Source organism: Lepidochelys kempii, chromosome 26 (genome assembly GCF_965140285.1).
Source record: "Lepidochelys kempii isolate rLepKem1 chromosome 26, rLepKem1.hap1, whole genome shotgun sequence".
Classification (NCBI taxonomy): Eukaryota; Metazoa; Chordata; order Testudines; family Cheloniidae; genus Lepidochelys; species Lepidochelys kempii.
In genome coordinates this window covers 4548438-4619864 of record NC_136405.1, presented here as the reverse complement: position 1 = coordinate 4619864, position 71427 = coordinate 4548438, and the positions used below count along the sequence as shown (strand labels likewise).

The 71427-nt window shown below is 48.7% G+C and overlaps 1 protein-coding gene across 1 annotated transcript; it reads left to right on the top strand.

Moving 5' to 3' along the window:
* The first annotated feature begins 28597 nt into the window (after window positions 1–28597).
* Window positions 28598–71117, top strand: LZTS1 (leucine zipper tumor suppressor 1). The gene is made up of 4 exons (XM_073325139.2): window positions 28598–28696; window positions 58320–58810; window positions 61503–62318; window positions 64016–71117. The coding sequence occupies exons 2-4, from the start codon at window positions 58457–58459 to the stop codon at window positions 64691–64693; spliced, it is 1848 nt and encodes a 615-aa protein (XP_073181240.1). The 5' UTR covers window positions 28598–28696; window positions 58320–58456; the 3' UTR covers window positions 64694–71117.
* Window positions 71118–71427: the final 310 nt, after the last annotated feature.

Genomic DNA, 71427 nt, shown 5'->3' with positions numbered 1-71427 from the left:
GATACGCAACTTCAGCTGCGTGAATAGCGTAGCTGAAGTCGGGGTACTTAGATCTACTCACCGCGGTGTCTTTACTGCAGTAAGTCGAGAGCTGACACCCTCCCGTCGACTCCGCTTGCGCGCCTCTTTCTGGTGGTGTCGAAGGGAGAGCGCTCAGTGGTCGATTTATCGCGTCTAGTATAGACGCGATAAATCAACCCCTGCTGGACCGATCGCTGCCGGCCGATCTGGCGGCTAGTGTAGACAAGCCCTCAGTGTTACTCGGCCTTGTCCTCCTGGGGAGTAGCCCCCTGATTGCTGAATCTGGTGTAACTGTGTTCACGATGACCTTTAAGCGCAGCCGAGGGTAAACCAGATCCTGCATTTACCCCCTTTATTTTCTCAGTTAGTGCAGATCCCAATTTGCCCATGTTCATACTAAAGGGCCAGCCAGGCAGCTGCATTGAGTGCTGAATTCCTGTGTGTAGACAAGGCTTTTGCTATCAATTTTGCCCTTAAAAATGCTTCCTGGAGAACCCTCCCTTCTCTCCCCCAACCAAAGACCCACTAGTGTTCTTAGCATGAACATGTGGTTATTTCATCTCAGCATGAGCAACTGAGATGAAATAATCACATGCCCCAGACCTTCCCTGAGCCCTCAACTCAGGGGTCTCCTTCTGTTGTAAGGGGGAGAGGCCCCATGAGTGGGTTTGACAGACATACAACTGCTCAGGATTAGAAACAAAAATGGGAATTTCCAGAGGGGTGGAAAGGAGTTAGGTGCCTAACTTCCATGGAATTTTGATGACATTTGGGTGTGTAAGGCCCAGATCTGGACTTTATTCCCTTAGACTCTTGAAATCCCAGGCAGTCATTTCTTTTTAAAACTTACATACTGATTAACAAAACAAAGCACAGTAAGGCATTTTCCCCTGCCAATGGGTTGTGGAACATTTCTTTATAGAGAGAAAGATCTTCTCATTAGGGCTGGGAGCAGAGATCAAAATACTGTGATCTGAGATGATCTTGTTGGAGTCCTTGCACAGGGGCCTTGTGTTTTTAATTTGTTCTCAGTGACTAGCATGCTTTCAGTTGCTGTGTGAATAAATAAGGAGGAGAAAAGTGAGAAACGTAGGCAGGGATGGAGCTGTCCAGAATCTCATTCCTCTGCTGCATGCCCAGTTGCCAGTTTTATTTTAAGAATAGAAAATAGGCTTGAGATGGATTGAAATTTTACTGGTGTGACCTTCTGTTCTGTGTGTGTCTCCATCAAATGGCTGAGCCACAAAGGTTTCTTGAGGCAGCTGTCAGATTTTCCCAGTGCTCAGCTCCCAGAATGCGGGCCACAATTTCAAAAGTGCCGATTACTTGACATGCTGAGCCCTTTTGAAAATCTGGCCACTGATTTTGGTGCCCAGTGGACAGATTTTCACAGGAGCTCAGCCCACACATTTGGGGCCAGGTTTTCAAAACTACACAGCTCTCTTTTACCGCTGACGGGTCCCATGGTTGTCCAGAGTGGGGTCAGCTGCACTTGCTTTCACGCTGGAGATGCAGCACTATTGACATGTCACTGGCTGGCCGTTCCATTCAGCCCAAGGTGATCAGGCCTCAGCAGAATGCTCCTGCGGTGCTAATTGCGTATCAGTGAGGTGGAGCATTACTGTAATCACACACTTGGAATGCGGTAAAAGTGCATAAAGAGATGTATGCATTCAATTATGCAAAAAACTCATCCTTTATTGGCTTTGGATTCTAGTTTATAATATATTAAGCTAAACTGCACAGCACATTCGGTTTTCATGGACATCCATAAATGAGAATGGCAGCACTTGTGGGAAAGGCCTTGCAGAGCAGGCTGCCTGGTTGGAATGGATCATTTACCTCTATCACTATGCCAGCTGTACATTAGCAGCATCCCCTAGGACTAGGGGTCTGGGTAGGGTGACCAGATGTCCCTATTTTATAGGGACACTTCTGATTTCAGGGCTTTGTCTTATATAGGCTCCCCATCCCCTGTCCCTATTTTTCATACTTGATAGCTGGTCACCCTAGGTGTGGGAGAAAACCAAATCAGGTGTGTGAGCTGGGAAAAGGAATTGTGGGCTGGGAAGAAACTGATGCTGCAGAATGATGCCCAAAGTAGCGTGCTGGGGGTACAAGGATGAGCTAAGCTAAGCAAGATATTAATCCTGGAGTCTGGAGTTACAAAAGGCTCAGCTCTGTAATGGGTAAGCCAGTCTCAAACAGTCATGGAGACACTTGCCTCCCGAGCAGGAGCTCCAGTTTCAGTAAATGCATCAAACTCAGGGCTAGTTACTCTTGCTCGTGGTGAACAGTACCTTACTTTGTGAGAACCTCCATTGAAACCAGTGCGGCTACCTGTGGAACAAGGCACTGGTCAGTTTAAGGGGGGCCAAATCAGACCCCAAGCACTGACGCTAAATCTAGTATGATCATTATTCGATGCCTAATATAGACCAGCTACATATGTAATGAGGGTTAACTACTCTGCAATCGAAATACAACTAGAGGAGCCAGAGTGTATCTCTGTGGGGGAAGTAGATACCTAGATAGCGTTGCAGGTTGTCAGTCTGTGCATCTAATGCACACATTTATCATGTGCACAATAGGTGAGGGGGTTACCTAACTGTACAATGTTTAGCTAGCTCTAGGGAGCTACATCTTATTGCAATTATTTGTGTTAATTAATGGATTCATATGACTGAGAGCAGAGATATGTAAAACAATGCACACATGCAAAAATATGTTAAAAGAGTGGCAATTGTGACAGAGGTGTTGATGATGTTTGGATGCCTGTCCCTCTGTGCGCTGGACTCAGGTGGTTCTTGTCACCCCTCCTATGCTAGCACCCCTGGATGCTGATTTCCTCCCAGCCCCATGTTAATTTCTTTCAATTGGCCGTGGTATCTAAAGTCTTCCAGTCCTTCCCTGTATTTCTGGATTTGTTTTGTTCTTTTCTTTGCTTTCTAATTTTGAGAACAAAGGGGAAGAGAGGGGGAAGTGGAATTGGAGTGGCTTCTTTTAATTGGAAACACTTTCTCCCCCCCCACCCCACAGCAGCCCCCTCCCCACATTCCCAAGAGGGACACCACTAATCATTGATGTAATGCATGACTTATGAAATAAGTCGACCGTGGTGTCAGCCCAGCAGCCCCCCGCTCTCAGTTCGGGCAACGGGAGAGGCTGAAAATCTCCTCTTTTATTACAGTAATTACTGATGCCTCTATCACCATAAAAATCAAATTAGTTTGCGGCAAGATAAGGCCCCAGCCCAAGGCTGCAGTGGGAGAACAGACATGAAGGCTTGTTATCGCGGAGACGCAGCGCAGGAGGAAATGGAGAACAAAAGGAGACCAATCAGGAATTTGGCTCCTCTCTGCTGAGACAACTGCATGGGGGACTGGAGATGAGAACGAAGGGGAATGGGTAAAGGGACCTGGGGTCTTAGCATTTTCCCTGCCCTTGCCTGGTGCTGTTTTTTCGAACTGCTCTCCAGGAAGAGCCAGTCCCTTCAGCCTGCATCAGCTTGGGGCAGAGCTCCCAACTGGATATCAAGCAGTATTTCCTACCAGGGAGGTCTGGCAGACAGCTCTTGAAAGCGAAGGGTTGACTGACATGGCTTGGTTCAAGGGGAATGTGCAATCTTCCCATGAAAACAGCGCACCTCAGCCCTGACCAGACAGACAGCACTCTCTGCTCTTCTAGTCCTCAGGCCCCTTTGTTCTCACTGCTCTGCTGATGCAGCCAGGACTGCAGCCTCCTGGCTATTCCATCCTGTTCTCCACACTGTGACCTACCAACGCTCCTCAGTCCTACTCTGGAGCCCCACTGCAGTCACAGTCCCAGACTCCCGACATGCACAGCTCTACCAATGCCCTTCAGTCCCATTCTCAAGCCCACCCTGCTATTCCACTCCCTAGCCCCACACACAGCTTTTCTGGTTTTTAGTATTCTTCATCTGTCTCCCATAAAGGAGAAAGGAGATGAGGTTGCAGATCCCCCAGCAGACAAATTCCAGTAGGTGAAATTACAAGGCCATGGCTGAGATGCTATCGAGAAAAATGAGGTAAATCATTAACTGCAGCTGGGTCCCCCTGCCATCTTAATGGACTGGTGTAATGAACACATCACACAGGATTTATTAGCACTGGATCCCAGGAATTGCAGTAACATGACAAATTCACTTTGGCTGACTGACATCGACAAGATCACACTACCTGGCTCCCCTTGAAGTCACTGGTTCCCTTCAGTCTCTCGTCTTTACATTTCTCTGCAAAGTGCTACGCTGCTCTGCAGTGAACACCAATAACCATGGTGGTTCATTGCATGGCGTCGCAGTTGAGTAGATACCCTGCCAAGGCTTTGGCTGTGAGCGTCCTGGGCATGTCGAACAATGGGTATATCAACCGACCGGTTATTGCGTTACTAGTCTGAGTCGCTGTGACTGTGAGCACAGCAAGAAGAGAGGGAAAGGGGGTGGAGACTAGGGGAGGTTCTGCACACATAAGGCAAAACAAGAGGGAACTATCTACAGATGTCCTTTGTTGATGGGTATCATCCTTGTAATTATTTATATTGCAGGAGCACCTCCGTGCTCCCCATTGTGCTAGGCGCTGTACATACACATAGTAAGGGACAGTCCCTGCCCCAAAGAGCTCATTGTCTGAACAGACAAGATAACGGGTGGGAGAAAGGAAGGATTACGATTCCCATATTAACAATAGGAAACCTGAGGCCCCAGATGGTTTCAGAGAGCCGCCCAAGGTCATCTGTTCAGTAAGGAGAGATGCTCTGACAGTACTGTGCAAAGGGCCATAAGAAGCACTGGGATAGACAGTCACACAGGGAGTCTGTAGCAGAACTGGGAAATGAACGCAGTTCTCCTCACTCTTTCTCCTATCCCTTAACCACAAAACCATCCTTCCTTCCTGTTACCCAGTATTGCCTAATAATGTCACCCCAAACAGGGGGAGAGGGGTATGTGGGGGTAGAATGGTTTGATTGGGATGGCTGGTGAAACACCTTATAGGAAGTACCAGCTCCATGGTTTTTGCCGTCCTAAGCTAACAGGAAATCTGTGTCTGCCCCTCTGCTAATGCCATGTCTGCACTAGAAGCACTTTACTGGTACAGGAATACTGGTATACCACACTGGCAAAGCGCTCCTGGCATGGACACTGCTATACCATCAAAGCTGTGCTTTGTACTAGTATCATAAAACCAACCCTCAGATGGAAACTAGGTACACCAATAAAAGCAAAGCATAGCGGCATCTACCTCAGGGCCTTACACTGACAGCTCTGTTGGTCAGGGATCACACCTCTTCACACCCTGACACACCCAGATATGCTGGCAGAAGGCTGTAGTGTAGACTGGGCCAGGAAAGGACTGGGTATTCCCCTGGTTTGGGAAGCAAAAATGAGCCTGTACTATCTTTAAAGTGATGGTTTCTCTCCCCCTTTTTGTTTTTACACAGCCCTGCCAGCACTCACACATTGAGCAGTTGCTAAGCATTTTGCTGCCCTAGGAGATGTTCTGCCTGGATGGTAGAACTGTTAGACAGTCCTCGGATCACCTTTTTTAAAGGAAATATGAGATGCAGAATTAGCCTAGGCCAATTGTGGAAATTAATGAGCCCCTTGGGAACTTTTCACAAGGATGGGGGGTTAACTTATGTCCTGCCTCACTATACTTCCCCCCCACCACCTGCAGTTCTAGGTGGATTGAGGATTCGCCTTGCCTTTTGGCACAAATTTATTTTATGACTTAATTTTGCAGTTAAATACCTGCCACATTCCTCCCCAGAGCTGAATGCATTTCAGTGATGGGTGAAGGAATTCTGGTATACTTTATAAATACTTTGTGACATACGTTGGGGTCTTTCAGGATGAAAGGCACTATGTAAATGTAAGATACTCTGTTTTATTAGTTATTGAGAACTGAAATATATATATATATAGAGAGAGAGAGTCCATATATATGTCAGTCTGTCACTAGAACAAGTTAATGATCCATTATTTCACCTCTGGAAGCTCAAATCGGATTTAGCTCAGGGGGAGAAGAATCCCCCCTAATGCAAGGCCTCAACTCAGGCCTGGCTTAGCAGGGGGTGCTACAGGTCAGGGTCAGGGACTGTTTGCTGGGGGTTAGGTTGGAATTTCAGGGCAGTGCTACAGATTAGCACCGCCCCGTCCATTGACAGAGCTGGGGATAGAGTGAGCTATGGTCTGAAATCGTGAGCATGGGAGGCTGCTAGTCAGTCTTAGTGGTGCATTGGCAAAGGTGAGGGCAGGGGGTCCCAGAATGATATAACAGAGTGTGCTGCACATTAGGAATGCGGTGCACCAGTGGAGCTGCAGTGGAGTCCAGGACTGGAGTAGCTTGGGGGGGCCAGGCTGCAGGTAAGAAGTGAATTGGACTACCAGAGTGGTATGGGGGTATCAGGAGCCTAAGGCTGGAATAGCAGAGGTGGCTAATGAACAGAAATAAGGGACATCAGCAGAGTTGTCTCCAGAAACCTCCCCAACAGCCCCTATCCATAGTATCACAGCCTTTATCCAGTCCTGCCAGAACCCTGTTTTTCAGTCCAGCAACACAGTATAATTTTTTAATTAAACAGCCCCTTGGAAAGGAAGGCACATATGTCTTTTAATCTTGAAAGCAGCCGGCTGCTGGCACTAGCCCCTAAGCGATTCCCCATGGGAGAGTCATCTCCGGCAAGAGGGATTTAGAAAATAAAATGGGTTTCTCACATGCAGCAGAAGCAGGCGGCTTCCTCTGCTTCACAGCTACAATCTATCTCGCCACTGCTGCGTTCTGTTTTCCACTTGGGGGAGGAAGGGGGGCAACATTTCCCTTTCTTTCCTCCCACTCCTAAACAGAATCAGAAAGGGTTTTCTCCAGCAGACCCCTGTAGGATTCTGTATTGAACAACAGCATCTAATTACGCCTTTGGTAAAGGAGCAGCCGCAGCTTGAATGAGCTGAGGAGCTCTCTGCACAGCCCACTGCTCCAATCTGACTTTACAGGCTTTCCCCATCATCCCCCTGGAGTCCTGGGCCTGCCCAGCATATGTCAGAAACACCATATGATCTATAAGGGGCTTTACATCTGGAGCTCTCTCAATGTTCTCCAAATCCAGGATTTATTAGCATCACATACATGAAGGATGTGAATAGCGAGGAGGTTTCTAACAATTCCCTCTCCTGACAGATCTCCAGCCATCTGTGTTCCCTCAGCGGATTCTTGTCTCCCCCTACCCCCACACCCTTTTAATACCCTGTGTTGTGTGCGTTGATTTTAACACTTGAGCCAAGTAGAAATAATAACCCTGTTGGTTATAGTGGGGAGTGATTGTTCTCAGCTCAAGATGCTGCTAACAGCTGCTTTTACAGGAGCGGATAGTGCAGGCTTTGTTTAGAATAAAATGGGCACAAAGAGCAAGGCAGCAGCTCTGCAGCTGTTAACAGCTGGAAAGGGACCCAGGGCTATTTGGGACTGGGGCTCGCTGATGATTCCATTGATAAATGATTTCTTCTTCTTTTGCTCTTGAAAGGAAAATGCCGGGAGCTGTGGTATTTGTTCGTCACCTTGTTACCTACCCCACTGGGTAATAAAAAGCACTTATGGTCTGATTGGTGAAGAATCCTGTAGTGCTTTTTCTTTAGCCATTGCTGAAATGCAGCCACCTCTGGGGTGGAATGTGACAGCCTTTATCAGGCTGTGTGCTGTAACTTTAAGACAGTAAGTGAAGAAAAATACTGGAAGAGATTCTATACAGCCCCTCATGTAAGGAGTAACCCAGAAAGTGCAGCCCAAGCAGAGGGGGAAATTTGGCCTTAAGCCCAAATTCTAGGTCAGGTGCTGGTGATGTCAATGCAGATCCTAGATAAATGAGAGCAGTCTCAGGATTTTTTGCAGCCTTACTTGGGGTGCCCATGGGCTGCTCCACAGCCCAGAATCCCTGTAGCCTCATGTGCCATAGGGTCACCCTGTCCCTCCTCTGATCCATCCCCTCCCAGTAGACGATTGGTCCTATGATGTTGCTTTGCATTTCTACAGCACCAACCATAATGAGGTCTTGGTCCTTGATGCTATCACATTACAAATAATAATAGCCAGAGGAAACTACAGGATGGTTCTGCTCATGAGCAGCCCGTCAAAAGGGAAGTCCCAGTTGTGGGGTTGTAGTCAAAGGCCATCCTCTAGTCCCCCTCACTACACCACCCGTCAGTGCTAACGGCACCCATGCTGAAGAGAATTTGGAGAAACGGAACTTGCACTTTGCCCTCCCTGCCCAGCTACTTCAGGAGGGAGGGTCTCCATTGTGTAGCCTCTTCTCCCTCTGGCTTCAGCCAGTGTTACATGCACATCACCATGGAAGGGTTGCATTTGGCACAGTCTGGTGTTGAGACAAATGCTTGGTGGCTGCTGAAAAGCCGCTTCTCCTCATTGCTCCCTTCCGTACGGAGGAACGGCCTTCTCTGGGTGCATCAGCCGTGCCTTTTCCATTCCTCCTAAGTTACCTATCCTGTTGAGTGACGCTGCACTTCCCAGCTGCCGTGCAATGTCAACTGCAATCACAGGCTCTCAGAATCAAACGTCAAACTCATTTAAGCCTCTGAGGTTTCATTTCTGAGGGCTCTGAGCTTCTGCTAGGAGGTTCAACTTATCCTCAGGGGGCAGGGACACCAGCTGGCAATTTCAGGAGGGCTGCAAAAGTTGCCCTGACTATTTGGCAGGGTAGAGAGCATGCACTCCTCTGACTGCTCAGTTTGAGGACAGGGAAGCCCAGTGGAGTCTGGGAGCTTTGCATTTCCTCCACCTATTAAGGGCAGAAGTTCCACCCAAGAGCTCATCTGGCACAAGTGGATGCAGTACATACTGGGCGAATTCTCTCCTGGTGTCAATTAGCACAGCTCCGTTGGCCCCAAAGGTGCCGGTCTGTCAGTTTATACGAGTGGAGAATAGGCCCTCTGTCAATATTTTATCAGATTTTCCTCTTTTCTTCACTCTGTTTCCTACTCAGTCCCTGCTCTCTGCTCCATGTCTCACCTTTTGTTTTCATTGGATTTGTATTCCTTGCTCCTCACTTTCACTCTGGTAAACAGAACATCATGTCAGCAATACTGGCCTCCATCCAGGTGGAACTTCTGAACCTGCAGCATTTGAGTGGACTTGAAATTAGGCCAAAGAAGTGAACCCATTCCTAGTTCAAAGTTGTTCTGGGTGTGGAGGTGAAGATGGGCCATATTTTTTTCCCCTCTTTAACAGATCTTTTTGGCAAGCAGTGTTGTGGTGCTTTAATTCACTGGCCTTTCATCTCTCTGCAGCAAAAATTTAGATCACAAGTGACTCTCAGCCAATGCCTTAGTGAAGGTGTATACCCCTGGAGAGAATGTTCTTTGTGGCCATCAGAGCGAGACCAAAAAAAAAAAAAAAACAACACATTTTCATGAAAAATTTTGAAGCTGTTTTTGTGCCCTGGGTTCCAAAAAGGAATGAGATTTAGTTTTACTCAAAATTTTTCAAATATTTGTATTAATTTTTTCCCCCTCTTTTTGCAGGGAAGTTTCCTCCCACCACTTTTTTATTAGGATTTCATTATTATTTTCCTTTTTGCCACTGGAAAGAGGCAGAGAGAGGACAAAATAAAGCCTATAAACAGAAAGAAACAATCGTCCCCCTGCAAAAATAGGGTTTGATTTTTCATATACTCGTTTCTTTAAAAAACTGGAAATTTGGGGAAGGGATGAATATTTTCATTAATACTTTAATTTTGTTTAAAGGCCTTTTATTTTTAAAAATATAAATTTTTTGTTTAAAAAAGTGTGACCCTGTGTCAGAACTTAGTTAGGGACACCGAAGGCTCAGACTTTCTAAGGGGATCTCGGGACCTGATCCAGCTCCTGATGAGCCAATGGGAAGTTTACCATTGACTTCAGTGGGCAATGGATCAGGCCCTCGCTGCACAGCTCCCATTAGTTTCAGTGGGCATTGTGAAGCAAAGTCCCCTAAGCAGCTTGGAAGAATTTCAGCCAGAGTATCTGCTCAAAAGTGATTCAGGACAAGTGTAGCAAGGTGCCCTGGAAAGTAAGGGTAGGACAGGACTGGGTTGTGCAAGCAGAACAGTGTGTGGTCTAAGGACTTAGCTAGCAGGCAGGGCTGGAGTTCATGACTGGGGTGCATTGGCAGAGTTGGTGTGGGGGGCTGATACAGCAGAGGCTGCTGCAGCTCCGGATTGAGGTACACAGGCAGACCTGGGTGAGGAGACCCAGGACTAGACTAACAGGAAGGCGAGGAGAGCTGAGTGGGGATCACAATTAAGGTGCATTAGAGAATAGTTGGGAGGGAGCTCAGGCCCGCAACAGCAGGGGTACTGGAGGTCAGGACTGAGGGGCATTGGCAGAGCTGTAGTGGGGGTCAGGTCTAGAATAGCAGTGGGAACTGCATGTCAAGACTGAGGTGTGCTTATTACAGCTGTGTGTGGGAAGCTTGCAAGTCCCCTGCTAGAACAATTCTAGGATCAAGCTGCTGCAGTGATTCACATTCAGGAACAGCAAGATCATATATTTAAAGAATGAAGGGGGGGGAAAGAGAAGCTCTTTCCTTTGCTTCCCTGTTGAGTTTTGTGCCTCTCTTTAAATTCCACCAAAATTATCATAATTCCAAAGCAGAATGGGTATTATTTAGTAATAATCTATGGCCCCAGAGATCAGCCTTTTGTGCTGATCATAGTGTTTGCAGCTGGTTGGGGCTGTATAATGCCTTTCCCCCGTGGATAAGGCACTGACATTAAGTCACTAACCAGCCCAGCGGATCCCAGTCTGTGGTTTCGCTGTTTCCGGCAGGGGTACTGCAGCTTCCTTCATGGAGGCTGATCAAAGGAAGATTCCGTGCACTGTCCATTTCAGCTGGCTATCGCTGGGGACCTATCAACAGAGGTCAAGCCTTGCTGAGTCCCTGGCCTACAAAGATCACCAACTACCTTGCTGTTTTTTCTGGCTGCCTTATTTTTTATTCATTAAAAGAATTGATTCTCTGCTACTCGTCATCCTCAGACCTCAGTTTGCCGCAATCAAGCCAGCCAGCTCTCTGCCTGATGCCCTCCCGGTATCACAGAGAGGGGGTTGGGAAGAGAGTTCTTGTTAGCACTGCATGATGGAGTGGTTCTTAACAGACTTCTCTCCAGTGACAGCCTAGGCCTACTCTGAATGGATGCCCAGTTGCAGTGTCTTGAGACTCCTGACCAGACCACCCTGTACTTCACCCACCGCCTTCCAAGAAGAGGTAAATCAGGAGGCGAGGCATTCAGATACCATGGTGAAATGGGCTGAAATGAAAACCTAGATAGATAGGAGGTTCACATCCGTGGCTGCTCCCACTCCCAGCAGGGTCATAGCAAAGGGAGAGACTGGTGGATACCTGGTGCCAAGTAATCAGCTCCGTCCATGTCATCCCTGAAAAAGGAAATGAAATGTGGCACATTTGGAGAGGGGTCCCAGGACTGTAATGGGAGGAGCGGCTCCAAGCCAGCATTAAGCTGCATTGGCAGAGCTGGGCTGGGTGCCCACGACTGGAATAGCAGGAGCAGCTGCATATTTGGGTTAGGTGTACTGGTCAAGCTTTGTGTGGGGAGCCCCGGGCGGGAGGTAGGAATAAGAAGCATCAGCAAAGCTGTGAAGCAGGGGGCGTGGACTGGAACAGCGATCAGGGGAAGTGACCTGCCCAGAATTGCAGTGCTGGGAGTACAACCCAGAAAGTCTCCTGACCTTTAGTCACCGGCACTGATCATTGCACAACCACAAGTAAAATACTGTGGGAGGGCATTTGTGGTGAGGATAAAACACTTGTTGACTCACTCCAGGTGCTAGCAACATGCCTTTCCTTCTGGCATGTTGCAATGGCATTGCTGAAGGAAGAGGATCATGGCAGACTTCACGCATGCATCATCCAAGATTGAGCAGACAGATGAGACCTGTGATTCCACTTGCCCAGTTCCCAGGATTCCTGTTGCTGAGGCTGTTCTGTGGAAGACTGTGTTCCCTTAATGTGCAGCTGGGTTTCTCCTGGCACAGGATGGATTTGAGAGCAGAGTCAGCTGTTTTTTCCAGATGGGATGGTTTCACGGTTTTAGCTGGAAGGACTTTGCCATGGCAATGAAAGGACTGGCTGGAAAAAGAAGGAGTCATGAAATCAATCTGGGGTGCTTGGAGGAGTGTTTGGTGTCTTTCAGGATCTTGTTCATAGGAGGATTTGGGGGATATTTTAGCAGAGCATTTGAGAAAGGACTGTGCCAGAGATGAGAATTTGAGAATGTCTAGCCCCAGAGTGCCCGTCATACAATTGTCTGTGGTGTTCCTGTTGGGCAAGGCTTTGCAAGTCATTTACTTATGACGTGTCTGTGTGGGGCAAAGCAGCTGAATCCCCCACCCAAACAGGTGGTGACCAGCAAAGGGCTCCATCTGAGGTCTTGTCTACACACAAATTTGCATCCGTTTATAATTAAGTGCTTTTAAACCAATTAGTTGCAAACCCCTCAGTGGACATACTTAAATTGGTTTTAAAATGGCTTATATCGATTTGGGCTAATTCAGTAAGGACTTAAGCTGAATTAACATATGCCAGGTTTAAATTGATTTAAACCTATGTAACTTTGTGTAAACAAGGATTTAATTAAACCGGTGCAAGTCTGTGTGTAGACAATGCCTGGTACCATACAACCAGCTGTGACCATAAAGCATGGCAGGTCCCATTTGGAATTATGACATGAACAGAGAGATGTTGCTGTTTGCATTGTTTCTTTCTAGCCCAGCACAGCCTCCTCTGTTCCTCAGCCGCACCTCCCTGCCCTGATCAGAAGGAAACTCCACCTTGAAGTGGAGTATAGGAGTCTGTCAACTCTGGAAAAGCCTGGCTCTGATAGGTAATGCCTCTCCCTCCACCCCTTCTCCAAAGAGCTGGGATGAATTATTTAGACAAATAGTGCAGTGCCTCTGCTGAATTATTCAGAGGGATTCAGGTTTGTTGACCAATGAAGCAGAAGGAAACAGAGCCAAGCAGTAAGTTGAATAGTCCCTGGAGAAAGCCAGGGCAATTTTTTCCCTGGTAAGTGGTGGAAAAGCAGCCTGTACAATAGTCGTCATGAGCTGTAGGATAAAGGCAGGCAGACAGAGTGAGACAAACTGCCCTCACCGCCTTCTTTAGCATCACATTTTTGCTGCCCAACTGGTTATTCACGTGTGTGTTTGTGTGAGATTCCCAGATCAGGTATTACATAACTCAGTGAATAATGCATAAGAATTGTGGGGAGAAGGGAGAAAGCTAAAGCCCTGCAAATCCACAGATATCTGTTTTATATCCGCATCCACAGATGCGGATATCCGTAGACCATTTTTGCAGATCAAATGTGGATACAAATTTTGTGTCGGCACAGGGCTCTACTGAAAGCAGAAGACCATCTGGTACCGACTACACAGAGAAACCCCACCCAAGCCCCTAGATCTGAACCAATTTGTGGGTTCAAATTGCTGGCCCCTGGGTCTATAACAAACCAGATTTTGAGTCCCGGGTCCCAGTGCCTGCCGAGAGCTTGGAGCTATTCATCCACTGTCACCAACTCCAACCATCCCAAAATCACGAGGCTGGCTTAAAAACCATGAGATTTTAGCACATAATGAGTCTGGGGGCTTTGTATTGGCCTCCTGGTTTACGAGCCTTTAGGTTTCATCTTTGCTCTGCAACCATGAGCCCTAGAAATTTCTGTTTAAAAAACAAAACAAAAAGTAAGCTGAGCTTCTCCTATAATACCATGACTCCAAGAGCTGGGCCTTTAAGAAAAGTTCCAAATATTGTGAGATTTGCAATGAAATCACATGGCTTGGCAACACTAACCCACTATGCAGTTGCCTGCTTCATTAACCACCACCCAGATTATCATCGCAGACCAGTACAGAGAACCACTAAGGAACCCACCACTGCTTAGCAACCCTGCTGGGACTACAGAAAGCCACATCATTTAGATCCAGATACAGACATTGCCCCCATTTGAGGCTGCTTGGTTCTGGGGTGTTGTTAGGGCCTTTCTGTGCTTTAACATCAGACAAAGGAGGAATATGAAGGGGTTCACCACAGTACCTCCTCATTGCCAGGCATGGCATGGGTCTCCCTGTACCATGCCCCCTCCCGACAGTCACTGCAGTGGTCTCTTCTCCTGCAGCTTGGCCTTCCAGTCAGGTCACACTTTAGTGCATCCCTTCCAGGGTAACAGAATCCAACCCAGCCGTAGCCAAATGACCTTACATCAGGTCTACCATCTTTTCTTTGAGCACCATGGTCCTTACGCCCCTTACCACAGGGGGTTTCACCCCAGCTTTCTCAGTGGCTGGTAAAGGAACCCAGGCCCTCCCTCTTCTTGCGATTCAAGCCCAGGGATACTGTAGCTAGCAGCCAAGGTCTGCTACCTTCCCAAACCACTTACTACCTCTTTTATCCCACACAGAGGGATAGAACTGCCTGGCTTTATAATCACCTCCCCGGCTGGGCTTCATCATCTGTTAAGCCTGGGTCTCCTGCTCTCTCTGGCAGGTGCTGCCAGGTATGTTAACTTGCCTTGCAGGCCCACATTAACCCCTTCAGGGCCTGTGTGGGATACACGCCCCATCACAAGGAGTTTGGAGAGCCATCAACTGACTGGCAACATGGAGAGTCATAGATGACTGAGATTTTCAAAGCTGTCTTCAGGGGGAGGATTTGGATGGGGCAGCCAAATCCCATCAGTGAGATAGAAAAATTCAGTGTGTATTCATAAACACATCTTTTTAAGATGATATATTCTGCTCCCATGACCCCAAGTCTTTTATGCTGTAAGAGAGGCCTGGACTGATATCCTGGATCCAAAATCTCTTCAGCTCTGTGGGTGTTCAGGTCTGGAGCTAAATGAATGGCTTTAACAACCACTAGAGTGAAGCAACAAACTCCTCCATCCTTGCCTGTGAGAGGCAAAGCTTAGAAGTGTCAGAAGCATTCAAAAGTCTGACTGCTTCTCCTCCTGGGTCTGCAGAACCACAGTGGAGTCTTGGGCTCTTTCTGGTCCTGTTCAGGCTGAAATTCCCACAAGAGCAGGCTTTTGTAGTGGTAGTTCCACCTCCCGTCTCAGCAGCAACCCTGAAGTGCTGAGGCTGACGTGAAAATGGGAGTGAATGAGGTAGAGGCAGCTGGGACTGGGAGAAGGTGCTTAAACTTCCTCTAATTCCAAAGTCACATGGAGCTTGGTTCAAGTATTCAGTGATGCTTTGAGCTGGTTCTGTTCGGACTGAAATGTTTTGCCCATCCATGATACTGAAACACCTGTGCTTTGGTCGATTCATCCCTGTGTCATCAGGGATGCCCCTAGGCAAAAAGAGTCCAACAGGCAGAGAAATTTCTGTACTATTCCTTCCCTTCCCAACCCCAAACTCCATTCAGATTCATCCTTCAGACCATCCTGAACCAACACCCCTGACAACTGCTGGGCTGGAATGGGCTTTTTATTCTGAAGGAAAATCTGCAATTTTGATTTTTTTCTGTTCTGAAACAGAACAAAACCAGTAACATTTGAAACCTCCCACAAAACAAAATTTAAAAAAAATTGTTTTGGGTAAAATCAAAACACTTCCTTCCGATGTACACTTTTTCAAATTTTTTTAACTTTTTCAAATTTTATATCATTTAACAGGAAACGTTAAAAAATGAACTGAAAGGTTAGTTTGAAACAGCAAATAGAAACATTTATTTTTTTATCAAGGCACTTTTTTCAGGGTTTCGTTTTGTTTTAGTTTGGGGTGTTTTATTTTTCCTAAATGAAATTTTGTCAAAACCCACATGTCTCTATGAAACGTTTCACTTGAGATGAGGCAGCCTTTTCTATCCAGTTCTACCTCTGACTGTGGGATGGGACCATCTCAGCTCTGGGCCTTGTCCAGATGTCCTCGGGCACATGGCGAGATCAATGCCTCGCGGAGGAGTCAAGCTGAGCTGGTTTACGGGCAGTAACAGCCTCACCTCCAGGTTCCTCTCTCAGAGTGGCACTCAGGCTGAAGTTCCTTTAGAAGGGGGCTAGGAGAGAGGAGGCTACTTCAGTACAAGGTTTGGGGGAGAAACTTGGCTTTGTTCAGTAGTGACTCATCTCCCCAGCTGTGACTCCAAGCGCTGCTGCCACAGCCAAACATAGGTGTTGGATTTGTAACGTTTTTGTGGGGCCCAGGCATCAGGGGTGAAGCCCCCAATGGAGAGTAAGGGGCAAAGCATACATAGGAGTCTGGAAGGGGATGTGAAGCCTTCTAGGTAGGCATGGCATGATGCTGGGGCAGCCAGGCCAAATTTGAGAGGCATTGCAATCCTGCGTGCCAGATTGCAACATTACTCAGATTTGGCCTGGCCTCCCCTCCCTCTGGGAGTTGTGACCCCAGGTCACAATGCCACTCATATTTGGGGCTAATCTGGGCTCCCTCCTTAACAAAATTCTGCTTGCACCCCTGGTTCAAACATTAGTGGGGCTTTCCAGAAGAGTGGTGGGGCTTGAGCCCCATGGACCAATACAACCCAATGCCTATGCAGCCAAACAAACCAGAGTCAGGAACATCCCAAACCCCTGTCAATTCCTTTCTTTTCCTAGGCTAGCTGCTCCTCCAGGAACCTGCCTGCAAAGACCCCATGCATGATGGCATCTCTAAGTGGGTCAGGGCCCTGAATCCAGCCAAGTCCCAGATCCTGTGTACATCCCTCATGTATCAGGGTAAGCCATGCGCGTGATTGAGGCCCTTCTGGCTGACTGCTCATTTTGGGAGTGCTGGGCCGCTGGGCCGAGGTTAACAGCTCACACTCAATTTTCCTGCAGGATCCTTGGAATTAAACCTGACAGCTTTTAACTAACACAAGTTATTTGGTTCCCTAAAGCACGGATGGGGTAACAGAGGCTGCACTGAGAAACTCTCCTCCCTTTTTCCAGTCTCCTGTTCTTTCCTTCCCACTCTCTCTCCCCCGCATCTTTTCCCATCCTCCCCTTCCTTCAGCATCCACTCTCTCCCTCTCTCTCCCCCGCCCTCTCTCTCTGTCCTCTGGGAGTAATCATCTCCTCCACCTTCTGCCATCCTTTTTACCCCTGCCCATATAAGCCTTGTGTCTCGGGGCAAAGAAAGAAGGAAATCCCTTGTGACAGAGTTCTGGGGATCAGCAACTGAACCAGCACCCTGGTCACTGTTTAACCAATTAGGCCCCCGGGAAGGTAGGGGCTGATTAAGGAGCGGAGTTCCTGATTACCAGATCAGATTGGGGCTGGGTTGCTAATGAACTAATCAGCCCATTAACAAGGAAACTGGCTAAAAGAGCACCGGAAAGAAGGGGGTGGGGTTAGCAGAAGACAGAGAAAAGCTAGCAGGGCCTGAGAAAAGGGAGACCTTTGGGAGGAGATGCCTTTTCTTTCCCCACTTGGAAAAGGGGCAGTAAAACTGAACAACATTTGTAGCTCACGAAAGCTTATGCTCAAATAAACTGGTTAGTCTCTAAGGTGCCACAAGTACTCCTTTTCTTTTTGTGAATACAGACTAACACGGCTGTTACTCTGAAATTGTAAATACTGGGACTACACTGAGCAAAACCCTTAAATAACCTGCATCTTGGTATCTACATGAAAGCAGGACTCTGGGCACTCTGGGCGAAACAAAGGGGATGGGAGCAGTGGGCAGGACCCCGTCACATCCCTCCCTGCCCCTTGGAAGGGGAAGCAGTTGAAACGGCAGCAGCGAGGTGCAACGAAGGACAATGCGTCTTGATCATCCCCATCTTTTTCATTTCATGTATCAGGTTTATCACTGTGGTGCCTCTGGGCCCACCAAGAATGGGGCCCCGTTGTGCTAGGTGCTGTACAAACATAAAATAAGGATGTGTCTACACAAAAAAAGCTACCTGATCCGGCTTGAATCCAGTTAGCAGAGGTAACAATAGCAGCGAAGATAGAGCAGCACAGGCTTCAGTGCAGGTAGTATAAGCCCAGCACTGATCTTGGGTCCAGAGTTGGCTCGCTAGCCTGCACTGTGCTGTCTTCGTTTCTACTATTACCCGCGCTAACTGGGTACAAGCTAGCTCGGGTAATCCAGCCTATGCCCAGCTTTTGCTGTGTAGACAGATGCTAAAACAGAGTCCCTGCCCCGAAGAGCTTACAGTCTAAGACAGACAAAAAGTACGGGAAAGGGGTAGAACGCACAAACCGAGTGAACGATGCGATGGGGGCAAACGTTATGCGAGTGCCACAATGTTTTCTTTTGTTTTGCTTTGTTATGTCAACCCTTCTGGCGGGGTTGGGTTAGGAGAGGGTGAGCTGGATGGATCCTCCTCTTAATCTCAAACCAAAAATAATGGAACTGGCTGACAAATACCTTGTGGGGAGCAAGGAAGATGATATCATGGCCTCTTCACTCAGGGCTTAGCTTAATAACAGAGCCACTCTCTGCCCATGCATGTGTACCCTGCACTGTTGCAGCGAGACCCTCATGATTACCAGGAACTCCCCCAGCTGAGCCAGGTCCGGGGGCGGGGGCTGCATTTAAGCTGGTCTCTGTGACTATCTTGCAGGTCATGCCGTGGCGTGCTGGTTTGCCAAGGCGGTAGCTGAGCAGGCTTTTTGACAGTAAGTGCATGGGAGTGCATGCACGTCCCAGCAGAGTCCCAGGTAACCATGCTGAGCAGGTTTCAGAGTAACAGCCCTGTTAGTCTGTATTCGCAAAAAGAAAAGGAGGACTTGTGGCACCTTAGAGACTAACCAATTTATTTGAGCATAAGCTTTCGTGAGCTACAGCTCACTTCATCGGATGCACACCGTGGAAAGTGCAGAAGACATTATATACACACAGAGACCATGAAACCTGCTGAGCAGGTTTGCCGGCTAATTGCCACGTGTCATCTACCAGTGCAACTGGAAGAATCAGATATTAGCCCATTATTTCCCCCAGTGTATTTCTCCTGCAAATCCCCAGACACCGCCTTGCACTATGCTGCCCATATAGTGAAGGGCATGTATTTATTTCAGCGTATGGCGAACTACAGTATAACCTACAGGTTTCCTAGAGATGCCAGAGCTGGATTTCCAAGGGCTCAGCATCTTCAGTCAGGAACCCGTTTCCAGTGCAGCTCAGCTCCCATTTATGCCTGGCCAGAATTAAAGCAGTGCTCAGTACCCAGCAGCCCCCACAGCAAAATTTACCCCTCAGTGAAGGGAAAGGACTTGCACTGGATGGGTGACTGGAGGGCCAGCCATTGGCACAGGGATGGCTGGGATGAACCATCTTTTGCCCCCTTAACTGCTTTGTCCGGGTGTCAGAGAAGCTACCATGCACTCTTCCATGCTCTCTAGAAGATTTAACACCCTGCCCAGTGTCACACCCACCATGAGCTGGAGGGAACGTCTACCGACTCTGCTCCTCAGTTGGCCAGGAGAGGTTGCAATGGTGACCTCTCTCCCCCACTGTCCTGGGTTTCTTTTTGCAGATGCCTCTCCCAGAGACAAGAGACTGAAAAGCAGGGCATCCACATGGGCCGGCACAGTACAGCCACTCGAATGCTGAGCCGTGGCCTTCTTTACCTGTTGCTTCTTCTTTAGCTGGAATAGAATTAACAGGCTAAGTGGCTGATGCCAGCAGAGTGTGTGCAAGCAAAGGATCCCCCGCCTGCCACAGCTGACAAACGCCCACCCACGCCATTCTCTGGGGGAACAAAGCAGTCCGTCTTTGACAGCATCCCTCCTTCTCCTGCCAGCACAGAGTGTGAGGGCCAGGGCTCCTCTGGGCCGCCTGGGCCCAGGCAGGAGCTAGAGGTCTTCATTAGAAGCGCCGAGTGCTGCAGGGGGCAATGACAGCACTCAGAATGCCAGTTCCCTATTTAGCTGCCTGTTGCGGGCAGGCAGGGATGTGTGTGGGCGGCAGTAATTAGGAGCTTTGATGAGCCCCTTTCACCAGAGAGCGTCACAAAGCAGACAAAGTAATTCCAGGGTTTGCAGGGGGGAAAATGCATTTAAATAAAATTAAGAGATGGAGTCTTTTGCCTCTAAGACACATGTTGGATTCTGGTCTGGGTCAGTTGGTACCCAAATCCATATCTATCTGATGGCTGTTGTGGTGTCGTTTGTGAAACAGGGACACAGGAACCGCCAGGCTGCATCAGAGCAGGGGTCCGTCTATCGGCCCAATTCCTGTCTCAGACAGTGGCCAGCACCAGCTGCTTCAGAGAAAAGTGCAAGAATCCCCAGTGGGCATTTATGGAATAACCTGCCCACGGTGGAACTTTCTTCCTGAGCCCATCCATTTCAGGTCAGCTTATGCCCTGAAAGCTGGGGGTTTATATCCCTTCTGCTTTTCCTGTTCAATGGAACTGTGGATATTCTCATTATTGACATACATACCTAAGGATCTGGAGCTTGAGGTGTGATTCCCAGCTTGAGGAAATGTACTCGCACTAGCGTTCGTTGAGCAAGCGGCTAGAAATAGGCTGTTGCCATGGCGTGTGACCAGTGGGAGAGGCTAGCCGCCCCAAGTACACGCCCAACAGAGACTACAGGCATGGACTCGGGGCAGCTAGCCCATCCCACAGCTCATGCTGCCACGGCTACCTTCTGTTTTTTCATGTGCTAGCTCAAGGAGAACTGACGGGGGTATGTTGCCACAATCACACCCCCAGCTCCAAGGTAGACATACCCTAAGCCAAGATTTTCACAGTGACTAGAGATTTTGGGAGCACAACTTGAGACCCATAAAAGGAGCCTGATTTCCAGAAGGTGGGAGCTCAGCACTGCCTAAAAACCTTGATGATGTCTCTGTTGGGGGCACCCAAAATCATTAGTGGCTCTTGAAAGCCTTAGTCCCAATCCATATTTGAATCTTGCTCAGCGGTGTCTGAGTTTGGTCTCACTCTGCTGCCTGCTGGAGAAGTATCAACACCACAAAAAGTGCTCCTGCCACTGGCACCATTTCTGTTCGGCCTTCTTGTCGGCCATCTCAGCAGAGAGCCCCACGAAGAATGAGCAGAGCATTGGACACAATAGAGTTTCCTGTCTGCTTTATCTTTGCTCAGTCATTAATCTAATGGCCTGCAAGTCACTCACTTATTCCTTGTCCACTACATTTCTGTACATGGCATTTGGTTTTCAGTCAAAGTGATTGAATAGACTTGTTAGCTGAATTACCAAGGGTGAAATCCTGGCTCCCTTGAAATCAATGCAAAGTTCCCTTTGACTTCAGTGAGGCCAGGATTTTACCCCAGGAATCTGAAGAGACATCTATCTATTTCTGTTTACATTCCTCAAAAGAATAAAAGGACATTTGGGCCATCCATACAAATCCATTTGCAAGATCAGCACCTTATATTTTACTCTTGGTTAATTCTGATTCCATATGAATCATGAGATAAGTTTATCAGTTTATTGTTTCTTGGTAGCTGGGTAGTGGAAGCCTTGCCATAAAATATTATTTTAGAAGCAAGTTTAAAAGGATGGGCCTGTGAACCGCCACTCAAATGATTGTTTGGGATTGATTCATGATTTTGTCACAGACACCTTCTGTAATCTTGGACAAGACACTTAGGTGCAGCTCCACAAAAATGTTTGGGCTCCTAGCTTTTCCCTGAAAGCAAGCATGCCTTTGTGATCTGCACCTTAGTCTCTGTGTCGCCGTTCCCCATCTGTAAAATGCGGACAATAACACTTAATCATCTGTCTTGTCTAGTTAGACTGTAATCTCATTGGGGTAGGTGCTATCTCTCGCTATGTGTTTGTACAGCCCCTAGCATCGTGGAGCCCTGATTTCAGTTGGGTTCTCCAGGCACTGGTGTAATACAAATAACAGGAATTTTAAAACCTCATATTTTGGAGGGAGCCCGTAACAAATTGCCCTTCCTTCCTCTCCCCTTCTCCTTTTCAGCTTTCCTGTTCTTTTTAAGTGAATTTGGCCAGCCAGAAGCTCCCCTCTACCTCTTGCATGCAGGGCCCAAGACCCCCTGCCGCCCACCCACTCAAGGCTGGCTCAGCCTGAGCTGCTCTCCTGAGCCCTCCCTCCTGCACAGGGCTGGCCTTGTTGCTCTCTGATGCTCAGTTGGCAAGAGCAAATGGGACAAATGGCCAGTTTTGCCAAAAAGGTCAGGACGGCCGGGACAGGGCTTAAAAAAGGGACTGTCTCGGCCAAAATGGGACGTATAGTCACCCTAAAGCAAGGAGCTCTGGTTCAGAGCCAGGAATTGCAGCCTTGCAGTGAAAGTCTATTTTGACATACTCTTTGGGGTGCCTGTCTCTTTTAGAGCCTGACTCCTCTGTTACCTTTGCAGAAGCCCAGGCCAAGGAGGGGACATTCCAGTGTGGGTGTGAGACACGGTAAGGAGGAGCCATGGCTGGGGAAGATCTCTGCTCTGGCTATTTCCTGCTGCCTCAGACCCCAGAGGGACTATGGCAGTGGGATGCACAAGTTAAGACAGCTCCCTGGTCTATGCCTTGGCCCCCTAGTAGCAGCAGAATAGGAGAAGCATACACAGCCTTTCCTCTGGCCCTAGCACTGGTGCAGGGAGTTACGTGTTCCTCTGATATTACAGCTAAGTGAGTTCTTTGGCTTAGGGATGGGGGTTAAATTCCTTTATTTCACCTTATAAGAAGGTGCTTTTGCTGGTGGTAATTCCACCCTCACTCAGTCCATGCAACTCCAGATTTAGTGATCTGTTTGTGCACAAATGCTCTGGGAGCAAAAGCAGATACTCGATGACGCTGCCTGACTCTGCTTGGCCAGAGGAGTCTCCTCGGGGACGTAGCCTCTGTCCTACAGGTCAATTCATTTGCCAAAATAAGGGGGATAAATGCGTGTTTACACTGAACTCTTTAAGCAAATTCCTTTGTGTGCCCCATTGCCAGAATTCTCCAAAGCTACCTTGGCCTGGGAAACCTGCCAGGTGATTTTAAGAGATGAGGTAATATGAGATCGTCAGACTGGCTTGAGGGGGCGAGGACGGCAGACAGGGCGAGCTCTGACTTGTGCGTGATATATGAATCAGTGGCTTGAAGTTTTATCTTGGAATGGGATTCATTTCAAGGAAAGGGGTGTGATAAGAGGCAGAATGAGAGGCAGCAATGGAAGTGTTCAGGTCATATAACAATACAAACCAGGAGTCCAGCTGTTCTTGCCCTGTGGCCCCTTTACATTTCTGCAGTGGCATAAAGGGAATGGAAACTGTCTCCAGGAAATACCCCTTGTGTACAGCTGGGATAGAACTGTCAGAATGGCTACGGATCCACTCCCCATCATTGCCTCTTGCACAGGGGACATAGCAGGGTGTTCAGGGATGAAGGACACATGTGGCCAGAGAGCCCATGCCCTTCTGCTATTCTTAGCTGGTTGATGGCCCATAGGGGCTGTTGCAGACAGAGTATAAATTAGATTAGTCCTGACACTGCACTAATTTATGGCAAGAGCTAGGCCCAAAATAGGGGAGGTACAAAGGTGACTCAAAGCCAATTTTGCCCCATCCCGCCATGTCTGCAGCAAGCACTTGAATGGCACAACAGAGAACTGGGGCCCACCACAACCCTATTCCCTTCAGAGCTTTGCCCATCACTATCTTCTGAGCAGCTCCATCTGCAACTACAAGGATGGATGGAATTAGATCACTACAAGCCTGCCAAACTCAGGACCACATCCAATGAGCTGGTGACTTGACCACTAGGCCATTTGACACAAGCAACTTCTTGGCTTTGGGTTTTAGTTTCCTTTCTTTAACTATGAAATATTAAGTTCCAGTCAACTGAAAACGAATCCTAACATTTTTCCTCCTGGTAAAATCCTGTTAAATTGCCCCTTTGTGCACACATTAATATATTTTATTTTCAGTTTTAGGTCCTAAAATAGCAAATTCCAGCTGACTGCTTTCAAGGCAACCAGGCAGCACATGGTGTTGTGGGAGCATTGCACAAATCAGCAGAGAAGCTAGCTGAGCTGCCAGCAAGCAATACAAAAAAGGAAAAGAAAGAAAGGGGCGTGTGTCTTGTCTGCTTAGTAGGAGCTCCTTAAATCAAGGCACTGAGGCTCCACAGTGAGGGACATGAACTATGTTTGATTCTTTCCTGCCACAGTGTGCATTGCTGTTTATATCAGAGTACAGCTGATGTGAAATGCAGCCACTGGTGTAAGTGGAGGGTTCTGATTTGGTGGCATTTTGCACCCACTTTGCATTGATATAAGGCGGGGAGAATCTAGCTTTGCTGCTTAAGTTTGCATCGTTCTGTATATTCACACAGCAAGCCGTACTCTCCAAGTCAGATCCCAGGGTGCAGTGAGCTCAGTGTGAAACCTGGGATGGATTCCGTGGAGCCTGCCAGTCTCTTCCTTGTATGCGGTGGTGTTGTACTCGTGTCGGTCCCAGGATATTAAAGAGACAAGGTGGGTGAGGTAATATCTCTTATTGGACCAACTTCTGTTGGTGAGAGAAACAAACTTTCAAGCTTACACAGAGCTCTTTCTTCTTCTTCTTCTTCTTCTTCTTCTTCTTCTTCTTCTTCAGAGCTCGGTGTAAGATTGAAAAATTGTCTTTCTCACCAACAGAAATTGGTCAAATAAAAGGTATTGCCTACCTCACCTTGTCCGTCTATTCTTTGGTTGTTCCAAGGTCCTGGTCAGGAATCTAGAGTGGCTGGGACATAGGCCATTACAGTTGGCTCTACAGGACCAGAAGAGCGGACAGACCACGGAGTGGATAGGGCATGTTCTGTCTCTGGTTACACATTCACAGCCCTGTGTGAGGTTTGGTTAATTTCTGGCACTGGTGAACTGTCTTTCCTGCCTTTCCAGAAATGGCAGTGTGACGATGCAGCCCCACCTCTGCATTTCCACACTGCGGTACCATGTGTCTGCATTTGCATTGCCTGAGAAAGTGCCTCGCTTTGCTGTGGGGATTGTAAGGGCCAACCCCTTCTCGGAGTAAGATTCCCACTGCCATGCAAAGGTTTTGCACAGTATTAGGCACTAGTATTAGCATCAGGCTGGTTCCTTCTGCTGCTGCCACTCCTCTGATTTCCCTTCTGTGCCATAGGTGCTGTGAGATGTGAGGCATGTGCTCCTGGCATTGGCAAATCTCAGGTTGACAGGACAGCTTTTAAAACGTCTGCAGACACCCAGATTTTGGACTGGTGCCAAAATGCACTGAAGTTGGGGACGGGGGTGACGTTGGCCCATTCTCCCTCCTCGGGTGCAAGTGTGGGCTCAGGACAGGGAGAAAGCGCTCCCACCTCCCACCTGGCTGAGAGGCAGACAGTCTTGCAGCATGTGGTGCAAGCCCAGATGTGCTGCCGGCTACCCAGCCAGCCAGTGCATTCCAAAGGGCTAAGTCAGCTTATCAATTGCAAACAGGTCTGCTCAACATGGGAGGGAGGGAAACCTCATCTTACTGTAGGAAGAAAGAATTAGAGAATGGGTGAGAAAGCGGGAGGCAGAAACACCTTCCCTGATGGAAAAGCCCCATACAGAGTAGTACAAAATGTCCACCCATCCTGCAGAATGTAATAGGCAATTCTTTCCCTTCTATAGGGAAAATACATAGGGAAGCTCTCATTCTCTGTTATAAACTATAGGTTTCTAGGTTTCAGAGTAGCAGCCTTGTTAGTCTGTATCCGCAAAAGGACAGGAAGACTTGTGGCACCTTAGAGACTAAAAATTTATTTGAGCATAAGCTTTCATGAGCTACAGTTCTGCAGGATCCTGTTCAGTTTCTATAAAGTCTTATTGGTTTTCCTCCCTGTTACATTCTATAGGGCTTTCCCTTAAAGGGTGTAAGGTTCCAGGCGGGAAGCTGTCCACGTGATAGAATGAGCAGAGGGAGTGGGTTGTGGAGAACACTCCCCATCACCCCCCAGAATGCAGCTATTTGCAAGGTCTCTAAGTCACTCTAAGGAGGTGATATAGCAAAGCTGGCTAGGGTGTTGCTTCCCAGCACATCTAACCCTCTGCAATAATGTGCCATTCAGTAAAGAGGGAGAGGGCAGGAGGGGTCAGGGAGCTGAGCTTCCCTAGACAAAGGGAGAGTGGAGCTGTACGAGCTAAGCCCAAAGGAGATCTGTGGGACATACCCCACTATTACACAGCAGCATTTCATCCCCAGAGTAGAGACAGGGCTCATTACTTCTTGGTGCACTCACCGCTCTGGACAGCAGATTCCAGAGGTGCTCATATCTATGAACACCCACAGCGCATTCCTACACAGGCTATGTCTACACGGCAAAAAAGGTGTTCCCTTAACTCAGGTTGAAAGAGCAGTGAAGACACAGCAACTCAGCTTTTAACTTGGGTTAGCAACTCATGCAAATGCCTAAAGGGCACCCGGTGGTTGAACTCGAGCTGGTAACCCAAGTTAAAAGCCAAGTTGCCCTGTCTTCACTGCTATTTTAACCCAGGTTAGCTAACTTAGTTAAGTGCACACCTTTTCTGCAGTGTAGACATAGTCAGACAGATACGTGTCCATATGCAACATGCATGGATAAATACACATTACAGACACCCACAATTAGTGGTGCTTAATATAGTACTTTGTGTGCATCTATTCCAGTTTTCTGACTTGACTGTAATTCCTACAGGGCAGTGATTTGCTATTTGATTGTACAGTGCATAGCACAATGGGACTTGATCTTTTTGAGACCTCTCGGTGTTCTTGTAATAGAAATAAATAACAGTGATAATCCTCACAACATCCCTATAAGGTGGGTAAGTATTATTCCACATTTTTCAGATGGAGAAACTGAGGCACATAAATTGGGTGACTTACTCAACGTAAGGTTGTCTCAGAGCCCGTTGAGCCCCTGGACTACTCTGTCTCCCATACCTACACATACACCAACATCACTCATTACATGTCCATGCCAACTTTGGCTGGACATGCACACGTACATCTCAACAGATACATCCAGATAAATATATTATCATGCCTCACTATAGACAGATGGGCATTGCACCTGTGTGAGAAAACACACATTATCCCTACCCAGTTTGAACAGGATCAGCTAGAATAAGGATTTCAGCCTCAAATGGAACCAGATCTTTATTGAGGTTTGCAGAAATCTAGCTCATTCTTTTTAATTTAGTATTTTTCTGTTTTTGTAGTCCCACCTGATGGACGCCACTCAAGAGCAGAAGCACCAAAATGCCATGAGAAAACCTAGTCTTATGCCACTTCCATCACCCTTGCTCAGTCCCAGAATGTGCACAGAAGTATATTAATATTCGCTTAAAGAAAAGTCCTATAGAACCAAATAGGGATGAAATCAATAGGGTTTGTAGAATTGCCCAAGTAGATTACAAGCCCCTCAGGGGAAGGGCTGTCTTTTATCATGTGTTTATACATTTCTTAGCACGGTGGCATCCTGACGATGACTGGACAGTACTGTAGCAATAATTATAAGTAGTAACAAATAATCAGAGTGACTCTAAAATTCTATATAATTTAATAGAGAATAAGATCTCTCCTAAAGATGCGGGGGGGGGGGGGGGGAGAGAAGAGATGAAATTTGTTACCTAAATTACTGCAAACCATTTGCCCAGTTCTCCCTTATGGAAAAGCCCTACAGAATTTCACAGGCCATTATCACCTTTCTAAAGGTTTTTGATGTGTCCTATCGAATGGAATAGGGCGTTCTTTAGGATGCTGTCGAGTTCTTTAGGATGCTCCAACAATTCTGTAGGCAGGATCTCTGTCGGATGGCTCAGACAGCTACTACCAAGCCGTTATTGCCTTCATCCCTGTTAGGGAGTTTTCCATAACGGATTAGGAGATGGAAGATAGTAATGGGCGATTGGTATCGGTGCTTACATGCCACCTTCACATATGAGAGAGAGAGAGAGACTATCTGGACATTTTTTTAACTCGTTATGAAACATTGTGTTGGATTCAACAGGATGGAACCTGAGTCTCCCCCTGCTTTGCCCCTTGTGTTGTCATTTACACCTGGGCTCACAGTCACCTGTGGGAGTGGGGCCTTCTGAGCGGGTCGCATGGTGCAGCCATTCTGCCCGGGGTAGATGGAGATGCGAGACAGTGCAGCCCCAGCCGGCGTGCTCCCATCTCTAAATCCCACCCGGCTTTCCCCATAAATGCTGGAAGGAGGGGGGCTGCCGCACCCCCTGGCTTGAAGTGGTTCCCATCATACACCCAGTGAACAATTTGGTTCAATGGCTCTCAGCACCCCCACTGTACACATTGTTCCCGCTCCCCTGGCTTTCCCCCCACCCGTTCAGCTGCCCCCCCCCCCCCCATCATAAAGGTGAGAGCAAACCCGGGAACTAAGGCAGGGCCCGGCTCTGCGTGCAAGGGGAAGGGGCGGCTGGGGAAGGGGGGGGTGTCGGTGCATGCTTTAGCTAGCGGGCGGGGAAAGGGGGGGGTCCCTGCTAAATGCCCAGCTGTCATCCAGGACACAAAGCCCGGTGGCTGGGCTCCCCCCCCCCCCCCAGGCTTGCAGCCGGCCCGCCAATGAGCGCGGGGCGCGCAGAGCGCAGCTCCGCCTCCCCCACCCAGCCCGGGCTGCTCCTGCCGGGGCTGGAGCGGGGAGCAGCGGCCGGGCGAGGAGCCAACTCGCCGGCAGGAGCTCGGCGGCGCAGAGCGCGTCCATGGAGCGGGCCAGGGCGCAGGAGACCCGCGCGACGCCAGGGAGCGTAAGTTTCTTTCACCCCCGTCCCTAGCGGGGCCCCAGGCCGGTGCAGGGGGAAGGGGACGGGCTGCATGTTCGGGCAGGTGCCTGGCTGCACTTTGTCTCTGGGTAGCGGGGTTCCCAGGGGAGATGAGCTGCAGGCTGGTGGAGAGGCACCGGGGGGATAAGCCCTTTTGGCCAGGGCACTCCCAGCCCCAGAGGAGAGAGGACAAGCCGGGACAGGTTCCGGGGGGGAAGCCGTGTTCGTCTGTATCAGCAAAAGTAACAAGGAGTCCTTGTGGCACCTTAGAGACCAACACATTTATTTGGGCATCAGCTTTCGTGGGCTAGAACCCACTTCATCAGATGCAGGGGGGACAGAAAGCTGAGCTCGGCTGCCTGGGGCTGGGGACATGTCAGGGGTGCCGGGTCTGCCGGAGTTTTGATCCAGTCACTGCGGCAACATGAGAGGGTTGTTAAGAGGTTGGACTTGTCGCAGGAGAGACTGTAAGTGGACTTGAATCAGTAGAGGCGGGGGCGCTGGGACAGTTTGTAGAGTGGGGGTGCTGAGAGCCATGGAATTAAACTGTGAACCCTGTGTGTGATGGGAACCACTTCAAGCCACAGGGTGCAGCAGCACCCCTCGTTCCAGCACCTATGACTAGAGGGAGGGGGGAATCCCAGGCAGGGAAGGAGAACTGACAGGAGGACAGAGAACCAAAGAGGGTAGGGATAAGATCCAGGCACTGTTGATTCATCAGCTGGAGTTGTCTAACTCAATCCTGTAGGTTTCAGAGTAACAGCCGTGTTAGTCTGTATCCGCAAAAAGAAAAGGAGTACTTGTGGCACCTTAGAGACTAACCAATTTATTTGAGCATAAGCTTTCGTGAGCTACAGCTCACTTCATCGGATGTAGGCAACACACACGGTGCACTCGCAGCAGGCTCTGTGCATAGGCAATACACAACATGAATAGTGCAGACACAACATGCAGTGCTCAGTGCAACTGACATACACCTAAGTGCCCACACATCACACGCAACACACAATGCAAATTACACACATAACATGCCCAGGGCACACGCATCACGCAACACGGTGGATGGACAATGCACAATGTAGACACAATATACAATGCATACTGGTTGCACACCCAGCACACAGAATTTAATGCATGTATTGTTCTGTGTGTGTTTTCTGTACAGCCCTATGTCGAATCATAGCGCACACAGCCTAGCTCACAGCTCCTACCAATTACAACATACATGGCTGAGACACAAAGAGTGACAGAGATCACCAAAAAAGCCAGGTGTTGCTCTTGCCCAATATGAAACCAGTAACTCTGTGCTGCCCAGCACAGGAACGTCAAGAAATATTCATTGCTTAATACCAGTTATTCAGTGAGTTCTGTCGGAGCAGCACGGCCGGTTATCTTGGGCTCAGCTCCTTCCTTGCACTAAGTCTTGAAAAGTTCCTTGTGGAAGAAAGTGGAGAACATTTTTCTGGTATGAGAGCCTCAAGGTCTAGTTTGGTTCAGTTAGAGTGCAGGGGAGTTGAGTTATACATCCGGCTCTGTTACGATGGGAATCATGTACTGTCTGGGAAGATAAGAGCTAGAACTGCAATAACTGTTCCCAGCTCCGTACGACATTCAAGAAAAGGACTGATCTCTTGCATAAGAAATAAGTTGCTGTGGGAAGGCAGTGAGTGGGTGTCGTGTTAGTGGAGAGGGAGAAGCAAACAGTGTGAGGGTGAAAGGGCTTATTGTTTGTGTGGGTGTGTGTCTCTGTAGATGTGAGTGCCTTTATGTGTGTGTGGCGGGGATGCATGTGCGTGTGTGTTCATTGTGTGTATGTGTGTGTGTTTCGGTATTCATGGCGGTGTGTTTAGAATATGGATGCTTGTGTGAGTGTACATGTGAGAAACTCTTACTGGTCTGTAAGGGTGCCAGTGTTGTCTTTGGGTCTAATGGGGTTTCATGTGCCAACGATGGGAAGATCAGGGCTCTGTTTCTGCAGTCAAAAGCAGCACTTGAGGGTTTAGCGATGCCATAGCAGAGGAATGCTCTGTGCCGCCCCCCATCCACAGGTACTCTCGTCTTCTAGTGGCTTCCAGACAGCTGGGCATCATGGAACGCAGCAGCCCAGCCTCTCACTGCCCCCTAGCAGATTAGAAGTTTGGAGGATGCCCGCGGATCCTGGCAGGTTTTCGTGTGTTGGGGTTCGCTCCCTTTTTAAGTTGGCTCGCTAGTTTGCGGTGTCGGTGGATTTTCTGTGCTCATTTAGAATTTGGAGTTTGGGGTCTATAGAGCGTGTGTTGCTTTTCTAAATGTGTGGGTAAATTTGGCAAATGTTTAAAGTTTGTAACGTTTGAGAAGCAGGCACAGTGCGGGCAAGTTCTGTACAAGATTCCTGTGTGCATAGCTCTGTCAGTGCACCTTCATCCTGACCTAAAGGGTCTGTATCATTAAATCATTGGAGACTGACCCCTATCATGTGATGAGGGTATTTGCCTTGAGATCCTTGCTCCCCCACTTGATACAACACTGTATTATTTTAGTCCTGAACCTCCTCACAGCTCTGCCAGTGCCCCTTAATCCTGCCCTGCTGTCCCCTCCTCCTGGTTAGTCCTGTATCCTTTTGAACCGGAGAGTGCCAACTGAGACTAATTATATTTTTCTTTTCCATGTGGAAAAATAAATATCTATGTACCAAGATATTCCAAGGGTTCCTCAATATCTGAGACCAGCAAACTCATTGTCTCTGTGACCTAAGGCCTGTTGTAGCCCAGCTCGTTTGAGGCAAAAAAGCAGTGCCTAATCCCATCTCTCTCGTAAGTGTTTATTCCGATACTTAATGCTCATTGTTCAAATACAGCCAGCGAGGTTGTTTTTCTTGCTGAGTGATGTGGTGAGTAGGAGTGTGAGCAGACGTGATCTCAGTGGAGTGCACCACCTGGAACAAAAGTCCTAATGAGGCGGCACCTATCTGAATTCCTGATTCCATCACTCCAGACCCTGATTAAATACCTCACCAGAGAGCCTGTCAGGTTCATCTTAAGACATCCACAGCCTCATGCACCCCCTTGTAATCACACTCACTCTCAGTAGCACTCCCAAATCCACACAGGCACACGTGGATGCACCTGACATTGCACAAAGCTTCACAGTCTCATACCTAGTTCAGGACCTAATGTTAAAAGGGGCTATTTTGACAGCATGCAAACCCTGCCATTTGGACGACTATCTATGGATACAAAATCACTGGTGCAGTGAATTCTGAGTGCAAAAAAATCACTAGTGCAATATACTGTGGGTGCCAAAACTGTTGGTGCCATTAATTGCACATGCAAAAGTGCACCTGCAAAACATGGGGCTGCCACACAGAAGCTGGCCTTTTGTCTCACACACAGTTGCACACGTACGTTTTCTGTCACAATCACAGCCACATTTGCACGGTCTCTCACATACACACACAGACAAACACACACAATTGTACCCTTCACCCCTTCAGTTCACTAGTGTTGGAAACATCCAGCTGTGTCTGTAACAGACCCAGTTCCCAATATGACAGCCTCACTCGGCACTGCGGGCTACTAAATTGATCTTAATTCAGTCTAATTCCACCCACCACCTTAGTCATTCTTCACTGCAGGCAGGGCTGGAAGAGTGGTGGGAGGCAAATGAACATTAGATTCTCACAGGAAGGAGAGAACTCAGAAGCTACTTCCCTTAAAAGCCCTGCTGAGTGGTTTGGGGTGCCTGACGCTGGGCTTTCTGTTCTGGGAGTGCAGAAAACAAGGGTTCCTCAAGCCAGGTCTCCACTCTGGAGAATGGGGACAATGCCTGGCTCACTGGAGGGGAGAAAAGCAAAGATACTCCAGGCTGGCACTCTGCTCCCGTGCTGGGGAGAATGGGCATATGCCATAATCGGTACCCTCGCTAACAACTGTACTAATAAAAAACGCAAGTCCTCCCCTGAGGGCTGAGCCTTTTCTCTGTGCACTTGCCCTTGCAAGCTGGGAATGGCTGGAATAGCAAGCTGGATGCGAGGGAAGGGGGCCTTCTACTGAGCCCTCCCCAAAAGTGGCTGACTGATAGCTCCTACCAATGGGGCTGTGGAGAAGGAGCACAGGGAACACCTCCGGCACTTGGGGGAAGAGTGTGAGGGGGCAGCTGCTGGAGTGTTGGCATTCACAGGGTGGAACTGGACAAAATGGACTGACCTTGAACAGAGGCCATCTGACGTCAAGGACGAGACTTGTTTGGTCTCTTTAGAGGCAGCGAGGGGGAGGGAGTAGGGTGCCTGATATAGGCTGGCCCAGGCAAGGAGGGAGCTTTCTTATTCACCGCCACACTGGTTAACAAGGCTGGAATCGGGTGCTGGGAACAGAAGTGACCTAGTGTGAGCTATCCCTCGAGGGCCTGTCAGTGTGTCTTGGTTACTACTCCTGAGCCCTCTCTAAAGCATTATCATATTAGTTCAAGAGATGGACCTGGATCACAGCCCTCTGGCAAGCCCACACTTCAGTGTGGTTGCAGTCCAGACCATGGTCCACCTACAAATGCCATGGCTTGCCCCTGGCAACACACACAGAGCACTCAGCAAGGTCCAGGCCCTGCTTAAATCAAAATGATCCACTCAAAGATAAAGCGATGAAGAGACATTGGGAAGTGGGCGGATGTGCCAAAGGAAAGGGGTAGCCTGAGGGAACAAGAACAGAGGTGGAGCCAGGCATGGTGAGGAGAAAAGAGAAGGAGCGTGGAGTGAGTTGAGGGGAAAGAGAGGTGCAGGATGGAGGCGGGTGGTGGTGAAGTGACTGGGACAGCAGGAAAGAGAGATGGTCCCAACGAAAGTGCTTTAGCTGGACTGGAGGGATGGGAGAGGTGCTGAGACGCCTGAAGGCCAGAGATCAAGAGGTTGTGGTCAAGGGGAGTTGTGACTGATGTCTACAATGGAGCAGGAGGCGTAATGACGTGGGTAGACACATCTCTGCTAGCTCTGATTGAGTTAGCACACTAACCATAGTAATGTAGCCACAGCAGATGAGCAGAGGGGACTAGTTCCCCACTCCAGGTATGTGCTCAGGCAGCTTTGGCTACATTGCAAGTCTCAGCACGCTGGCTGGATGAGCAGGAGCCCGGGTAAGTCTCTTCAGGTTGGAAATTGCTTCTTCCCACTCTAGAGTAGCCAAACTCTGAGGCATAGCCTGTGGTTCAAGCTATAGGGACTATAAAACAGACCTCAAAGTGACAGAACTTCTCAAGAGCCTGCTAGATAACAACCCCTGAGGAGCAACAGCGCTGGGGGCACTGGCTGAGACGCAGAAGAGGCTGAAGCAACAGCCTGGGCAGAGCAGCAGGTTGCTCAGATTGTGGCGTAGGAGGGCCACTGGCTATGGCAGGGGTGCAAAGCAACAGAACCGTTTGACAGCGGGATACCCTCCTGCTCATTAACCCACCACAAGGGCCTGAAGGCTGCAGGGTGTCTGTGCATTCAGATACTCTGGTGACCCATGTGGGAAAGAGAGACAGGGAAGGGCCCATGGGTGGGTAGGTGGGTGGCTAGGAAAGGGCACCAGGACAGAGAGAACTGGGGGGAGGCAATGGAGTGGCCCTCTCAAAGAGAGGGAAAGGTTTGGGATGCTCCTAAGTGACAATCAGCCTGTGGCTGTAAAATGATTAAATCCTGCTGGGCGCAGTTCTCTGCCCCGTGCAAGACACCAGCAGGAGCTGCGTCAGTAACCCTGAAATGTCCCTGCAGGTGCGGACGAGAGACTGTGCAAAGCGGTGGCTGAGTCCCAGGCAGCCTTGTCCCAGGCCTCCACTGGACACTGGGCTCAGGCAGACTGAGCTAATTATACCCAGACTGTTAACTTCCGTCCTTCCCTTTGGGAGCCTTGTCCTGTGAGTGAGCGGTATGGGTTGACACTGGGTCGTGCTCTCAAAGGAGGCATTCAGGGCATGCAGAGAGGTACACTTCCCTAGGCACTAGCCCCATGAGAACTCCATGCACTGCTTGTACATCCGCAGCTGGCAGGGCAATGGAGGATAAGCCATGTTGAGTGCTGGTGTGGATGCCACCAAATTGACCTACTTATGGAAGACCAGATCCCCAGCAGCCTAGCTGGCAGGAAAACATGCAGGTTTTGATTCACCAAAAATTCATCATACCAGAGACAAATTGGCACAAAACACGTTTCTAACCAGCTCTAGTTGGGGCTAAACAGAGGCCCTGCAGACTTCAGGGTAGCTGAGGATCTAGCATTGGTGGGAAACCTGAGCATTTCTTCTTACTGCCTGATTGTTTACTTTCCTGTGTCTCAGTAGTCCTTTCTCCTCGATCATGTGCTTCCCCCAGCTGGTTGGCTGGGTGGCCTTAAAAGTCACCAGCTGCCTAATTTATTTGACTGTTGCCTGTTTACCTTGCTGCTCTTGAGTTTGGTTTTCCCTGCGAGACTTTTTGTAGGTGCACAAACAGAAAGGAAAAAAACCCCGCTCTAAAAGTGCGGTTAAGCTCTGGCGCAAGCCAGGCCCAGGGAGGACATTCAAAGCGTAGAGCCAATAGCACCATTGCAGTGTTGGCCTTTGAGGCTCTTTTCAAGAGATACCGATTACAAAGAAAAAGTGAGCATGATCTAAAATTAGGGCTGATGTTGGGGCCTGGTTAATAAATGGCTGGGAAGGTCTGCAGAGTCTGTCTGGATGCTTTTCCTAACCAGCTTGGAACCTTTGCTATTATTATATTATTTGTATCGCTGTGGCTCCTAGGGACCCTGTCATGGTCCAGGACTGCAAGAAAGGGCTACTGTGTTGTCCCCATGCTGCTCACCACAGCCACATGGGCTGGAAACAACAGGGATAGAACTAGGATCCTCCTGCTGCAAAAGCAAAGCCATTTACCACTTGAGCTAAAAGAGAATCTCCGTTAGCTTTGTTTGCAACATAAAGCCTGCGACAAACAGCCTGATTCCAAGCAGCAGAGGGCAGCGGTGCACGTACACTCAAGCTAGTCCCTTACGATAATATTATTGCCAATTATTTATGACAAAGGCTCATCTCCTGAGCCGATTGCTTTGGGGAGATAAGCATTTTTCTGGCTTAGGGCACTGGCTCTCGACAGCTGTGTGAGAGAGCCCACAGCTGGACTCGTGCCTACATCCTGCTTTAAGAGAAAAGGCATCCATCCGACAACCTCATTTGACCTTGCCATGTAATAATGCAAGACCATTTGCCATCAATGGAATTTTCTAAGGGGAGTTTATTGAGGTTTCACAGATGCAAGAGGGATGAATTTGGCTGGTTGCCATATTGCATAAGCAAAGAAAACTATGTCATAGGTTCTAATTCAGCATGCAAATTGCAAGGAATATTTACATCTTTAATTGACATTTAAGAAGATGTCAGCGGCGGCAGCAGCAAAGACAGCTACTCTACCAGCAGACATGCCTCTGTGAAATGTAAGTGCCTGTATATTTAAAAAAAAAAAATTAAATGATATCTCTGCAAACGGGTTACCGACAATCTTGTTTAAAAGTTAATTGAATATTCCTTGCAAGTTTGATGTACATTTCTCTTTTGATATAACTGCCTCCTTTGGCAGCCAGGAATTAAAGGGGCGGACTTCACAATGGGCCAAGCTTCAAAAGAGAGAAGGAAGAAAATACAAAAAGAGAACTGGATTTTCCAGACATTTCCTGCAACTGCGGTTGCATCTAAGGCTAGTTGAATAGAGCAGGAGTGAGGGAATGCAATGCACACTTGAGAACACTAGGAGAAGGGGGAGAGAAAGAGGAGACTTACAAAATGGTGGAAGCCTTCATGTGTCAGTCTGAATCCAGTTCTGCTCTGCAGACTGCTCCCTTACTTCGCACAAAATGCAGCCGTTGCCTTTGCTGTTATTTCAACTACTGTAGAGTCACATCTGTCCAATCATGTGGGACATGAAAAACCGCCAAGGGTCTGGCTGAAGAGCAAGTACAATTGACAGTGCAAGCAAGAGAGGAGTAGAAGGTATGGTCATTTCAGATAGAAAAGTTGCTTTTCTTAATTCTGCTTATGGTGTTTAGATGCTGTGGGCATGCTGGAAACGCCATAGGCAGACAGAGGAACCCTTTGTATGGACTAAATGCAAGACTGCTAGAGAGCTATTGGTAGTGTGAGACTACAGGGCACAAGTCTTTACACAGAGAAGTCTGATTTTAGCACATAAAGGCTTACATAGTGAGATCTGTAATTGCAGATATTAAATTGCACAGTTCATAGATTAAAATGAATACACTCGGGGGACATGTCTGTTTCAGATCACAAAGTATGGGGTGCTGCTTGGATAAGCAAGGTTTGCCTACTGGTTTTGGTTTTGAAGGAATCTAAACTCTAAGTAAAGGGGAGTTCAAACCCTTAGGAATTGGAACTGCCAGCTTGGCTGCATCCCACTTACAAAACGGATCCTTTCGTGGCTAGAGTTAACAGCCTATTACTGCTATCGGCTAATGGAGTTATTTCTTTAGCTCAGGTGGTGGTGGTCTGTGGTGCAATACTGTAGGTCTTTGGTTCAAACCCAGATGATGAGCTGCGGCGGGGGAGTTGTTATATGATGGCTGTAGGGTGACCATATAGCAAGTATGAAAAATCGGGGTGGGGGTGGGGGGTAATAGGCGCCTATATGAGAAAAAGCCCCAAATATCGGGACATCTGGTCACCCTAGATGGCTGACAAATTGGGGACTGAACTGCTGACCTCTAGAACTGAAAGCATGAACTGCTTGACTAAAGAGCTAGAGCTACATACCTGGGGGTAGAAATAATGCATTTCCTTTGTGAATTGGCACAGAGGCGGGCCTGTAGCACCCATCAGTGGCTTGCAATTACATGTATCTAGCCAGTGAGACTCATGCAGCTCCAGTAGGTAACCACCAATGGGAGTAAAACCTGATTCCCTTCTATCGGAGGGTAAAACTTTGTTTAAAGAAATGGATGAAGGTTTGAGTTTCTACCCGGAGAGAGGAGTCTGGTCATGTTGCAGCTATAAGACTATGGGGGCAGGAAGGAAATGCACCAGGGGAAGATGTTCATGAGTCCCAGCTCTTCTCGCACATGGGCACTTGTGCAATGGAAATTAGTGGTGATCCTTCCTGGGGCTAACAGCTCAGCAGAGCCAGGAAGAGGCAATGCTTGGCGCAAGTTGACCCTGAGATGAGGGGCTTAAGGAATCAACCAGGAGGGCTTGTCTGCTTATTCTGCCAGGAAAGGTCACTTGAGGGAGGAATATTGTGAAAGTGCAAATAGGGGGGCAGGCCGGGAGAAAAATCTGTCAGGGGTGGATGGGGGTGAAGAGAGGGAGAACGCGAGTGCCTCATGGAATGCTAATGTAGCAACTGAGCGAAGTGAGCTGTGCAGGTGAATGGAACAGCAGCAATAAAGGGAGGTGAACGTTCAAGGAGACGGGAAGTCGGAGCGTAGGGTAGAAACCAGCTCCCATTTATGCTGCCAGCAGGAGAGAAGCCTGAGCAGTGACACTGAATTGTTCAGCTTGGTGGCGGCGGCCCTCAGAGCGATTCTCCTTGTTACACTTTCTCAGAGAGGGAACACGGGAATTTCAGCTGGACTGTCAGGGTCAGAAACTCCCACTAACCCCACATCCTTTCTCTCCTGGGAGCTAGTTTCTGAGTCAGGCCGTCAATTTCCAAGCTAAGATTTGGGATACTCTCTCCTTCCGTCCTTCCTCCTCTCTCTGTCTCACCAATCATTATGGTATCTAATCTCAGAATTGCCTTAAACTTAGTGAGGCAAATTCTCCCCTGGGGAGACGTGTTCCAGGACACACGCGTGGGGAGCGCTCATACTAGCTCGTGCATAACGTTAGCTGCCTTGAGTCAATTGCCAGTCAGTTAACTCAAGGTGAAAGAGCGCTCCTGCAGGCAAACCCAGTGACACCTGCGCTGCACCAGTGGGCAACGAGGTAGGGGGAGTGGGAAGTGGCAGGCTGTTGTAGGTGCCCTGTGCCCTGAAAGGCTGTCAAGTGCCCATGGTTGTGTTTGTATCAGAGGCTCCAAGCCAAAGGAGACCGATGGAGCCCTGCTTTCCCATTGGTTACCAGCTTTATTAGGTCGGAAGAGGAAGAAAAGAGAAGACGAGATTACAAACAGAACTCCATCTCCATGGCAACCTGCTGCTCAACTTTTAACTTTTCACTGTCCATGGAGAGGTCAGTTCCCCTCTGTATGTTTCCAGGGTTCATTCACAGCAATAGCAGCCGGGGCAGGCAGTTCCTGGCACTTGGGGAGTGACTGGCTTGAGGGGCCTGAGGTTCAAGCCCTTCACTACGCCAGCCGGTCATTAAACGTGAGAAAGTGGGTTTCCTATCCATCCTTGCAGCTTTAATCGTAGATAGCAGGGCTAGGGAGGACTGCATTGTTTTCCTAGGCCACGCTATCTAGTGGTTAAGTTGGAAATTTGGGAGGCACCTGGGTTTTGTTTCTGGCTCTGCTGCTGTCTGATCCTAGGCAAATTCTACCCCTCCCTACCTTGCCCACACTGTGGTTGTCTCCTAAAATTTCCCACTGGTTGCAGCAATAGCAGGAGCCCTAGTGTAGAGAAGGCTCTGGCGTTTTAACCCCTGCAGTATTACATCATCATGACAGCTGCTGACATGATGCTATCTTTACGGTTCCCGATACATTCAGGCACTTTTGTTTGTTGTTTTACAAGCTGCTAGAGCTTATGCAGGAAATGGGGCCAGTGTGGGAAAATCAAAGCCATGCTTCTGGGCATTAGCTGATAGGACTTCAGCGGTCAGGAAGGTATTCACAACTTCTCCTCCAGAGGCAGCAGTTACCCAGGTGGTGTGCAGGGATGGGGTCACCCATTTTTTGGATATATTAGGGCTTGGCCACTTCCAAAGACTGGTCTTGGAAGGGCCACAAGGAAGGGAGACTTTGTGGCATTTCTGGTGGGATCAGGAAACGGAAAGTACCTAGAGTCCCATCTGGGAACCCTTTTCCATGTGACTTCCAGCTTTAGAGAGGTCTGGATAGTTCAGCTAAGAAACCAGGCCTCTGGCCATGCAGCTGAACTCCAGCTCTGAGCCCTTCACTTTTCTCCCTGATTGTTGTTAATTATTTGTATGACCATCGCACCTAGGAGCCCTGGTCATGGACCATTGTGCTAGGCACTGTACAAGCACAGGACAAGAGATAGTCCTTTCCTGCTTCCTAAGCATGGCTCAGAGGCAGAGGTAGCACAGAAGAACACCCTGCAGTGACGTTCTGGGGGCTGATTAGAGCCTGGGCCAAGGCAGACCCTTTCAACCATCTTTTTGGGGGTTGTTTTTTTTCCATCTTGGCAGATCATGTTTTATTGATTCAGAAATAGATGAGTGAAAAGTGCCTTTCGGATCTGAAGTGAAAGCCGCGCTCGGCATTCAGCTGTCACCCACCTCGGCATCAGCTGCCAGCCTCGCACTGTTCCAGGACCCAAAAATAACCAGTGCTGGGTATACGAGGTCCCGTTCACCCTCCTCCTGGAGAGAGAACAATCACTTTGCATCTGTCAGCTAGGAGGGTACACATCCCAGCTGTGTCTACAACACTCTGGGAGCTATGGCAGCAGAGCTGCAGTGCCAGAATTACGCTGTTAGAGTGCAGGCATGCAAATGCTTCCTGCATCTCCGGGAAGGGTTTTTTCCATCCGTGTAGGTAATCCACCAAACTGAGTGGCGGTAGCTAGGTTGACAGAAGAATTCTTCCATCAGCCTAGCTGCTTCTGGGGTTAGGTGGGCATAGCTATAGTGCTCAGGAGTGCGTGTATTTTTGACACCTCTGAGCACTGTAGCTAGGTCAGGTTAAACTTTAAGTGTAGGCCAGGCTCCAGGAAAGGTGGTGGGTGTGACTGTCAGTCAACAAGCCATGTTATGTCTCATTAACCCTTCCTGAACTGTTGCCTACCACCAACACCCCTAAGAGCTATTCATTGCTAGGGATTCTATGTCACCATGTGGCTGGAACACCTATTGGGGACTATGCAGAAATCTCTCCCAGGAACTTGTAATGGGAAGAGAGGTGACCTGGGTACAGCTCACAACCAGGGGAGATTGTTATCCAAAGGTTAGAGCCCTGTGAACTTGAAGGATCAGGGTCCTAGTCCCAGCTCCCTGTTGTTGCCTGTAGCTTATCTAATAAATTGTGTCTGATATCAGCAGAGCATGAATTTCTTACAGGCATAGGTGCCAACTTCTCCTCTTCTACTGGGGGGGAGAGGGCGTAACGCGGCGCACTCAGGGGAGGAGCTGGAGGGAGAGGTGAGCTGGGGTGGGGAGTTTGGCTGCCAGTGGGTGCTGAGCACCCACCAATTTTTCCCCTTGAGTGCTCCAGCCCAGAGTCGGCGCCGATGCTTACAGACAGAGAGCCCGTGAACATCTTCTGACTTCAATAGAGATTGGGGGCACTCAGTGCCTTGCAGGTTTGAACCCTGAATCTCCAAAGATTCAGCAAACTTGTGAGAGAAAAGAGGAGATTCAAAGCTAAGTTTCCAATTAGCGACACTTTAATGTCAGTATGAGTCACTCATTAGTGAGAAAAGCCAGATGCTCTTAGGAATTAAATAAACTAAAAAGATCTCCCCACCATCACCACCCTGGGAATATTTTGCTATGGCTCATACACGTTTCCTTTGTGCTGGGAGCATGACTGATATGACACGTGTGTGCACCGTGCTCTGGCATTAAATCGCTGATGAGGTTTGGAGATTCATGTGACAAAATGAGGCTGAGAGTAGATTGGATTCTTTGGGCCACTTGTTTTTCTGGCTCTGCCTCTCTTTTTGCTTTATTCAGACATTATTTCTCGGGGGATGCACAGGGTTTCATTCTAGGTCCGTACAACGCCTAGTACAGTGTGACTCCAGTTCCTGACGGGGGGCCTCTGGGTGCTACTGCAATACAGAGCATCAAAAGAGTAAATAAATAATGTAGGAAAGAAATAATGAATGGACAGTATTTGGGCAGATTGTCGTCGTGTTGGCAGCATTGCCCCATGTAGACTGCAGCTGTTGATTCTGGCTTTATGAGGCACAAAGGAATTGCCAGGCTGGATCAGACCCAAGGTCCAGCTAGTGCAGCCTCCTGACTTTTGAAGCACCAGCTGTTTAAGAGGAAGGTGTAAGAACCCCAGAGTAGCAGATGTGGGGCTGTCTGCCCCCTTGCGTGGGTCTCGTCCAGATCTCTGTCAGAGAATGGCTTGAGCCCCAAAGCCCAAGATTTAACAGCCTTTCATGATTCATGAGGATGTTTGAAAAGCACCTTGATGCATTTAGTGTTGCATCCTGGGTTGCCTCACTCCATGTGATGTCATTTTGTCTGGTGAGGATCCCAGAACTGGATTGGGGCAGAGCTGTGAGTCAGGGGCATTGGTGAAGTTATATGGGGTCCTGGGATTGGAGATGCTGTTGGATAGGATGGCAGGACATTCGCAGAGCTATGTATGGGGCACAAGAGTGCTATGGGTCAGAACTGAGATGCATTGGGGCCGAGGACAAGAATAGCAGATGTTGCTGAGGACTGAAATGCAGCACAACGTAGGGGAAGCTTGCACAATGGCTGTCCTTATTACACCTGCATCCACGAGTAGTCAGCCCATTCTTCAGAGCACTGACTATATGTTTATTTCCCTCTGGAATGCAACATGACCCCGCTGTCACCCATGTTATTTGACACTGAAGGCAAGGTATATTTCTAGTAGGAGGGAAGATTGGAACTTTTCAAGCACAGCTCCCAGTAACAATAACATCTTGATCCTTTGTGTGCAGCTATGTAACAATACCGCAGCTGTGTGGGGTGGGGGGTTGGGGGGGGGAGAGAGAGTCAGGAGCCTGTGCTCTGCTTTTCAAGGATGGAAATCATTTTATTTATTTTATTTTTGCAAATGAAGGATGGCTTGGCTTTGAAAACAGTGTTTTCTGTTCCATTGAGAGAAAGTCAAAGGGAGCCTGGATGCAGTTCAGAGCAGGCATAGTATGCTGGAAACGTTTGCTTTTCCAATCCACCCTCCTGCAGGAAATGGCCTGACTTTAATTACCCCATTTCTAACCACTGGCCATGGAGGGGAGATGGAACTGAGCAAATTAGGCAACTGCTGTTTTGCCACCTATTCCCTGCATTGTTCAGCACCTCCTGCAGGGCAATCAAATCCTTCCCAGACTTGCTGTATTCAGCTAAAAGCAAGCCTCTGGAATCCTGCTTGCTCCATGTGGATTTGTAGCAATTATAAGGCTCAGAGATGGTCTTAGCTGTGAGGAACTCAAGCAGCTCTTGGGGCAAGGATTGTTTGCATGCTATCTCATGTTTATTCAACAATTCATGTTAGTACAGGATTCCCCAGCAGATGGGAAAGGTGGCAGGGAGGGTCCACTTTGTCCACTTTTAAGTAGGGGGAAGGAAACACACAGTCTAGTCCCCATCTCTGGCAGTTTAGCTAAGGTTGTGTTAATCCTAATGCTTGGTTGGTGCCAGCCCAGCTGCTGCAGGGCAAAGAGAAGGGGTCCGATGGGCAGTCTCTGAGGAACGGCAGCTATTGGGACTGGTAAGACCATGAGGCTTGATGGAAATGAAGGTGAACCTGAGCAAGTGTCCCTGTACACATGGGGCCTGCTTCTCATCTCATGTACGCTGATGTAAATCAAGAGTGACTCCATTAAAGTCAATGGATTTACACTGGGCCATTGAACCAAGCTGTAAACCCTGTATATAATGGAAACCACTTCCAGCCAGGGGGTGCGGCAGCCCTCCCAGCACCTATGGATTTACACCTGTGTGACTGAGATCAAAGGTGCAGGGTACCAGGTGACCACAGATGGGGCTGAGTTGATAGACATCGGGGAGCAGGCTGGATTTCAGTAGAGTGCCACACCCCCACCAGGAGTCTCCGAGTGTGAGAACAAACCCTTTCATCTTCCAGTGAAGCCAGGGAGAGTGCAAAGGGTCAGCTACAGCAGGCAGCATAGGGACAATCTGTTTAACCCGGGGGCGGGGCGGGCTGCAGCCGAGCTCATTAATCTTATCAGGAGCAGCTCAGCCGCAGATTCCCCAAGAGGATCCCTCCTTGTCCGTCCCTATCCAACTAGGTCATTTCGTCCATCTCGTGACTTTCCTGGGGGCTTTACCTGCCTGGAGCACCTTACAGCCTGCCTGTGCTAAGCTCAGCTCTTTCTGGGGACAATGCCCTTTAGCTGCAGCTAGGGCATTTTAGCCACCAGCTCTAACTGTTCCTGGTTTATTTCCCTTCTAGGTCCCTCTCTAACTGGGGAGGGAAAATAATAATAAACTGCATTTCAAAAACATATTTGCTCATGTTATTGATTGATAGGAAAGTCCTGTAAAATGTCACAGGGATTAAAGCATGAGGGGGTCTATAGAAATGCAGTGGGGTTCTTTAGAAATTATTCTGAGCACCCATTGGGCTGATCCTCCACTGGCGTAGGCTGGCGTAACTCCACTGAAGTCAGCCAGACGACACTGATTTATAGCAGCTGAGGATCTGACCCATATAGTCTTTCCTGTGAATGAGAGCCTTGCTGTACGTTCGTGAGCTATTCCATAGCAAGGACAGAATCCGCTATTACGTTCTGTAGGGCTCTCCCATAATGGGAATTTTCATGGTTGTTTTTTTTTTAAAAGTGGGGGTGGGGGGCAGTTTAAAACCAGGCACAGCAGAGGCAGGTGCTGAGTCAGTTTCCTCTCCAAGTTGCTCTGCCAGTGTGCCTAATTGTTGACTTGCAGCCATCCCTCTTATTCTAGTCCGGGGCTCCCCAGACAGAGCTCTACCAGAGCACCTCAATCCTTGATCTGCAGCCCTCTCTGTTTCCCCAGTCCTGGACTCCCCACACCCAGCACTGCAATCCCTCATCAGCAGTGCCCTAGCTATTCCCATTCTGGGATCCCCACACCTCTGTCCCACTGACATTACCTATTCCAGTTACGTGCACCTTCTCGGTGGAGATTTCCTATCCATGTCCAATGCAGAAATCCCCACCATCACCCAAAATATCCCCACCCCTTTATTTCTGAGGCTAGACAGCGCTGGCTCTCACATCTCCATGGTGAGGGACTAGTGAGTTAGTTCATGGCGCCTCTGCCAGGAACCAGAAGAAACTGAATACGAGAGCGGGGGTTTCTTCCAGTATTAACCAAGCAAGGCCCCGAGCCCACAACTGGCTCTGCACAAGTGAACCTTTATGCCCATGTGGAGCGGGCCCATCTGCATGCATCCAATTGCAGGATCAGGACCCAAGCCAGGCACTGAGCACCTTCGCATAATGGCTTAGATTTTCAAAGGAGCCTAAAGGAGTTAGGAATCTGATCCTGAGCTCAGTGCTGCCTGCAATAAGAGGACTCTAGCTTAGGCAGGAGCTTCTTCATGCAAGCATTGCCTGATCTCTGACTGGCACAACAAGACAGTGCCCAAGGTCAGATTTTATAAAGATTCCTTGTCATCCTTCACTTCTGTCCCATTTTTCCTATTTGGGCAAATACATCTTTAGCTACTGGGCAGGCAGCAGGATCTCCTGAGCAAGGGTATGGCCTCAGCTGCCCACGGTCACTGCCAAGACATGGTACAACAGAGTCGTGTTGCACTGGCATCAAGCCCACTGAACTCCGTGCCAAGCCTACTGCCAGCTTCAATAATAAGCAGCAGCCAGTGGGTGTGAATTCAACATTCAGTGTGATGGACTCCCAGGCTATTAGAGTGGATGTAACATGCAATTCAGGCTGGTTATTCTTCATCTGAAGTGTCCCCCTTCACTAATGGCAAATCAGGACGGAACACATGTGCACGCTTTGTGACTCCCCGACTCCATTCACTCACGGCCTGCGATTAGAATGATCCCAATGAATGTCGATGAATGAATGGGGACAATGAACTAGAGTGAATGAATGCCTTTAATGGGGCCCTTCAACAGCGTGGAACCACGACTGAACACCAAAAGGATGGCGCCTGCAAGGGCGGTGTTTGAATTCATTCCCATTAGCACAATTAGGGTGAAGATTACAGGGGACGGGCAAGGGTCGGGGCTGCTGATGGGGCACTCAGGGTGCTACTGCTACCACTTCTGTGGAGGGCTGAAATTAGCAGGCTTCTAAGAACCTGCCTCCATCTGGGAAAGAAGGTCTGTGCTCTCCCTGAACCTTCTCTGAACACCAGCAGTAAAATTATAGGAGACTAATAGAAACCCTGCTTGCACACAGGAGGCCAAGGCTAGGTCCTCAGCTGGTATCAATCGTCCTAGCTCTGCAGGGGTTAGTTCCGGGCTATGACGTTTGCAGTTTGACCTGTGCCAGGTATGAAATTTCGATCCCACTCCTAGAAGAAACGTTTGAGGTTGGTCAGTTTCAGGGTTTCGGTCAGTCCATCTCTTGATGGAAACGTAAGTCAGATGCCCTGGATAGAATATTTGTTCTTGTCACTATGATAATTGGCAACATTTTGCCGGGGGTCAGATTCTCCAAGCACCACTCAGAACTCCATCTTTGTCCCTTTACTGATTGTCAGCTGGAACATGGGGAGCATCACCTGGTGAGAGAGCGCCCCAGAGATCCTAGCCTGTGAGCTGCTGGGGCCAGGGTCCGTCTGTCTTGTGTGCGCACAGCTCTGACCACTAGCTGGGATCCTTACTTGCTTCTGTAATGGGAATGATGACTAATAATGAAGGAGAGAAAGTAGAGGGGAGAGGGGGGGAGACACCGAGGTGATGAGAATGGTATAAACATAGAAGGAAGGCTGGAAAGAAGCACTTTACTTGGATCAGCTTGTAAACAGACGGAGAGGGAGCGTGTGAAAATTAGCAAGGAAGAGGTGACAAGCTGTATGGGCAAATGGCTTCAAAGCAAGTACACTTCAAGGAGCAGTGAAGAGATAAGACTGAATTCCTTCAGTCCACCCAGAAAGAAGCCTGGAGGGGAGAGATTTGCCTCCCCCTGGGAGGGTGGCAGGGTTGACATGACTGGATTTTGGAAAGGAATGTGGAATGTGATCTTTTTTTCTTTCTTTTCTTGCGAAGGCAAGAGTTGGTCTGTTCATGCCCCTCCTTCCTGCAGGTCCTATCGCACTCTTTCATTTAACGGGGAGACTGCAGCATTCTCCCTGCCTATGAAAAAACCCATTCCATTCTATTCAAGTTACTTAGTATAAAAATGTATTTGTGCTTCCCTAGCACTTAGGATGTCAAAGCATTTTGCAAACATTAATTGAAGTCTCACAAGGACTTTCCTCGTTGTCATTATCCCCGTTTTATCCAGGGAAAATGGAAGTGCAGAAAGATGGCCCCAAGGTCACACAGTGAGTCAGTGTCAAAACTGGCAATAGCAGCCTGGTGTGCAATGCAGCAAGGTTTGTCCCAGGTGATCACGCTGCACTCCTCTTGTGATTTAGATCCGTGCAGAGGTTGCACTTCTTGGTGCTTTGCTTTGAATTTTGCAGAGCATATGGCCAGACAATGGAGTTTCTTCTGCTTTGGAATGAAACCATCAGTCACCTCCAGATTCGCTCAACATCTTTGGAATCTCTGCAGACCTGGCCTGAGTTTTACGCTTGTGGTGATACCGAAAACCAGAAGGTGTTTTTCCCCCCTGGTTTTGAGTGTCACAAGAGACTCTTCAGGGCCTAGTCCTGACTCCCAGACCTGTGCTCTGACTACTTTACCTTACTCCATTCCTTCTTTCCACCCCCCACAGGGAATTAGGGATTCTCTCTCAGTCTCTAGACAGTCATCTAGTGTGACTGCAATGGATGGCATTTTCTTTCCTACAAGCCCTAGCCCCCTCTGAAACTTTGTCAAGTGTGATAAATGGGGGAGTCAGTCTGATGGCCCTGTGGATTCCTCTTGCCAGAAATTAGTTAGCATTCCACAAGCTGTGAATAAATGGTCCGATCCCGGAAATATCCTCCCCATCAAAATAGCAGTGTCAGTAATGCTGCCAGTAGGAAGGAAGGGTGGCCTGAGACCCAGGCGATCTGGATTCACTTCCTGGCTCTGCCGCAAACTTCCTAGACTCTGTGTGATCTGCGGCAAGTTTTTGACCCAGATTTTAAGTTGATTTTGAACTCAATGGGAAGTTTGGTGCCTAAATACCTTTAAAAATCTGGGCCTTAGTCTCTTTGTGCCTCAATTTCCTATCTGTAAAATGGAGACAATAACCCTTCCTTCCTCCCACCTTTTGTTTGGCTTGTCCATATTGTAATTGCTTCGGGACAGGCAGAGTCTCTGAACCCTGGTGTGCTCTCCTGGATAGCTAACAGTATGCAGTACCTGGTAAGGCTGAGCTGTGCAGAACACGGAGCAGGCCACCTGGAATGAAGAGTTCAACACTAGCGAAGTGTATATAAACAGGTAGCTTCCGGTGCATTGGAGGTGAGTGGGAAGTGAGTTCTGTGGAATTGTGGGATGACATTGGAGGACTAGGTAAACATGACCTCAGCTACGCATGCTTTAGCTGCATCCTCACCGCAAAATGGGCAGGTCGGCACATGCCTTAAAGCAAAGCACAGGCTCTAACCCATAATCCTGCGGGGGTGGGCTCAAAGCACATATAACCAGGTGCTTAAGGGCTTCGTATGTGGATGGTGGGGGTGGTCGGTGGGCTGAAACATGGGGTAAGTGTGGACGTATCCTGTGTGTCTGTACAGCATCAGAGCAATGGGACCCTGACCTCTGCTGAGGTCTATACGTGCTACCGTCATACAGATTAATGATAGCACATCTCTCTTTACAGTCCCAGTACAGTTCAGTAACACAGGGACATGAGCACAGCAGGGACCTTATAACAAACCCCCACATATGGCCCATTATCATTCTGCCTCAACTGATTTCGTTAAACAGGCCCTTGAAATCTCCTGAAGGGTCATCTAGCCAGACACAATCAGAGCGACCTGCCTCTAAGCTCTGCCATTGAATCACCAGCTCACCCTGCTGCGCACACACAGCCCCAGGGCCAGATGCATCCCTGATGTAAGCAGGACTGTCTCTAATGAAGTCAGTGGGGTTGCACCCCAGTTATGCCAGCGCCGAATCTGTCCCCACCCTGATCTCCATACCCTATGGCAAAGATATAATCTCTTTGTTCAGCCCAGCCCTGTTGCCATAGGCCCCCCTGCACACTGTGCGAGCCCAGCCCCTATTTGCATCACAATGCTCCGGCTCTGCTGATGGGTCCCTGCATTCTGTCCCCAAGAGCTGCTCTGACATGTAATGCATTGGTAATGACATTTGACCAAGGCTGGGCCCGTGCTGTGTATTTACCCCCTCCCCACAGGGCACTCACAACCCAACCAGCAGATACAAAAGAGCAAGCAGGAGCTGCAAGGCTAATTTACCAGGAGGTGGCAGGGCCGGGGGGGGGGAGGCTCACATCTTTTCTTTTCTTTTGTCCCTGTCAGTTGGCAAGTGACAGGGTGAACTGCATTTTAATGTCATGGTGTTTAACCCCTTGAATCAGGCGAGGCCACGGGCTTGGAACGGAGATGGTTGGAACCTGCAGCACTCATAAAAATTAAAATAACAGGAGTACTTGTGGCACCTTAGAGACTAACAAATTTATTTGAGCATAAGCTTTCGTGAGCTACAGCTGAAGTGAGCTGTAGCTCACGAAAGCTTATGCTCAAATAAATTTGTTAGTCTCTAAGGTGCCACAAGTACTCCTGTTCTTTTTGCAGATACAGACGAACACGGCTGTTACTCTGAAATCTGTCATAAAAGTTAAACTCCCCTTGAGTCATTAACACGATGGTGGGGCTGTGATGACGGCTCCCATCCTGGCCTCTCCGCCCTTCCCATGTCTCCTTGGCTCTTGGCAGACAGACATGAGCAGATACATCACAGACGCACGGACGCCACACACTGACACGAACACACACAGACAGATGCCACATACTCATCAGAAACTGCTGCAGACATACACATCTCACTCTTGCCTAGAACCAACACACAAACACACACACTGAAATGGGAAAACATATGCCCAGTGACACACCATGCACTCATATCACAAACTTCTCCTCACCTGCTAATGAAGAACACACACAAAGACACAATAGACACCCAGCAGCACACGGACATGGTCACATTGACAGTTAGAGACATCCCCCCCCACCCCACACACACACCTCACTCTCAGCATCAAAGACTCACCACTCACCCTTACGGAACACACACCGGAAATTCACACTGATAGTGCTACACACTCACAAAAACACACACAGCACGTACACATATGGTTTCCATCACATACACATGTATACACACACAGATTCATCATCACACACAGAAACAGACACACTCATGCACTCACACACCATTGCCAACACACATACAGATACCACACTTTCAGCATCTCTTTCTCTTTCACACACACACACACCTCTTTTTCCAAGCCCTAGCCACAATAGGATTATCTTAGGAGACTGGCTTTCTTTTCCTGCTCTGAATTCTCTGCAGCCTGTCAGTTTGCAGGCCCTTTATTTTATGTTAATGAAGCACAAGGAGTGCAGACTCCTCCATATATTTCAAATGTTAGTTTTTAAATGAAAAGGGGGGGGGGGGGAAACCAACTTTCAGAGGAGCGTAGGAGGGATGAGAATTATTTAAATGTTTCTTGCTGAGCTGTTGGAAAGTCCCAGCAGCTCCCACACGCTCTTAACCATCTCCCAGAGATGCACCAGAAATTGAGCAAGGAAAGGCAAAACAAGCAGCTTTAATGCACAGCCCTGGAATCGATACCCGCTGGTTCTTTTCTTAGCTCTGCCACTGACTTCTGTCACCTGGCACAAGCCCCTTACGGCGAAAGTGGCCTCGTACTGTGGGTGTTTCCATTTATAGGCCCCCTGCTTGAAAGGTCTTGGGGTCTGGTTTTTAAGTGGTCACAGCTCACCTAGCACTGCAGAGGATTTAAAAATCTGGCCCATGGTGCCTCCAACTGGGCATTCAAAATCAGAGGCCATTTTTTGGGAACTGTTGGCCTAAACGTCTGCCTACCGGTAAAATGGGAATATGGCAAGGCTTCTTTTACTGATATGCACAAAGCACACTGAGAATGTTGGCTCAAGGGTACCACAGAAATTTTAGCAAGTAGCCAGTCCTTTTAGAAGAGAGAGAGAGAGAGAGAGAGTGTGGGTTTCAGTCAAAGCTTTCTCTCTTTCAGCCTGGCCTGCGCTCCATGGGTTGGATAGGTTCCTAGGAGATTTGGACACTCAGTTCCCATTAAGTTTAAGGCATCAAAATCTGTTAGGCACCTTTGAAAAATCTCAGCCTATGTTTGTAAGTATGATGGCTGCTTTTATCTCCTTCCTTCGCTTGTTTTGCCTGATGTCTTGCTCTGCCAAGGCGATAGCTGTGTTGCGAGGTTTTCACTCTATGATTGCTACCTGCCACGTACACACACAGGCATAGTGCCCCCCCCCCCCCCACACACAGTGAATTTCTGCACCAGTTCTCCTAAGCCCTGTGGCAAATTACTCTCCTCCACACATATTACCTCTCTTAATCAGTAAACTCTGAATGAGCCCAAAATTGGTTGCCTGGAAGTATCACAGCCAGGAGAGAAAAACTCCAGTGTTTAGGTCTTGGCTCTTACTTATTTCCGTTAATCTCCCCAAATAGATATAGGCATTAGAGTGAATATTCTGAGTTCTTGGGCTCTGGGAGTTCTTCCTCTCTTGGGTTTATAAGGACCAAGAGTTTGAAACTTAGAAAAACCCAGGGCTGGATGTAGAATCCACTTCTCCTGGCTCATGACAATCTGTGTGTGTGATATTTAATAAAGTTAATTGGATTTTTCTCAACCTTTATATAATAATCCCTCTCCATAACTCTGGTACAAGTTAACTATACCTGGAACACAGTGTCTAATTCTCAGCACTTGAGATGTGCTAGACAGTCTGGAAATCACTCAGAGAAGAACAATAGGAGTGATTAAGGGGTTGGGGAAAATGACAGACAAGGAAAGATCAAAAGAGCTGTATGTCTAGCTTGGGTACACAGGGGCATGAAAAGGGCCTGCAGTGAACATCTAGGCTGGAGAGGAGTTTTCTAGCGTGGTGCACGGAGGTCTCACTAGGAATGAAAGGATGCAACTGAGTACAAGAAAATTTAGGAAAAACAAACTGTACCAGGCTGTGGAACAATTTCCCCAAAGCTGTGAGGGACCTTGGCTTAGAACATTTAAAAGCAGATTGGACAAAGCCCTCCAGAAGAGGCTGACGGATTAGGTGAACAGCCAAGACTCACAGCAGCCCACGGTTAACAGCCCCATGTGGCCATCTAAAAAAGGGAGCCCCCTTTTTATGGCAAAGAATCTAACCAGGGCTATTGTGTTCCATACACAGCAGCCTGCTGGGTGATCCAGAAGAGCACCTTCCCCAGCTCAGCAGGTAGGGACAGGGCTGAGTTTGCCTCTGTTAGAAGGTGCACTTATGAAATGGCCCCTGGGTAACACAGTGCTCTTCATTGCTCTCCTCACTGTGTGTCAGTAAAGCCATGTGCTTTATATTATCCCAGGCAGAGAGGCCGAGGTGTCTTTCATACTTTTCCTGGGACGTCCCTGTCTGGAAATCCCTCACAGTGTTGTCACAGCACTGTGCAGCAATGCCAAGCAGCCCTCCACCCTGTCCTCGCAGGCTCATGAGAGATGTGTGTGCATCTGCTTTGCATGCATCCTGTCTGTCTTTTTTTTTCTTCTTCTTCTTTGTGGGGAGTAGCATATACTTTCATTCCTGTGTAAAGACAAGTCCCTCCTGCAACGCCCAGGAAGTCGTTCAGTGGTGGGATTCTGGCACTTATGCACAGCCAGAGGGGTAAAGACAGGTGACCCTAACACCCAGGGCTTGGAGCGTAAAAGCTTTTAGCAAGCAGTGGGAAGCAGAATGGCTTCCGATTGTTCACCCTGCTAGAATGACTCAGCCACCAAACAATTTCCCTTTCAGTCGTTTCTTCCCATGGACTCTGAATTTAGTTCATTTTGATTATGCCCTAATTTCTGCCCACCAGCAACCTGTGCCCCCCCCTTCCCTCCACCCAACCCTTGAATTATCTAGAGGGTACATCTTCATTATACCCCTGCTGTGGGGAACCAAGTGCCACAGTGGCTTTGAAGAGCTGTTTTTCTAGCAAAGGGAATTAGCATACAGCTCTGCATACCTCCAAACCATAATAATAATAATACTTAGCACATATATAATTCCTCTCATCTTCCTAAGTGCTGCACAGACATTAAATGTAATTAAGCCTCACAACAGCCCTTTGAGGTAGGTTAAAAGAAGCATTGAAAACTGGAGAGAGCTCAGGGAGCAAGGGGCTGACTTAGGAGGAGAGATTTAAAGAGCTGAATGTGTCTAGCTTGGCTAAGCATGACTGTAAAGAAGGCACGATAACCATTAGGGCTGATCATATACTGTACTTTCAGGGTTCAGGGACATGCCAGTTCCAAATGCAACTCAGTTTGACCATGTTCTTCCCTCTTCTTAAGCTTTGTCATCATGGGAAAGCTTTACAACCTATACTGCTACAATCCCTGTAACGGGGGCATGCTCCCCCACTCCTGTTTTCTCTAATTACTGACCCCTCCCCTTTGTAGGTATCTGCCTGAAGTTTATTTACAGTGCTCCACCCCACCCCCTGTACAGTCCTAGTCCATCAATAGCATTATGCAGCTTCACAACACCTTCATCCAAAGGAGAGAAGGGAAGACATCTCTCCACCTGGAGATCGCCCTTACTCTGACCCACCCTGTCTGCTCACTCCCGTGCCCTCTCTCTTCCCCTAGCACTTCCTTCCTGTGTTCTCTTCTACTCCCCCAGTTAATGGCTTAATTAGCTCGTTAGGTCTCCTCAGCCTGGTCATTAGCACACCTTTCCTCTGTCAGTAACCAGAGTGCTGGTTCAGCTGCTGGTTCTCAGGACTCTGTCCCCAGCGGACACACTTATTCCACGACGTGTGGCTGTTTTTTTGGTTCAGCTTAAATGCCTTCCCGAAGGGCAGAGCTTTGTCTACTTTTAAAAGCTGGCCGAGTAGAGCTGCTGGCACAACCCTCCCAGAGTAGGTGCCAGTTCAGTGAGAAAAATGAATGAGCACGTCAAAAGAGCTCTTACTGTTATTTATATTACCGTGGTTCCTAAGAGTCCCAGTCATGGATCCACAGCTCATTGCGCTCGGCACCGTACACAATGGTCCCTTCTGACCTTGAAGTCTAGGAGAAATGGCATTGCACTGGCCTTGTCACTGCAGAGGGGTATCCCAGAGTGCATTGCATTCAAGAAGTTGTTTCAAGTGGCATCAGCCTTACTTGAAAACAGTTTGATTTGGACGTCTGAGGGGAGAGCTGAGAACTACCTGCAAATCCCCAAAGGGGCCAGGGGCCAGTTGGTCTCCGTAGGGTCTGTCTGCCCTGCAGAGTGAACTCATGTTCTCTACACTCCCGTCATTCCTCTGGAGCTAGGCTAATTCCAGCGAGCGCGGCCAGTCTGCCAAATAACACCGAGCGGCTGTGTCCGCACCGGCGCTGCACTCGCTCCTGTGTGGTGCTGCTTAAGACTTCCAGGGACTCAGCCCACCATTCTTAGCGCTGCGCTATGCTGAGCTGCTTTGGGAATGCTTTCCCAGGGCATTGTGGGAGAATCTTTCTGTCCTCTCTGGGCTCATGGGTGGAATTGTGGGACAGCACTGGAGGACTCCTGGCACCAGCCTGCATCCACACGACAGAGGGTTGTGTTAACAGCTGACTTGCTGTGCCTATAGCCCTGACCTCTTCTTCACTCATGTTAACACCACCAGACTTGAATGAAGGCTCTTTAGATATGGACAGGACTCGCGTTCGGGGCTACGCCCGTTATAACTCGACTTAACTTTGCAGTGCAGCCAAGCCCTCAGGCAGCAGGAACAGGAGAAGTCCGTGAGCTTCAGCTGCAGCAGGGGAAGCGAAGGTTAAATGGTGAGGTGAGTGCGCAAGCTGTGAGGACAGTTTGGCAAGGGAAAAGGCTGCCCAAGGAGAGGGTGGAATATACCTTTTTTGGAGATACTCCAGCCTGAGGCTTATAGCATCCAGCTCTCTGGGAACCATGCCACAAAGCGAGGGAGTTTGAGATTCCAGCTCTGGGGAATTCAGGCAGCTTGTGGGAGGTCACAGAGCCTTCCTCACCACCAGGGAAAAGCCCTTCTATGGTATGTCTACACTGCAATAAAGCAGCCATGGCTGGTCTCTGGCAGCTGACGCAGGCTTGGGAGACTCAGGCTGGAGGGCTGTCAAATGGCAGTCGAGATGTTCAGGCCCGGGCTCTCGCCCCCTCACCGGAGCCCGAACACCTACACTGCAATTTTATTGTCCCAAGCCCGAGCCCAAGCCAGCTGACGCAGGTCAAGGCAGCGTACACATACCCTGTACGTCTCTTCCTCAGCCACTGTCCTTTCAGTCACTGTTCTTTGTAACCGGGATGGAGGGAATGCCAGCAGGCTACAAGCGAACAATGCCCCTGGCTACGATGTGGCTTCTTCACCCTGCACACTTATATAAACTTGCTTTCATGCATATGCAGGCATTGACAAAACCTTTGCACCTTGCATTCTCACGTTCACACTTGTGAACACACCCGGTCATGCCCACGGACCCCATGCATTCCCACACACAGTTACACGCTCATGCATGTACATCCCTTCACACATACGAATGTGCAGACACGGACACATGCACTCACACCATCTCAGACAATAATGGAAAACCGATAAAGGACTGTAAGGCAGCAGGACTTCAGTCAGGCTGCATTAAGTGCCCGCAAGTGAACAAGATGAAAGGGCAGGCCTGCTGGGCTGTAAAGTTAATTTAGGCTTAAATAGAGACTGGGAGTGGCTAAGTCATTATGCAAGGTAGCCTATTTCCCCTTGTTTTTTCCTACCCCCCCCCCCCCAGATGTTCTGGTTTAACTTGGATTTAAACTTGGAGAGTGGTCAGTTTGGATGAGCTATTACCAGCAGGAGAGTGAGTTTGTGTGTGTGGTTTTTGGGAGGGGTGTGAGGGGGTGAGAGAACCTGGATTTGTGCAGGAAATGGCCCAACTTGATTATCATGCACATTGTGTAAAGAGTTGTCACTTTGGATGGGCTATCACCAGCAGGAGAGTGAATTTGTGTGTGGGGGGTGGAGGGTGAGAAAACCTGGATTTGTGCTGGAAATGGCCCAACCTGATGATCACTTTAGATAAGCTATTACCAGCAGGACAGTGGGGTGGGAGGAGGTATTGTTTCATATTCTCTGTGTGTATATAAAGTCTGCTGCAGTTTCCACGGTATGCATCCGATGAAGTGAGCTGTAGCTCATGAAAGCTCGTGCTCAAATAAATTGGTTAGTCTGTAAGGTGCCACAAGTCCTCCTTTTCTTTTTGCGAATACAGACTAACACGGCTGCTACTCTGAAAGTTAATAGAGGGGCCCAGCAGGACTGGCTGCTGAACAGTGATTCTGATGACTCTGGAAGCGTCCTATTCGTTCTCATCGATATAGTGTTTAAGATCCTGAAACAAGGATGTGTGTGTGTGTGCCATGCATGCACCAACGAGGTGTGTGTGTGTGTGTGTATTATATATATATATAAAAGCAGGAGAAGAGCAGTTGCTTGTGGAGGAAATATGTCGATGATGCTGATCCTGAAAAATGGTGGGGGAAATGAAAGAAAAGGACAAGTAAGCACAGAGCTTTGAGAGCCTTGACTAAAAGATGCTAGATGAGTGTTAGTTTCACTAACCCTTTTGAGGCAGAGGATGAGTGTTTGCAATGGCATAGTGAATATTTCAGGGACAGAGGCAGATGCGGTGCTAACTACAGGAAGGGAACTTCCTTGAATCAGACAAGACTCTGATGATTGGAAGGTTGTTCGTTGCAGGTTCCAAGAGAAGAAAACCCACATCTGAGCTAGCAGCCTGTATTTGAATTTAAACTGATTCTTGCTGCAGCATCCCCTCAGCCAGTTATACAGCATCACGCACCCGGCAGAGGGAGGAGCTCCACCGTGGCTCATATGCAGAGCTGTGCTAAAATCTGATTGTTCGGTCGCTGGCAATGCTGAAGTTGTTGTTTTTTTTTGTTAAATGGTCCCAGGGCAAACAAAACGTTTTCAGTTTTGAGCTTTATAAAGGTTTTATTATTGTTGGTTTTAAAAAATAAAAATGTAAAGAAACGTTGAGACAAGAAGCTCGGCTAAACAAAAACATTTTGATTTGAAACCTTGGCAGAACAGAACATTTAGTCTCTCTCGATATTATGTTTAGGATTTTTTTTTCCCTTGACCAAAACAATTTGGCAAATCGGATGTGAATTTACAAAATGGTTTGAGCTGACTCAAAACTGTGTTTGTCCCACACAAAATGTTTGGGTCAAAAATGTTGCTCCGCTCTGCTCACTCACACTGGTCTCCAAACAGATGCGCAGGAGCCCCACGTGCAGCTGAACCATTTCATTTATGTTCTGCCGTACTTTGAGACAAAGCCTCAGCAGTCTGCTTGGAATCTGGTAATAGCGACCCTCCAGCACGGGCCAGTGAACGCGCCAGGAGGTTGTCAGGATGACTAACAGAAAGCTTCCCACTGCCCCATGACAGGAAATCACATACTGCTTTCTGTTACCTTCAACATACCATGGATGTGTAAGCTGCATTATAGCAATTCGTTTTTGCAGAGGGCCAGGCTTTAGGAATGTGATTTTTGACCATGTACAGCACCTGGCACAACAGGGTCTGGGTCAATAACTGGGGCTCTTAGGTGCTACTGAGTACAATAAAAATGAGAGTCAGGAGCTAAGAGCCACAGAGCTGGCTAGGACCTGTTGCAGGTAACACATCTTGTTTTCAGAATGCCCCAGTGCTGCGTTAGAGACTCCTTCCCTTGTCTATTCTGGCAAACAGAGGCTGCAAGTCACTAAGAAAAGGCCTTGTCCACATGTGGGAATAGCCCCGAATCAGCCACCAGCAGTAGGCAGTCAATGCAGGCGCAGAAGTGCTTGCCACTGCCGACCCCTGGAGCAAGCCCAGGTTTTCCCCAGCTAAGTTAATTGGGTTGGCCCTAGCAGTCAGCACTGGAGTAGCTGCACCAGCTGCCGAATCAGGACAGTTCCTGAGTGTAGATAAGGCTTTAGACATCATTCTAAACGCTCCAGAAGGGAGCCTGGCTATTTCCTCTGTGTGTGTGTGTGTGTGTCTACGTACGTGTACGTGTACCTTCACCCACAGCCCCTCCCTGTTCACCATGTCGGGTGCCTGCCATGCTGTCGGTTTGCTCCATGGGACACTGGGAGCACGCCCCCTCTGTGCTTCAGAGCCTGGACCTGGGGAAGTGGAGAGAGGGACCTGCAGTCTCTGACCCAAACAATCCTTGGCCCCTCTGCCGAGCCTGGCAAGGGCAGGGGGGAGGGGGAGACAGTTTTTGTGGTGTGGACATTTGTCCAGCAGGAACTGGAATTGGACCCAGCCACTTAGATTCAGAGACTTTAAGGCCAGAAGGAACCATTGTAGCCTGACCTCCTGCACAGCACAGACCAGAGAACTCCCCCTCCGCCCCCAAACCCCCCCGTGACCCATGCACGTGAATTGTCCTGTTCTATCCTCTTCCATTCACTTCTTGTCTCCCGCAGGTTTGCAACTCCTGGGTACAGCGAGATCTTTGCTATGACTGCACCACCACCAGTCTCCGCCCTTAGCCAGAACGCCTCCGTAGAAGACACTCCTGGGGTCTCCTCTCTCCTCTACATGCCATCAGCCCAGGAGCATCATGGGGAGCGTCAGTAGCCTCATCTCCGGCCACAGCTTCCACAGCAAGCACTGCCGGGCCTCCCAGTACAAGCTCCGCAAGTCGTCCCACCTGAAGAAGTTGAACAGGTATTCAGATGGGCTGCTGAGGTTCGGCTTCTCCCAGGACTCCAGCCACAACAAGTCGAGCTCCAAAGGCAACAAGAATGAGGACTTCTTTTACATCAAGGTCAGCCAGAAAGCCCCTGGCTCCCACCGGACGGATTACACGTCAGTTTCCAGCGGGGACCTGGGCAGCCAGACAGGGGCCACTGGCATGGACTTTGGCACACCCACTCCCCAGAAACTGATGCCATTTTCCAATCAGCTGGAACTGGTTAGTAACAGAGACCAGTCACACCGTGTCTAAGGCCTTGTCTGAACTGGGAGGTTGCCCCACTTTCAGCCAGTGGGGTAGTCAGTGGCATTAATGAAGCCTTTAGTGCAGACAGGCTAGCCTGCTATTTGTGCCAGGGGAGCTGCAGCTGTGCACAGTCAGCGTGATCCAGCAGTTAGAGCAGACTCAGGACTCCTGGGTTCTATTTCCAACTCTGCCCCTGGTTGACTTGGGGAGTCACTTTGCTGAAACAAAATTCCCAGTTCCACGAGCCAATTGAAGGCCACTAGGGAGGTGCAGAATTGTTAATGTCAAACCCCAAGAATGGTTTAGTTTGCGATTTCATTACAAACTCCAAACCCAGAGCAGTTTCCCGAGACGCTTCGCTCAAGTTAGCCTGGGACTGGTTTATAGCTCCCACATAGTGACTGTGCAGCCTTAAGGTTTCAGGTAGAAACCATGGTAGAACTCAGCTGGGTGGGCCGAGCTTTGCACGGAGTTGCGGCCTTTGTTCAAGGGCAGATTGAAGCTCAGGAGGCTGGCAGGACTGAAACCAAATAAAAGGTTTGCCAGACCCCACTGTGAACTGAAGCTACCAGGATTCCCCCAGCTCTGATAGGTCCATGGCTGCTCACTGTTCACATGACCAAGGCCTGCGAGTAGCAAGCCATCCCTGCCAACAGTGAAAGTGAAGGAAAAGAGAAATAAAACCATGGTGTAGAGCTAAGCTACAAAACAGGAAAGATGGTTGTGAGCTCAGGGTGCTAGCTTAGCAGTTATGAGATCTGGGTTCAGTTCCTTCCTCTACCACAGAATTCCTGTGTGGCCTTGGGCACATCCCTTAGTCTCTCTCTGCCTCAGTTCCCCATCTGTACAGTGCGGATAATAGCAGTGTCCTACCTCACAGTGGGTTGTGAGGATAAATGCATTAAAAGATTGTGAGATGCTCAGATACTATGGTAACAGGGAATATGTACATACAACAAAGGAGAAACACAAGAGTCTGTAAAGAGGAGGCTTGAGGAAGCTTTTCACAAGGCAGCCGCTACGCTTTAAACCAGAACTTGGTTACGAAGGAGCTGAGCGCTCCAGTCAAGCTCTGCGGGCCAAAGCCAGGAATTAGATTGATAGCAGGTCCCTGTCTGTGCCGCTGGAGAAGCTGCAGTTTACAAACAGCTTGGCTTTGCTCCTGGACTGAAACATTTCCATGACCAAGTGTGGCTTTAATGGCGCTCACAGCAGAGCTCTTCGAGTGATGGGAATAAACCAAACAATCCCTCCTAGGCCACAGGCCAGCAAGGAAGCAATGCCCCGTGTAAACAGTAGTATGCATTTGCCTCAGGAATCAAAGCTCGTGATCCCCAGATGTTCAAAATAATTAAAAGACTGGCCCAGTGCTACAGGACATGGCCTATGTGCCCACTGGTAGTCAGCCCAAGAACATGGCTTGTCCACTATTACCAAACACTCTCTGGACCACAATCCCAGGTTACAAGGCAAATAGTTTTGGGACTCCCCTCCCACCTAGCCCTAAAGAAAGGGAGAATGGTCACAATGCCTCAGTTATGAACCCATGATCTAGTGATTAGATCAGGGCCCTGTGAATCAGGTCTCCTGGGCTCTGAACCCTGCCCCTTGGGTTGCCATTTGCACTATTGCCCACTGAGTGTAACTTGCTAGGAGATCAGAGGGGTGGAGTTTTCTCCCTGCTTTGCCCTGGTGCAAATGACTGCACCAGCCACAGGGTACTGGGCTCCATTCCCTGTTTTGGGAGAGGAGTGTGCTCTGTTGGGGAAAGCAGGAGCCTCAGATTTAGGGAGCCTGGGTTCTGTGCCTAGCTCTGCCCTCAAGTCACTGCATGGTCTTGAGTAAGTTCCTGAACCTCTCTGGACCTTAGTTCCCCACGTTGTCTAAAATGGGGATAACCCCCACCCCCTTCTGGTAGGTACTTGAGATCACTGCAAATATGACCATAATTTATTAACCAGCCAGCCACATTCTCCTTTTCAGTGACTGGGTTTGCTGCATGCTCACCTTGCCCCCTGCATGTTCCTATCCCACAGCTCCAACTCTCATTGGGGTGAGCCAAGAGAGAGAGCTATCCCTTGGCTGAGCTGCATCTTTCCCAGGGCACGTTCCAAGGAAGCAATGGGAGGAGAAGCCTGAGGTACCGTTAACATCCCTTCCCCTGCCTGCTGCACCGTTTAGACCCAGCGGACACAGGGTATTTCAGTGCATCTGGGAACAAACAGCAGTTATGTCCTTAAGAGAGGCACAGGGAGGAGAAGCAAAGGAAGCTCCCAAGGGAGGAGAGTGGCTAGAGGCCAAGCTGATTCTGGAACTCTGAACTTCCCCCCAGTGGTCAGCTAGTTACATGCATTGTTGCCAATTTAGTCATTTTCAAACTCTAATTTCAGTTCCTGGGGAAAACCACTCTCCCAGTCACTGGAACACAGGCCAGCACAATTCTACAGGCGGGGATCTCCCTGCCCCCCTCCTCAGTCCCTTCGCTTTCCTCCCAAGTGGGGCAGCCCTGCAATGAGTCAGCTAGCAGGGTTCAGCTGTGCTATGGGATCCCCTGCAGTCTCAGCTGCCAGGGACCCGGCATTAGAAAACCTACAAGGGATTAAGCAGAAAGGAGTAAGATCCAAGTCCTTAGGTATGCATTGATCAGAATCTCTCTTCTCTCTAGGGCACAGAGAAGGGCGTTATAAGGCCAACTGCCTTCAAGCCAGTGATCCCCCGCTCAGGCGCGATCCTCCACTCCTCTCCGGAAAATGGCAGCCATATCTCCCAGCAGCTGCACCCTCCGGACAAAAGGAAGGATCAAGAACTCAAGCCCATGTTGTGCTCTGGAGGTTTGTCGGACTCCGGCAGGAACTCTATGTCCAGCCTCCCAACCCACAGCACCACCAGCAGCTACCAGCTGGATCCCCTGGTCACCCCTATGGGGCCCATCAGCCGCTTCGGGGGCTCAGCCCACAACATCACCCAGTGCACCATCATACAAGACAGCAACATGATGAGCCTCAAGGCGCTGTCCTTCTCCGACAGCGGCAACAAGATCCTCAACCCTGGAAAAGCTGCCCATCACCCCGAGAAAGCCTCCTGCATCCGGTCTCCCATCTCCACTGATGAGTCCACCATCCAGGAGCTGGAGCAGAAACTGCTGGAGAGGGAAGGGGAACTGCAGGAACTGCAGTGCAGCTTTGAGGAGAAGGAGATCACCTCCTGCCAGGCCTATGAGGAAAAGCAGAGGCGCTGCAAGGAAGAGCTGGAGGGGCTGAAGCAAAAGTGCAACAGCAAGCTCAAGCAAACCTCTCAGAAGATGCAGCGGACGCAGCAGGTGCTGCACCTCCAAGTGTTCCAGTTGCAAAAGGAGAAGCAGCAGCTTCGTGAGGAGCTGGAGAACCTCATGAAGGAGCAAGACCTGCTGCAGACCAAGCTGAGGTCCTATGAGAAAGAGAAAACCAGCTTTGCCCCAGCGCTGGAAGAAACTCAGTGGGAGGTGAGACAGTGCTCTGTTTTGAACACACTAAAGTCACACAAGTGAGGGGGCGGAGGGGGGGTTCCAAATTGCTGTGACTGCAAAAAAAAAATGCACGTGAAAGTAAGGAGATTGCACCCACAGGTAGGCATGCAAAAGGCAGTAACTGTGCAAACAGGTGATTGCACAGTTACCCTTTTTGGGGTCTACAAATGCTTTGTGGCTGAGCTCTTTCACACTATCTATTGCATTTATGAAGCATCCAGAATTCTAGTATTTAAGAACCTAAGGCCCAAACCAGTGCTTACTGAAATAAATGCCAGTTGTCTTTGGATTAAGTGGGCTTTCTAGATGCCAGCCTGTTTTTCTGTCCTCACATACACTGCACTGAACATTGTTGTGTTTGAGAAATTTGTGAAGGTAGTTATCTGTTGTGCGTGGATGCATTGTTTGTAGGCACAGAATAAGAGAATATGTCCATTTAAGACATTTTTCTTGCTTGCCGGGCATGTGGAGGCTTTGTAATGTATTCATTTAGACTGATCCTGTGCCCCTCATGACATCTTGGCATCTCACATCATTTAAAGACACAACTACGACATTTAAAAAAACCCTGTTGTTAAAATAACTCAGTTAATGAAACAGCCAATCACACAATTCTTCCAGCTGTAGACTGTTCTCCCCTCATCCCCCAAGGAACTATAAAGCTGCTTTACTTACATGTGAAGTAACTACCTGGACTTGACGTGGGTCACTTCATCAGAGTATTAAAACCTTCCTACTGCATGCCTGTGTTTTATATAATCTCCTTATTGATCTGATATAAAATTTAATAAAAGAGACAGGTAAGCTGCTGAAAATTCAAGCAGCATTCTCCTCCCTGCAGCATGAATGAAACATGTGAACATGTTTGTTACAAATGGATGTGCAGAGCCATTGGTGGATTAATCTGTACATTAGAGGATGGCGGCTAATCAAAATTGATATTAGCCCTTCCCCCTCCAACCCCCATCTGCAGATTTGTTTTCATATTTTTGTTGATTTGCTCCTAAACTAAAAACCCCAGAAACTAAAATCTCAGGGTGTGCGTACACCGAGCTGGGAGCAAGGCTCTGGGTCCAAGCTCAGACAGTTCCCCTGAACCTCTGCCAGTGTTGCAATGTCCACATAGCTGTCTTTAGTGTGCTGGCACAAGTCCCATCAACAGAAGCTTGTGCAAACATACCTTTAAGGGCCAGATTTTCAAATTAGCCCTGTGTTTTTGGGTGCACGTTGGATGCTGAGCACTTCTGAAATTCTGGCCCAAGTTGTGGATGCTGAGCCCTTGGAAATCTGAATTACAGTAGTATTTGAGTGCCTAGCCCCCATAGGCTTCTTTGACAGTCCCAGCCTTGATGCTGACCTACACTGCAGAGACCCAGTGCAAAGTTTAGGCCCCACTCTAGGGACTGAATTTCACCTCAGTGAAGCTATTTTTGGGTGTCACTGATCTATTTGCAATATTCAGGGATGGTGCCTGGGTGTAAAAGTCCAACTGGTAGTGTAGAACTGTGCTAAGAGAAGGTTTCTCAGCCAGGACCCCCAGGTTCTATTCCTACCTCCACCATGGACTGGAATCGGATGGAGCACGGGTGAGCGACATGGTGGGTTTCGTACCACTTTGGGGTGTGGTTTTTAAGCAGTGGCCCTAACGCTGGCCGGTTGGTGTCCCCCCACAGGTGTGTCAGAAGTCTGGCGAAATCTCCCTCCTGAAGCAGCAGTTGAAGGACTCCCAGATGGAGCTCAATGCCAAGACAAGCGAGATCCTCAGCTTGAAAGCCCAGCTGAAGGACGTGAGGGGGAAGATGGAGGGACTGGAGATGAAAACCCAGGACATGGAAGATTCCCTTCGCACCAAGGCTATGGAGCTGGAGGTGTGTGAAAATGAGCTCCAGCGCAAGAGGAATGAGTCAGAGCTGTTGAGGGAGAAGGTGAACCTGCTGGAGCAGGAGATCATGGAGCTCCGGACGGAGCCGACCATCCTCAAGGAGCAGCGAAGCGATGGGAGGGATAGGATGGCCTCCGCCAGCCCGGCTGTGGGGATGATGGATGACGTCCAAGCCCTGCAGGGGGCAGTGGAGAAACTGAAAGCAGAGCTGAAGGAGGAGAGAGACAAGAACGAGCAGCTGACTTCCAGCTTCCAGCAGGAGCGACAGATCTGGAAGGAGGAGAAGGAGAAGGTGATCCACTACCAGAAGCAGTTGCAACAGAGCTACCTTCACATGTACAAAAGAAACCAAAACATGGAGAAGATGCTCCAGCAATTGGCTGCAGGGGGTGACGGCAAAGAGCCCATCGACCTGGATATCCATGGCACCGATGTCCCCTACGAGGACATCATAGCCACGGAGATCTAACCAGACCTGCTCTCTCTCTCCCCGCACTTCATAGCGGCGGGGAGGAGTGTCTCTTTCAGGCAAGGACTGAGCGGCACAGCCCCATGGGTCCGTTAACGCCAGACAGCCCATGTACAGTTCGGATGAGCCGTGCATGTGTTAGCCAAGCTGGTTGCCCAGCCAGCTCAAGAGCTCCTAGTGTGGCACCATGATGGTACCCCAAGCTGCCTGTCATGTTGTGGAGGTGAAAGAAAACAACTCCTGCTAATGGTGACGTGCCGGCATCTGCCCTTCGTGTCTGATGTCTCCTCAGCAGGATGCTGGTTGCCCACTTGTAGAAACAGGGAGGGGAGGGTTGGGGATTGGAACAGGAGTTTAGCAGATGATTCTGCAATCAGGGAATAAAGTGACACGCTGGCCAAACTCTCCCAGGGGTGCAGAAGGGGCCACTGGGTCACTGTGACTAAGGAAATCAGCCCCCTCCAGCGTGTAACACACATTGGTCCAGCCCCTGGAAGAGGGTGGCCAGGGACACACTCCTCCTCCTGAGCGCCACGGGAAATAATGCCTCATTGCAACCACTGAGCCCGGGCCCAAGGGCTAAGGAATACACTGAGCCAATCAAAAAAAAAAAATCTATTTATCTTCCTCCTGGGGATTCTGGTTTCTAAGATTTGCAGGCTTTTATCCCTCTGCAGCTTGAGTCCAGTGGAACCCGTCCAGGCTCCAGTCCCTACAGGCCAAGGTGGTATTTTTGCCATGCCAGAGATTTGGATTAGCATCTCCAATCTGCTTCTTCGCTCCTTAGGTTAACCCGACCTCAAGAATGACCACCCCAACCAGCTAGTTCAGGACCAGGGACCAAAGGGAGCCCCATCCATTTCTCCTTGGCAAGCAGGATGATGGTGGGTATGTTGGGGGAAGGGATGGAAATTAAAAGATCCCTCCCTGTCTCTGAGAGAGAAGAGGATGAGGATCGATCCTGTGCCCTCAGGCAAAAAAGAAACCAGTAGAAGGAGACCACTCTCAAGGGAGCATTAGCTGACAGTGCTTATCAGTACAGCTTCGTGCCACCCCAAACTGCTTTATGCCAACGAGGCCCATGACTTCAGCGAGCCTGACTATCTTGCTTCCAGAGCTGGTCAGAAAATGCTGCAAGAGTCTTCGTAAAAAGAGGTTGAACATTTCATAATAATTTTGAGCCGGTAGGTTTCCAAAAGAAACCATTTTCCACCTATTCTAAAGCTTTTGCAAAACATTTTTATTGCAAAATGTTCAGTTTTGAAAATTCCAAGTTTAGAAAATTTTCAGCTTTTCAGTTTTAGAACCCAGCCCCTACCCTCTCCCTCCTTCTGTCATTAAAAGGAGAAGGGGAGAAAAAGGAAAAACAACAAACTGAAAACACCAAATCCCCAAATGTTTAGTTTACAGGTTTCATTAAAAAAAAAAATACACACACGCTATTTTTTTTTTTTTTTTTTTTTGCAAAGATTTCCATGTTAGGAATAAAAGCCACTTTCCACCTAAAATATTTTTTGTTTAACAAATTTTGACCAGTCCAGCTCAGCTCCTTGCTGCTTTTTGTGTCTGGTTGCCTGAGGAGGATGGGGTAGTCTGTGCTTTGGGGAAATTAGACTTCCCACCTTATACTGGTTTCAGAGTAACAGCCGTGTTAGTCTGTATTCGCAAAAAGAAAAGGAGTACTTGTGGCACCTTAGAGACTAACCAATTTATTTGAGCATGAGCTTTCATGAGCTACAGCTCACTTCATCAAATTCAAAGCCATGTAGCCAAAAGCACTCCTTGAAAATCCTGCCCTGTGTTCTTCCTGTTGTCTCTCTCATCTCGGAGCTGGGAGCTACCAAAATATCGGTCCATCTCATTTTTTCCATCATTTTGGTCATTTTTATTTGTGGTGTTCCCCCCTCCCATTCCATGATCAAAGTTCAGGCTAGTAAAGGGAGATGCTGCAGGAAAGAAGCTTGGCCCTCAACAGCTGCTAAATATACTCTTTACAGTTCAGATCCCTATATTTTAATATGCCAGTCAGGCACAGGTGGGGGTCAGTGCCAAGTTGGCTACTGTCAAGATCCACCAGCTGGCAGCTGCTGGAGTTTGGCCATCACCTGTTTTAGATTCACTGGCACAAGGGTCCACTGTTCCTAAAAACAACCTTCTAAACCACTACCAAATATTTACAGCTTTCTTTGGTTTCTTGGATTTTAGTGCTCATGTGGAAAAGAGAGAAAATCCCCACACATAGCTGAGCCAATGCACCTTGATCCTGACCTCCGTCTCTCTGTGCTGTTCTAGCCGTAAGGGAACCCACACAAAGGTGGGACTGCAGGTTTTGACCCAGAATAACCCTTGATATTGCAGTGCTGAACAGACCCACCCTTCACTGCCATTGTGTCATATCCCTGCCCCAGAAGAGCCTTTGCTACTGTGGTCCCCTCTTTGCCCTGCAGGTGCACCTCCATCCTGACCTGCATCACTCCATTTTTCCAGTCCTGGATGAATTGCATCAAGTCTCACCTAGCTAGGGAGCGGGGTGGCTATGTGAACCAATGCTAGTGAAGGACTTAAACTGAGCCCTAGGAAACTCCTCTCATGTGTGACCTGATGAAGATTTGGAGCTCAAGGAGTTAATTCTCCATTGTCCTGTACCGTGTGCACTCACTGTCCCAAGTACAAGTGAGTGTGAAAAGCTGCCATATCCGAATGGTAGTTCTTTACACCAGCATAAATAACTGCAAAAGACGCAAGGCAATGGGGGATCAGGCCCCAGGTTTCCAAGGGGAAAAGGCTACTCTATTATTGGCCTCCCTTCTTCTCCACATGCCAGCCAGGAAGCTGGGTTTAAGGATATACCCTCCAGAGTCAAAACATGCATAAATTACCATTTCCAAACCACACTCATCTCTGGAGAATCCCCTCTGAAGCCAGTGTTGCTACCCCAGGGAGAAACCTGGCTCAATAGTGATCATTTGTCAAGCTAGGAGGCAGCTTCCCTGCTCTCTCTCTGATTCCCCCACATGTTCCCGCCTATTGAATGCTGACTGCCTTATTATTCCCCTCCATGCCATTAAGTCAGTGGGTTCCAGGCCCAGTGGGTGACAGGAGCTTGTAAGAGAAAAGGATTTCATTTTGTTTTCTAGTCCAAGTCTTAAATCTTCCCCCAGCCTTTAATGGAGGATTACAAAACTCCAGCATGTAAACCAGCCCTCCTAAACTCAGCAGCTGCCAAACGCTGCTGTGAGCAAACTGGGCTTCCTTGTCCTCACATTGGTGTCCGTTTGATCCTGTTGTGAGGGCAGGTTCTGCAGGGGCCAGAAAGCATGAAACAGAATTCTCAGCCACAAGCCTCTGAACACCTTTTTCAAGGCATTGGGAATTTTAGTGCCCAGGAAAGCTGGCTCAGCAGAAGCCAGAAGCTTCTATCCACGGAGCAGGTATGGGATGGACAGCAGGAGGTCAGGAGTCCGTGACATGCTGCGTTCCCACCATGCTTTGCCTGTGGCTTCGAAGGAACCCCTGCTCCTCTAGGAATGCAAGGAGAGTTTAGTCTCCATCACCCGCTGGTTTCTCTCCTAGCCAAGCCTGCCAGTCAGGAGACCGATTTGTGCCAATTGCAGTGGGGTTTGTAGTGGAGCGGGGACATTAGTCCCCAAAGGAACTGGGCCGAGATCCACCAAACTCACTTCACGTGGGCTGGTGCACAGCCTTCAGCATTCAGCCACAACCGTCTGGGCATGAATTCAAACTGATGAGGTAGAGGCCGTCACCTCTGAGCTATCCAATTCGTAAGCCAAAGCTGGAGAGGTGAATGGACTTTCCATCCTATTGCCAGTGCCCCAGCCTACCAGCTTCTAAACTCTGAAACCGATCTGTGCCTTGTGTGTTTCCCCAACCAAAGCAAAACCAGGTGTTGTTCTGGAAGCTATTTACATTTGGCTCAAACGTGACAGGTGGGCAGCACACACTAGTCTTTTCCTCTGATGGGTTAGAGAAAAGGCTTTGGCCACCACCACCGTCCCATCTACTGTGCAGTCCCCCAAAAATCAGAACCCAACAATCAAGGGTAGGAAAGGCTCCAGCCCATCCACCATGCACTGATTCTCCGTGGGCCTGCATTTTGCATAGTCATTTCCACCAATGCAAAGCCACTGGGCTGGATTTGTATTCTGCAAGCCTGCCCAAGCAAGGGACAGTGCTCACCTGCAATGCCCCAGGATCTGGCCAGAAATTAGATGCTGAATCTGAGAGTCACAGCCTCATCCCTGCTTCTCCATCTGTATTGGCTCGGATATTCAGGCCTGTGCAACAGCTTTGGCTGCACCCCCTGTACCAGAGGGGGAGAGCTGCTGTTCTCCCCCATACATGCATGGCTGGAACTTGTGTAACAATTGCAGGGGAGGAAGGGGTCTCTCCCCCACCCCCACTTTACTCCCAGAACACACGACTGAGCCCATTCTGGTTTGGCTCAGACTTTGCACTGTTGTGCAAATAACTACACCAGGTTCAGGGGAAAAGAGAATCACGTCTCCTAGTGCTAAATTTCCACAAACTTCAGGGAGGCTTGGATACTTTGTGTCTCGAGCCCTTCTTTACTGAAGGAGGAGTTGACTGTTTCCCACAGTCATGCTGTTCCTTCAGCCCAGGAGCAGCGAGCATCTTTGGCATACCAGCCATCTCTAGGAATAAGTCCCCCTGCCACCCTTACAGAGTAAATCCATCAGATCTTTCAGACAAGGCAGATCCAGTTCCAGTTCCTCCTTGCCTTTCCCCTTAGAGATTTTCTGTTGGGAGGTGATGCGAGTTTGCAGACATTTTTCTGTAAGATATTGTGTTCTTCTCCCAACAGATTTGTTTCCCCTCCACCCCACGCATGTGTCATGCGTTCACTGCCTCTCTGACACGCTGCACACTGAGGCAGGGAGGATCCAAGCAACTAGCAATTAAAATGATCATAACTTGGAACCAACAAATGGTTCCTTATATCTGTAGTGCCCAAGATAACCTCTTACAGAAAGGGGTGGTTGTATTTGCCTTAAATACAGCGGATTCCTCCTGGAAAAAACAAACAGTCTGATCAGGAAGAATTCCACATTTTAATGTTGCGCTGATGCCTTCTTTTTTCAAATGAAAAAAAACAAGCAAGTGGCACCAAGTGTCTGTTTTCAGCTTGCTCTTCAATACCAAACCCTGGGCTGGAATTTCAGAGGTGTTGAGCACCCATGAATTGCACCCAAGTTAACGGGAGCAGCAGGTGCTGAGCACCTCTGAAAGATAGGGCCACGATTGCGATGTTGCAGATCCTCATGATGAGAGGTAGGTAGTGCAATCCACACATAAGACCTATAGCATTACAGAAAGCTTACCTCCCATTGGTGCACAGATAAGTTCAGGGCATATTAAGGCTCTGAGCCTGCAATTGCACGCATATGCTTTGTATCCTGTAACCCACACAGAACCCTGTTGAAGTCTCCAGGGCACCACACAGGTGCAAATACAGGATTGGGAAGTAAATGATACAGCTCTTCAGAGAGAGCCTCAAACTACAACATCTGCATTTGGATTCTGAACACCTAGAACTTCAGGGTGGTTTTGACAGACCTAGTAGAAAGATAAAGGCTATTTGTAAAATTTGGATCCAGTTTCAGATTTCAAACCCTAAGCTCTAGATTTTACCCATATCTTCTGAAAAGACAGCTTGGGATATAATTTGAACAAAAGGAAAAAAAATAAATAATGGAGCAAGACTATTCCGAGCCTAAAGGCCGAGTCTTGTGACTTATCCTGGTCCCTTTGGCTTGTGACTTATCCCTGGTTCCCTCTAGAATAATCCAGATTTTAGTCTGACCTCCTGCAGAACACAGGCCAGAGACTTTTCCACCCAGCAATTCCTGCCTCTTGTGGCCGAGCTATAGCACACCTACTGGAGGCTGATGGGTAGGCGCCAGATGCAAATGGCCCAAGAGATGCAAACGATACACGATGCAAGAAGAGCAAAATTGTTCCTGACCAGGATCCCGTCAAGAGTTTTCCCACAAGGCACCAGCTCATGTCTCATTAAGGCCCTGCTCCTTCCTCATTTAAGTCAAGGGGCACGGTCCCATTGACTTCAATGGCACCCATGGGAATTCCTTGTATCACCAGCCCTGTATCTTCCACAAGCGCTGTACAATGTGATTGACTGGAGATGCTGCCTTTGCACAATGCCGTGTTTGACTTTGACTGTATGCATTGCCAATGTGTCACTCTTAGGCATATGAGTAACTGCTATGCTGTCCCACCCACCCACGGGGCGAGGCCAGGTTTTAGTCTGTATATATTAGATATTACTTTTTTTCTGCAGGTTTTTAGATGTTATTTCTGGTGACTGATGTAAACTATGGTAATTTTATGTTTTTATTTATATTATAAATAAATTTTTTAAAACCTATCCTCATTCTCTCTAAGTGGAATATTTTACAGATGTTACACAGAAGGGACCACTGTGATCATCTAGTCTGACCTCCTGCATCTAGCCCAACAACTCATGGTTGAATAACCAGTCATGAAATTACAATCTAAATAGACAAGGCAGACAAAGGAAACATTATTATCCCCATTTTACAGATGGGGACCCAAGGCCCAGAGAGATTAAGGGACAGATTTGCAAAGGTATTTAAGCACCTAAGGATGCAGATAGGATATTCCAAAGCACCTAAGGAACTGAAATGCTTTTAAAAATCCAGCTAGGTGCCAATTTG

Excerpts from the sequence above, each read along its gene's own strand:
- LZTS1 (XM_073325139.2), top strand. The coding sequence starts at position 58,457 with ATGGGGAGCGTCAGTAGCCTCATCTCCGGCCACAGCTTCCACAGCAAG. Across the intron at positions 58,811-61,502 it reads TTTCCAATCAGCTGGAACTG|GGCACAGAGAAGGGCGTTAT; the intron begins GTTAGTAACAGA and ends TCTTCTCTCTAG. Across the intron at positions 62,319-64,015 it reads TGGAAGAAACTCAGTGGGAG|GTGTGTCAGAAGTCTGGCGA; the intron begins GTGAGACAGTGC and ends GTCCCCCCACAG.